The sequence below is a fragment of the Coregonus lavaretus genome (genome assembly GCF_964263955.1).
Source record: "Coregonus lavaretus genome assembly, chromosome: 30".
NCBI classification, from domain to species: Eukaryota; Metazoa; Chordata; class Actinopteri; order Salmoniformes; family Salmonidae; genus Coregonus; species Coregonus lavaretus.
Window position 1 is genome coordinate 39,344,761 of NC_140017.1, and position 65,165 is coordinate 39,409,925.

The 65,165-nt window shown below is 43.9% G+C and overlaps 2 protein-coding genes and 1 pseudogene across 3 annotated transcripts; all 3 read left to right on the forward strand.

Annotated features, from left to right (window-relative positions):
- Window positions 1-32,799: 32,799 nt before the first annotated feature.
- LOC311105925 (extracellular calcium-sensing receptor-like) lies at window positions 32,800-36,047 on the forward strand (the record flags this gene model as incomplete). Its single annotated transcript, XM_084148161.1, has 6 exons — window positions 32,800-33,011; window positions 33,180-33,468; window positions 33,609-34,367; window positions 34,457-34,681; window positions 34,866-34,989; window positions 35,146-36,047. The coding sequence occupies 6 exons, from the start codon at window positions 32,800-32,802 to the stop codon at window positions 36,045-36,047; spliced, it is 2,511 nt and encodes an 836-aa protein (XP_084004287.1).
- Window positions 36,048-42,284: 6,237 nt separating this feature from the next.
- On the forward strand, window positions 42,285-46,338 carry LOC311106257 (vomeronasal type-2 receptor 26-like; annotated as a pseudogene). The gene is made up of 5 exons: window positions 42,285-42,311; window positions 43,159-43,299; window positions 44,776-45,467; window positions 45,932-45,974; window positions 46,301-46,338. The product of its transcript is annotated as a vomeronasal type-2 receptor 26-like (transcript).
- Window positions 46,339-53,310: 6,972 nt separating this feature from the next.
- On the forward strand, window positions 53,311-56,732 carry LOC311105924 (extracellular calcium-sensing receptor-like; the record flags this gene model as incomplete). The annotated part of the gene is made up of 6 exons (XM_084148160.1): window positions 53,311-53,522; window positions 53,815-54,100; window positions 54,236-55,051; window positions 55,161-55,391; window positions 55,563-55,686; window positions 55,819-56,732. The coding sequence occupies 6 exons, from the start codon at window positions 53,311-53,313 to the stop codon at window positions 56,730-56,732; spliced, it is 2,583 nt and encodes an 860-aa protein (XP_084004286.1).
- Between the last annotated feature and the right edge of the window lie 8,433 nt (window positions 56,733-65,165).

Below are 65,165 nucleotides of genomic sequence, written 5' to 3' on the forward strand. Positions count from 1 at the left end.
CACTCTGCCAACCCTGATGTTCTAGCAGTGTCTGAATCCTGGCTCAGGAAGGCCACCAAAAATTCTGAAATTTCCATCCCCAACTACAACATTTTCCGTCTAGATAGAACTGCCAAAGGGGGTGGAGTTGCAATCTACTGTAGAGATAGCCTGCAGAGCTCTATCATACTATCCAGGTCTGTGCCCAAACAGTTTGAGCTTCTACTTCTAAAAATCCACCTTTCCAGAAATAAGTCTCTCACTGTTGCCGCTTGCTACAGACCCCCCTCAGCCCCCAGCTGTGCCCTGGACACCATATGTGAACTGATTGCCCCCCATTTATCCTCTGAGTTTGTACTGCTTGGTGACCTAAATTGGGATATGCTTAATACCCCAGCCATCCTACAATCCAAGCTAGATGCCCTCAACCTCACGCAAATTATCAACGAACCTACCAGGTACAACCCTAAATCCTTAAACATAGGTACCCTCATAGATATCATCCTGACTAACATACCCTCTAAATACACCTCAGCTGTCTTCAACCAGGATCTCAGCGATCACTGCCTTATTGCCTGCGTCCGTAACGGGTCCGCGGTCAAACAACCACCCCTCATCACTGTCAAACGCTCCCTAAAACACTTTAGCGAGGAGGCCTTCCTAATTGACCTGGCCCAGGTATCCTGGATGGATATAGATCTCATTCCGTCAGTAGAGGATGCCTGGTTGTTCCTTAAAAGTAATTTCCTCTCAATCTTAAATAAACATGCCCCTTTCAAAAAATACAGAACTAAGAACCGATATAGCCCCTGGTTCTCCTCAGACTTGACTGCCCTTGACCAGCACAAAAACATCCTGTGGCGTACAGCATTGGCATCAAATAGCCCCCGCGATATGCAACTTTTCAGGGAAGTTAGGAACCAATATACACAAGCAGTCAGGAAAGCAAAGGCTAACTTTTTCAAACAGAAATTTGCATCCTGTAGCACTAACTCCAAAAAGTTTTGGGACACTGTAAAGTCCATGGAGAATAAGAGCACTTCCTCCCAGCTGCCCACTGCACTGAGGCTAGGAAACACTATCACCACCGATAAATCTACAATAATCGAGAATTTCAACAAGCATTTTGCTACAGCTGGCCATGCTTTCCATCTGGCTACCACTAACCCGGCCACCAACTCTGCACCCTCTGCTGCAACTTGCCCATGCCCCCCCCGCTTCTCCTTCACACAAATTCAGACAGCTGATGTTTTGAAAGCGCTGCAAAATCTGGACCCCTACAAATCAGCTGGGCTAGACAATCTGGACCCTTTCTTCCTAAAACTAGCCGCCGAAATTGTCGCAACCGCTATTACTAGTCTGTTCAACCTCTCTTTCATAACGTCTGAGATCCCCAGAGATTGGAAAGCTGCCGCGGTCATCCCCCTCTTCAAAGGGGGTGACACTCTAGATCCAAACTGCTACAGACCTATATCCATCCTGCCCTGCCTTTCGAAAGTATTCGAAAGCCAAGTTAATAAACAGATCATCGACCATTTCGAATACCACCGTACCTTCTCCGCTATGCAATCTGGTTTCCGAGCTGGTCACGGGTGCACTTCAGCCACGCTCAAGGTCCTAAACGATATTATAACCGCGATTGATAATAGACAGTACTGTGCAGCCGTCTTCATCGACCTGGCCAAGGCTTTCGACTCTGTCAACCACCGCATTCTTATTGGCAGACTAAATAGCCTTGGTTTCTCAAATGACTGCCTCGCCTGGTTCACCAACTACTTCTCAGATAGAGTTCAGTGTGTCAAATCGGAGGGCCTGTTGTCTGGACCTATGGCAGTCTCTATGGGGGTGCCACAGGGTTCAATTCTTGGGCCGACACTTTTCTCCGTGTATATCAATGATGTCGCTCTTGCTGCTGGTGACTCTCAGATCCACCTCTACGCAGACGACACCATTTTGTATACATCTGGCCCTTCATTGGACACTGTGTTAACAAACCTCCAAACGAGCTTCAATGCCATACAACAATCCTTCAGTAGCCTTCAACTGCTCTTAAACACTAGTAAAACTAAATGCATGCTTTTCAATCGAACGCTGCTAGCACCCGCCCACCCGACTAGAATCACCACTCTCGACGGGTCTGACCTAGAGTATGTGGACAACTACAAATACCTAGGTGTCTGGTTAGACTGTAAACTCAACTTCCAGACTCACATAAAGAATCTCCAATCCAAAGTTAAATCTAGGATCGGCTTCCTATTTCGCAACAAAGCCTCCTTCACTCATGCTGCCAAACATGCCCTCGTAAAACTGACTATCCTACCGATCCTTGACTTCGGCGATGTCATTTATAAAATAGCCTCCAACACTCTACTCAGCAAATTGGATGTAGTCTATCACAGTGCCATCCATTTTGTCTCCAAAGCCCCATACACTACCCACCACTGTGACCTGTACGCTCTTGTTGGCTGGTCCTCACTACATGTTCGTCGTCAAACCCACTGGCTCCAGGCCATCTATAAATCACTGCTAGGCAAATCCCCGCCTTATCTTAGCTCATTGGTCACCATAGCAGCACCCACCCGTAGTCTGCGCTCCAGCAGGTATATCTCACTGGTCATTCCCAAAGCCAACACCTCCTTTGGCCGCCATTCCTTCCAGTTCTCTGCTGCCAATGACTGGAACGAATTGCAAAAATCTCTGAAGCTGGAGACTCTTATCTCCCTCAATAACTTTAAGCATCAGTTGTCAGAGCACCTTACCGATCACTGCACCTGTACACAGCCCATCTGAAATTAGCCCACCCAACTACCTCATCCCTATATTGTTATTTAATTTGCTCTTTTGCACCCCATTATCTCTATTTGCACATAATCTCTTGCACATCTAGCATTCCAGTGTTAATACTATTGTAATTATTCTGCACTATAGCCTATTTATTGCCTTACCTCCATAACTTGCTACATTTGCACACACTGTATATATATTTTCTGTTGTATCTCTGACTTTATGTTTTTTTTTTTTTACCCCATATGTAACTCTGTGTTGTTTTTTGTTGCACTACTTTGCTTTGTCTTGGCCAGGTCACAGTTGTAAATGAGAACCTGTTCTCAACTGGTTTACCTGGTTAAATAAAGGTGAAATAAAAAAAATAAAAATAAAAAAAAATAAAATATGTTGTTTCCATCAGCCCTATCATTACGAGATTTCCTGTTTCCATCAGCCCTGTCATTACAGGATTTCCTGTTTCCAACAGCCCTATCATTACGAGATTTCCTGTTTCCATCAGCCGTATCATTACATGATTTCCTGTTTCCATCAGCCCTGTCATTACAGGATTTCCTGTTTCCATCACCCCTATCATTATGAGATTTCCTGTTTCCATCAGCCCTATCATTACGAGACTTCCTGTTTCCATCAGCCCTATCATTACGGTATTTCCTGTTACCATCAGAACTATCATTACGGGATTACCTGTTTCCATCAGCCCTATCATTACGAGATATCCTGTTTCCATCAGCCCTATCATTACGGGATTTCCTCTCTCCATCAGCCCTATCATTACGAGATTTCCTGTTTCCATCAGCCCTATCATTACGGGATTTCCTCTTTCCATCAGCCCTGTCATTACAGGATATCCTGTTTCCATCAGCCCTATCATTACAGGATTTCATGTTTCCATCAGCCCTGTCATTACGGGATTTCCTGTTTGCATCAGCCCTATCATTACGGGATTACCTGTTTCCATCAGCCCTGTCATCACGGGATTTCCTTTTTCCATCAGCCCTGTCATTACGGGATTTCCATGTTTCATCAATCCTGTCATTACAGGATTTCCTGTTTCATCAGTCCTATCATTATGGGATTTCCTGTTTCCATCAGCCCTATCATTACGGAATTACCTGTTTCCATCAGCCCTGTCATCATGGGATTTCCTTTTTCCATCAGCCCTGTCATTACGGGATTTCCATGTTTCATCAGTCCTGTCATTACAGGATTTCCTGTTTCATCAGTCCTATCATTACGAGATTTCTTGTTTTCATCAGCCCTATCATTACCGGATTTCCTGTTTCCATCAGCCCTATTATTACGGGATTTCCTGTTTCCATCAGCCCTGTCATTACGGGATTTCCTGTTTCCATCATCCCTGTCATTACAGGATTTCCTGTTTCCAACCTCCCTGTCATTACGAGATTTCCTGTTTCCATCAGCCCTATCATTACCGGATTTACTGTTTCCATCAGCCCTTTCATTACGGGATTTCCTGTTTCCATCATCCCTGTCATTACAGGATTTCCTGTGTCCATAAGCCCTATCATTATGGGATTTCCTGTTTCCATCAGCCCTGTCATTACAGGATATCCTGTTTCCATCAGCCCTATTATTAAGAGATTTCCTGTTTCCATCAGAACTATCATTACGGGAATACCTGTTTCCATCAGCCCTATTATTACGAGATTTCCTGTTTCCATCAGAACTATCATTACGGGATTTCCTGTTTCCATCAGCCCTATCATTACGAGACTTCCTGTTTCCATCAGTCCTATCATTACGAGATTTCCTGTTTCCATCAGCCCTATCATTACGAGATATGTTGTTTCCATCAGCCCTATCATTACGAGATTTCCTGTTTCCATCAGCCCTGTCATTACAGGATCTCCTGTTTCCAACAGCCCTATCATTACGAGATTTCCTGTTTCCATCAGCCGTATCATTACATGATTTCCTGTTTCCATCAGCCCTGTCATTACAGGATTTCCTGTTTCCATCACCCCTATCATTATGAGATTTCCTGTTTCCATCAGCCCTATCATTACGAGACTTCCTGTTTCCATCAGCCCTATCATTACGGTATTTCCTGTTACCATCAGAACTATCATTACGGGATTACCTGTTTCCATCAGCCCTATCATTACGAGATATCCTGTTTCCATCAGCCCTATCATTACGGGATTTCCTCTCTCCATCAGCCCTATCATTACGAGATTTCCTGTTTCCATCAGCCCTATCATTACAGGATTTCATGTTTCCATCAGCCCTGTCATTACGGGATTTCCTGTTTGCATCAGCCCTATCATTACGGGATTACCTGTTTCCATCAGCCCTGTCATCACGGGATTTCCTTTTTCCATCAGCCCTGTCATTACGGGATTTCCATGTTTCATCAATCCTGTCATTACAGGATTTCCTGTTTCATCAGTCCTATCATTACAAAATTTCCTGGTTTCATCAGCCCTATCATTACCGGATTTCCTGTTCCCATCAGCCCTATTATTACGGGATTTCCTGTTTCCATCAGCCCTGTCATTACGGGATTTCCTGTTTCCATCATCCCTGTCATTACAGGATTTCCTTTTTCCATCAGCCCTATCATTACGGGATTTCTTGTTTCCATCATCCCTGTCATTACGAGATTTCCTGTTTCCATCAGCCCTGTCATTACGTCATTTCCTGTTTCCATCAGCCCTATCATTACGAGACTCCCTGTTTCCATCAGCCCTATCATTACGGGATTTCCTGTTTCCATCAGAACTATCATTACGGGATTACCTGTTTCCATCAGCCCTATCATTACTAGATTTCCTGTTTCCATCAGCCCTATCATTATGGGATTTCCGCTTTCCATCAGCCCTATCATTACGAGATTTCCTGTTTCCATCAGCCCTCTCATTACAGGATTTCCTCTTTCCATCAGCCCTGTCATTACAGGATATCCTGTTTCCATCAGCCCTATCATTACAGGATTTCATGTTTCCATCAGCCCTATCATTACGAGACTTCCTGTTTCCATCAGCCCTATCATTACGGGATTTCCTGTTTCCATCAGAACTATCATTACGGGATTACCTGTTTCCATCAGCCCTATCATTACTAGATTTCCTGTTTCCATCAGCCCTATCATTACGGGATTTCCTGTTTCCATCAGCCCTATCATTACGGGATTTCCTGTTTCCATCAGCCCTATCATTACGAGATTTTCTGTTTCCATCACCCCTTTCATTACGGAATTTCCTCTTTCCATCAGCCCTGTCATTACAGGATATCCTGTTTCCATCAGCCCTATCATTACAGGATTTCCTGTTTCCATCAGCCCTATAATTACTGGATTACCTGTTTCCATCAGCCCTATCATTACGGGTTATCCTGTTTCCATCAGCCCTATCATTGCGAGATTTCCTGTTTCAATTAGTCCTATCATTACGGGATATCCTGTTTCCATCAGCCCTGTCATTACGGGATTTCCTGTTTCCATCAGCCCTATCATTACGGAATTACCTGTTTCCATCAGCCCTGTCATCATGGGATTTCCTTTTTCCATTAGCCCTGTCATTACGGGATTTCCATGTTTCATCAGTCCTGTCATTACAGGATTTCCTGTTTCATCAGTCCTATCATTATGAGATTTCTTGTTTTCATCAGCCCTATCATTACCGGATTTCCTGTTTCCATAAGCCCTATTATTACGGGATTTCCTGTTTCCATCAGCCCTGTCATTACGGGATTTCCTGTTTCCATCATCCCTGTCATTACAGGATTTCCTGTTTCCAACCTCCCTGTCATTACGAGATTTCCTGTTTCCATCAGCCCTATCATTACCGGATTTCCTGTTTCCATCAGCCCTTTCATTACGGGATTTCCTGTTTCCATCATCCCTGTCATTACAGGATTTCCTGTGTCCATAAGCCCTATCATTATGGGATTTCCTGTTTCCATCAGCCCTGTCATTACAGGATATCCTGTTTCCATCAGCCCTATTATTAAGAGATTTCCTGTTTCCATCAGAACTATCATTACGGGAATACCTGTTTCCATCAGCCCTATTATTACGAGATTTCCTGTTTCCATCAGAACTATCATTACGGGATTTCCTGTTTCCATCAGCCCTATCATTACGAGACTTCCTGTTTCCATCAGTCCTATCATTACGAGATTTCCTGTTTCCATCAGCCCTATCATTACGAGATATGTTGTTTCCATCAGCCCTATCATTACGAGATTTCCTGTTTCCATCAGCCCTGTCATTACAGGATTTCCTGTTTCCAACAGCCCTATCATTACGAGATTTCCTGTTTCCATCAGCCGTATCATTACATGATTTCCTGTTTCCATCAGCCCTGTCATTACAGGATTTCCTGTTTCCATCACCCCTATCATTATGAGATTTCCTGTTTCCATCAGCCCTATCATTACGAGACTTCCTGTTTCCATCAGCCCTATCATTACGGTATTTCCTGTTACCATCAGAACTATCATTACGGGATTACCTGTTTCCATCAGCCCTATCATTACGAGATATCCTGTTTCCATCAGCCCTATCATTACGGGATTTCCTCTCTCCATCAGCCCTATCATTACGAGATTTCCTGTTTCCATCAGCCCTATCATTACGGGATTTCCTCTTTCCATCAGCCCTGTCATTACAGGATATCCTGTTTCCATCAGCCCTATCATTACAGGATTTCATGTTTCCATCAGCCCTGTCATTACGGGATTTCCTGTTTGCATCAGCCCTATCATTACGGGATTACCTGTTTCCATCAGCCCTGTCATCACGGGATTTCCTTTTTCCATCAGCCCTGTCATTACGGGATTTCCATGTTTCATCAATCCTGTCATTACAGGATTTCCTGTTTCATCAGTCCTATCATTACGGGATTTCCTGTTTCCATCAGCCCTATCATTACGGAATTACCTGTTTCCATCAGCAATGTCATCATGGGATTTCCTTTTTCCATCAGCCCTGTCATTACGGGATTTCCATGTTTCATCAGTCCTGTCATTACAGGATTTCCTGTTTCATCAGTCCTATCATTACGAGATTTCTTGTTTTCATCAGCCCTATCATTACCGGATTTCCTGTTTCCATCAGCCCTATTATTACGGGATTTCCTGTTTCCATCAGCCCTGTCATTACGGGATTTCCTGTTTCCATCATCCCTGTCATTACAGGATTTCCTGTTTCCAACCTCCCTGTCATTACGAGATTTCCTGTTTCCATCAGCCCTATCATTACCGGATTTCCTGTGTCCATCAGCCCTATCATTACGGGATTTCCTGTTTCCATCATCCCTGTCATTACAGGATTTCCTGTGTCCATAAGCCCTATCATTATGGGATTTCCTGTTTCCATCAGCCCTGTCATTACAGGATATCCTGTTTCCATCAGCCCTATTATTAAGAGATTTCCTGTTTCCATCAGAACTATCATTACGGGAATACCTGTTTCCATCAGCCCTATTATTACGAGATTTCCTGTTTCCATCAGAACTATCATTACAGGATTTCCTGTTTCCATCAGCCCTATCATTACGAGACTTCCTGTTTCCATCAGTCCTATCATTACGAGATTTCCTGTTTCCATCAGCCCTATCATTACGAGATATGTTGTTTCCATCAGCCCTATCATTCCGAGATTTCCTGTTTCCATCAGCCCTGTCATTACAGGATTTCCTGTTTCCAACAGCCCTATCATTACGAGATTTCCTGTTTCCATCAGCCGTATCATTACATGATTTCCTGTTTCCATCAGCCCTGTCATTACAGGATTTCCTGTTCCATCACCCCTATCATTATGAGATTTCCTGTTTCCATCAGCCCTATCATTACGAGACTTCCTGTTTCCATCAGCCCTATCATTACGGTATTTCCTGTTTCCATCAAAACTATCATTACGGGATTACCTGTTTCCATCAGCCCTATCATTACGAGATATCCTGTTTCCATCAGCCCTATCATTACGGGATTTCCTCTCTCCATCAGCCCTATCATTACGAGATTTCCTGTTTCCATCAGCCCTATCATTACGGGATTTCCTCTTTCCATCAGCCCTGTCATTACAGGATATCCTGTTTCCATCAGCCCTATCATTACAGGATTTCATGTTTCCATCAGCCCTGTCATTACGGGATTTCCTGTTTGCATCAGCCCTATCATTACGGGATTACCTGTTTCCATCAGCCCTGTCATCACGGGATTTCCTTTTTCCATCAGCCCTGTCATTACGGGATTTCCATGTTTCATCAATCCTGTCATTACAGGATTTCCTGTTTCATCAGTCCTATCATTACGAGATTTCCTGGTTTCATCAGCCCTATCATTACCGGATTTCCTGTTCCCATCAGCCCTATTATTACGGGATTTCCTGTTTCCATCAGCCCTGTCATTACGGGATTTCCTGTTTCCATCATCCCTGTCATTACAGGATTTCCTGTTTCCAACAGCCCTATCATTACGAGATTTCCTGTTTCTATCAGCCCTATCATTACCGGATTTCCTGTTTCCATCAGCCCTATTATTACGGGATTTCCTGTTTCCATCATCCCTGTCATTACAGGATTTCCTTTTTCCATCAGCCCTATCATTACGGGATTTCTTGTTTCCATCATCCCTGTCATTACGAGATTTCCTGTTTCCATCAGCCCTGTCATTACGTCATTTCCTGTTTCCATCAGCCCTATCATTACGAGACTTCCTGTTTCCATCAGCCCTATCATTACGGGATTTCCTGTTTCCATCAGAACTATCATTACGGGATTACCTGTTTCCATCAGCCCTATCATTACTAGATTTCCTGTTTCCATCAGCCCTATCATTATGGGATTTCCTCTTTCCATCAGCCCTATCATTACGAGATTTCCTGTTTCCATCAGCCCTCTCATTACAGGATTTCCTCTTTCCATCAGCCCTGTCATTACAGGATATCCTGTTTCCATCAGCCCTATCATTACAGGATTTCATGTTTCCATCAGCCCTATCATTACGAGACTTCCTGTTTCCACCAGCCCTATCATTACGGGATTTCCTGTTTCCATCAGAACTATCATTACGGGATTACCTGTTTCCATCAGCCCTATCATTACTAGATTTCCTGTTTCCATCAGCCCTATCATTACGGGATTTCCTGTTTCCATCAGCCCTATCATTACGGGATTTCCTGTTTCCATCAGCCCTATCATTACGAGATTTCCTGTTTCCATCACCCCTTTCATTACGGAATTTCCTCTTTCCATCAGCCCTGTCATTACAGGATATCCTGTTTCCATCAGCCCTATCATTACAGGATTTCCTGTTTCCATCAGCCCTATAATTACTGGATTACCTGTTTCCATCAGCCCTATCATTACCGGATTTCCTGTTTCCATCAGCCCTATTATTACGGGATTTCCTGTTTCCATCATCCATGTCATTACAGGATTTCCTGTGTCCATAAGCCCTATCATTATGGGATTTCCTGTTTCCATCAGCCCTGTCATTATGGGATTTCCTGTTCCATCAGCCCTATTATTACGGGATTACCTGTTTCCATCAGCCCTGTCATTACAGGATTTCCTGTTTCCATCAGCCCTATCATTACGGGATTTCCTGTTTCCCTCAGCCCTGTCATTACGGGATTTCCTGTTTCCATCAGACCTATCATTATGGGATTTCCTGTTTCCATCATCCCTGTCATTACAGGATTTCCTTTTTCCATCAGCCCTATCATTACGGGATTTCTTGTTTCCATCAGCCCTGTCATTACAGGATTTCCTGTGTCCATCATCCCTATCATTACGAGATTTCCTGTTTCCATCAGCCCTGTCATTACGTGATTTCCTGTTTCCATCAGCCCTATCATTACGTGATTTCCTGTTTCCATCAGCCCTATCATTACGAGACTTCCTGTTTCCATCAGCCCTATCATTACGGGATTTCCTGTTTCCATCAGAACTATCATTACGGGATTACCTGTTTCCATCAGCCCTATCATTACGAGATTTCCTGTTTCCATCAGCCCTATCATTACGGGATTTCCTCTCTCCATCAGCCCTATCATTACGAGATTTCCTGTTTCCATCAGCCCTATCATTACGGGATTTCCTCTTTCCATCAGCCCTGTCATTACAGGATATCCTGTTTCCATCAGCCCTATCATTACAGGATTTCATGTTTCCATCAGCCCTATCATTACGAGACTTCCTGTTTCCATCAGCCCTATCATTACGGGATTTCCTGTTTCCATCATAACTATCATTACGGGATTACCAGTTTCCATCAGCCCTATCATTACTAGATTTCCTGTTTCCATCAGCCCTATCATTACGGGATTTCCTGTTTCCATCAGCCCTATCATTACGGGATTTCCTGTTTCCATCAGCCCTATCATTACGGGATTTCCTGTTTCCCTCAGCCCTGTCATTATGGGATTTCCTGTTTCCATCAGACCTATCATTATGGGATTTCCTGTTTCCATCATCCCTGTCATTACAGGATTTCCTTTTTCCATCAGCCCTATCATTACAGGATTTCTTGTTTCCATCAGCCCTGTCATTACAGGATTTCCTGTGTCCATCATCCCTATCATTACGAGATTTCCTGTTTCCATCAGCCCTGTCATTACGTGATTTCCTGTTTCCATCAGCCCTATCATTACGTGATTTCCTGTTTCCATCAGCCCTATCATTACGAGACTTCCTGTTTCCATCAGCCCTATCATTACGGGATTTCCTGTTTCCATCAGAACTATCATTACGGGATTACCTGTTTCCATCAGCCCTATCATTACGAGATTTCCTGTTTCCATCAGCCCTATCATTACGGGATTTCCTCTCTCCATCAGCCCTATCATTACGAGATTTCCTGTTTCCATCAGCCCTATCATTACGGGATTTCCTCTTTCCATCAGCCCTGTCATTACAGGATATCCTGTTTCCATCAGCCCTATCATTACAGGATTTCATGTTTCCATCAGCCCTATCATTACGAGACTTCCTGTTTCCATCAGCCCTATCATTACGGGATTTCCTGTTTCCATCAGAACTATCATTACGGGATTACCAGTTTCCATCAGCCCTATCATTACTAGATTTCCTGTTTCCATCAGCCCTATCATTACGGGATTTCATGTTTCCATCAGCCCTATCATTACGAGACTTCCTGTTTCCATCAGCCCTATCATTACGGGATTTCCTGTTTCCATCAGAACTATCATTACGGGATTACCTGTTTCCATCAGCCCTATCATTACTAGATTTCCTGTTTCCATCAGCCCTATCATTACGGGATTTCCTGTTTCCATCAGCCCTATCATTACGGGATTTCCTGTTTCCATCAGCCCTATCATTACGAGATTTCCTGTTTCCATCACCCCTTTCATTACGGAATTTCCTCTTTCCATCAGCCCTGTCATTACAGGATATCCTGTTTCCATCAGCCCTATCATTACAGGATTTCCTGTTTCCATCAGCCCTATAATTACTGGATTACCTGTTTCCATCAGCCCTATCATTACCGGATTTCCTGTTTCCATCAGCCCTATTATTACGGGATTTCCTGTTTCCATCATCCATGTCATTACAGGATTTCCTGTGTCCATAAGCCCTATCATTATGGGATTTCCTGTTTCCATCAGCCCTGTCATTATGGGATTTCCTGTTCCATCAGCCCTATTATTACGGGATTACCTGTTTCCATCAGCCCTGTCATTACAGGATTTCCTGTTTCCATCAGCCCTATCATTACGGGATTTCCTGTTTCCCTCAGCCCTGTCATTACGGGATTTCCTGTTTCCATCAGACCTATCATTATGGGATTTCCTGTTTCCATCATCCCTGTCATTACAGGATTTCCTTTTTCCATCAGCCCTATCATTACGGGATTTCTTGTTTCCATCAGCCCTGTCATTACAGGATTTCCTGTGTCCATCATCCCTATCATTACGAGATTTCCTGTTTCCATCAGCCCTGTCATTACGTGATTTCCTGTTTCCATCAGCCCTATCATTACGTGATTTCCTGTTTCCATCAGCCCTATCATTACGAGACTTCCTGTTTCCATCAGCCCTATCATTACGGGATTTCCTGTTTCCATCAGAACTATCATTACGGGATTACCTGTTTCCATCAGCCCTATCATTACGAGATTTCCTGTTTCCATCAGCCCTATCATTACGGGATTTCCTCTCTCCATCAGCCCTATCATTACGAGATTTCCTGTTTCCATCAGCCCTATCATTACGGGATTTCCTCTTTCCATCAGCCCTGTCATTACAGGATATCCTGTTTCCATCAGCCCTATCATTACAGGATTTCATGTTTCCATCAGCCCTATCATTACGAGACTTCCTGTTTCCATCAGCCCTATCATTACGGGATTTCCTGTTTCCATCATAACTATCATTACGGGATTACCAGTTTCCATCAGCCCTATCATTACTAGATTTCCTGTTTCCATCAGCCCTATCATTACGGGATTTCCTGTTTCCATCAGCCCTATCATTACGGGATTTCCTGTTTCCATCAGCCCTATCATTACGGGATTTCCTGTTTCCCTCAGCCCTGTCATTATGGGATTTCCTGTTTCCATCAGACCTATCATTATGGGATTTCCTGTTTCCATCATCCCTGTCATTACAGGATTTCCTTTTTCCATCAGCCCTATCATTACAGGATTTCTTGTTTCCATCAGCCCTGTCATTACAGGATTTCCTGTGTCCATCATCCCTATCATTACGAGATTTCCTGTTTCCATCAGCCCTGTCATTACGTGATTTCCTGTTTCCATCAGCCCTATCATTACGTGATTTCCTGTTTCCATCAGCCCTATCATTACGAGACTTCCTGTTTCCATCAGCCCTATCATTACGGGATTTCCTGTTTCCATCAGAACTATCATTACGGGATTACCTGTTTCCATCAGCCCTATCATTACGAGATTTCCTGTTTCCATCAGCCCTATCATTACGGGATTTCCTCTCTCCATCAGCCCTATCATTACGAGATTTCCTGTTTCCATCAGCCCTATCATTACGGGATTTCCTCTTTCCATCAGCCCTGTCATTACAGGATATCCTGTTTCCATCAGCCCTATCATTACAGGATTTCATGTTTCCATCAGCCCTATCATTACGAGACTTCCTGTTTCCATCAGCCCTATCATTACGGGATTTCCTGTTTCCATCATAACTATCATTACGGGATTACCAGTTTCCATCAGCCCTATCATTACTAGATTTCCTGTTTCCATCAGCCCTATCATTACGGGATTTCCTGTTTCCATCAGCCCTATCATTACGGGATTTCCTGTTTCCATCAGCCCTATCATTACGGGATTTCCTGTTTCCCTCAGCCCTGTCATTATGGGATTTCCTGTTTCCATCAGACCTATCATTATGGGATTTCCTGTTTCCATCATCCCTGTCATTACAGGATTTCCTTTTTCCATCAGCCCTATCATTACAGGATTTCTTGTTTCCATCAGCCCTGTCATTACAGGATTTCCTGTGTCCATCATCCCTATCATTACGAGATTTCCTGTTTCCATCAGCCCTGTCATTACGTGATTTCCTGTTTCCATCAGCCCTATCATTACGTGATTTCCTGTTTCCATCAGCCCTATCATTACGAGACTTCCTGTTTCCATCAGCCCTATCATTACGGGATTTCCTGTTTCCATCAGAACTATCATTACGGGATTACCTGTTTCCATCAGCCCTATCATTACGAGATTTCCTGTTTCCATCAGCCCTATCATTACGGGATTTCCTCTCTCCATCAGCCCTATCATTACGAGATTTCCTGTTTCCATCAGCCCTATCATTACGGGATTTCCTCTTTCCATCAGCCCTGTCATTACAGGATATCCTGTTTCCATCAGCCCTATCATTACAGGATTTCATGTTTCCATCAGCCCTATCATTACGAGACTTCCTGTTTCCATCAGCCCTATCATTACGGGATTTCCTGTTTCCATCAGAACTATCATTACGGGATTACCAGTTTCCATCAGCCCTATCATTACTAGATTTCCTGTTTCCATCAGCCCTATCATTACGGGATTTCATGTTTCCATCAGCCCTATCATTACGAGACTTCCTGTTTCCATCAGCCCTATCATTACGGGATTTCCTGTTTCCATCAGAACTATCATTACGGGATTACCTGTTTCCATCAGCCCTATCATTACTAGATTTCCTGTTTCCATCAGCCCTATCATTACGGGATTTCCTGTTTCCATCAGCCCTATCATTACGGGATTTCCTGTTTCCATCAGCCCTATCATTACGAGATTTCCTGTTTCCATCACCCCTTTCATTACGGAATTTCCTCTTTCCATCAGCCCTGTCATTACAGGATATCCTGTTTCCATCAGCCCTATCATTACAGGATTTCCTGTTTCCATCAGCCCTATAATTACTGGATTACCTGTTTCCATCAGCCCTATCATTACCGGATTTCCTGTTTCCATCAGCCCTATTATTACGGGATTTCCTGTTTCCATCATCCATGTCATTACAGGATTTCCTGTGTCCATAAGCCCTATCATTATGGGATTTCCTGTTTCCATCAGCCCTGTCATTATGGGATTTCCTGTTCCATCAGCCCTATTATTACGGGATTACCTGTTTCCATCAGCCCTGTCATTACAGGATTTCCTGTTTCCATCAGCCCTATCATTACGGGATTTCCTGTTTCCCTCAGCCCTGTCATTACGGGATTTCCTGTTTCCATCAGACCTATCATTATGGGATTTCCTGTTTCCATCATCCCTGTCATTACAGGATTTCCTTTTTCCATCAGCCCTATCATTACGGGATTTCTTGTTTCCATCAGCCCTGTCATTACAGGATTTCCTGTGTCCATCATCCCTATCATTACGAGATTTCCTGTTTCCATCAGCCCTGTCATTACGTGATTTCCTGTTTCCATCAGCCCTATCATTACGTGATTTCCTGTTTCCATCAGCCCTATCATTACGAGACTTCCTGTTTCCATCAGCCCTATCATTACGGGATTTCCTGTTTCCATCAGAACTATCATTACGGGATTACCTGTTTCCATCAGCCCTATCATTACGAGATTTCCTGTTTCCATCAGCCCTATCATTACGGGATTTCCTCTCTCCATCAGCCCTATCATTACGAGATTTCCTGTTTCCATCAGCCCTATCATTACGGGATTTCCTCTTTCCATCAGCCCTGTCATTACAGGATATCCTGTTTCCATCAGCCCTATCATTACAGGATTTCATGTTTCCATCAGCCCTATCATTACGAGACTTCCTGTTTCCATCAGCCCTATCATTACGGGATTTCCTGTTTCCATCATAACTATCATTACGGGATTACCAGTTTCCATCAGCCCTATCATTACTAGATTTCCTGTTTCCATCAGCCCTATCATTACGGGATTTCCTGTTTCCATCAGCCCTATCATTACGGGATTTCCTGTTTCCATCAGCCCTATCATTACGGGATTTCCTGTTTCCCTCAGCCCTGTCATTATGGGATTTCCTGTTTCCATCAGACCTATCATTATGGGATTTCCTGTTTCCATCATCCCTGTCATTACAGGATTTCCTTTTTCCATCAGCCCTATCATTACAGGATTTCTTGTTTCCATCAGCCCTGTCATTACAGGATTTCCTGTGTCCATCATCCCTATCATTACGAGATTTCCTGTTTCCATCAGCCCTGTCATTACGTGATTTCCTGTTTCCATCAGCCCTATCATTACGTGATTTCCTGTTTCCATCAGCCCTATCATTACGAGACTTCCTGTTTCCATCAGCCCTATCATTACGGGATTTCCTGTTTCCATCAGAACTATCATTACGGGATTACCTGTTTCCATCAGCCCTATCATTACGAGATTTCCTGTTTCCATCAGCCCTATCATTACGGGATTTCCTCTCTCCATCAGCCCTATCATTACGAGATTTCCTGTTTCCATCAGCCCTATCATTACGGGATTTCCTCTTTCCATCAGCCCTGTCATTACAGGATATCCTGTTTCCATCAGCCCTATCATTACAGGATTTCATGTTTCCATCAGCCCTATCATTACGAGACTTCCTGTTTCCATCAGCCCTATCATTACGGGATTTCCTGTTTCCATCAGAACTATCATTACGGGATTACCAGTTTCCATCAGCCCTATCATTACTAGATTTCCTGTTTCCATCAGCCCTATCATTACGGGATTTCCTGTTTCCATCAGCCCTATCATTACGGGATTTCCTGTTTCCATCAGCCCTATCATTACGAGATTTCCTGTTTCCATCACCCCTTTCATTACGGAATTTCCTCTTTCCATCAGCCCTGTCATTACAGGATATCCTGTTTCCATCAGCCCTATCATTACAGGATTTCCTGTTTCCATCAGCCCTATAATTACTGGATTTCCTGTTCCATCAGCCCTATTATTACGGGATTACCTGTTTCCATCAGCCCTGTCATTACAGGATTTCCTGTTTCCATCAGCCCTATCATTACGGGATTTCCTGTTTCCATCAGCCCTGTCATTATGGGATTTCCTGTTTCCATCAGCCCTATCATTATGGGATGTCCTGTTTCCATCATCCCTGTCATTACAGGATTTCCTTTTTCCATCAGCCCTATCATTACGGGATTTCTTGTTTCCATCAGCCCTGTCATTACAGGATTTCCTGTGTCCATCATCCCTATCATTATGAGATTTCCTGTTTCCATCAGCCCTGTCATTACGTGATATCCTGTTTCCATCAGCCCTATCATTACGAGATTTCCTGTTTCCATCAGCCCTATCATTACGAAACTTCCTGTTTCCATCAGCCCTATCATTACGGGATTTCCTGTTTCCATCAGAACTATCATTACGGGATTACCTGTTTCCATCAGCCCTATCATTACGAGATTTCCTGTTTCCATCAGCCCTATCATTACGGGATTTCCTCTCTACATCAGCCCTATCATTACGATATTTCCTGTTTCCATCAGCCCTATCATTACGGGATTTCCTCTTTCCATCAGCCCTGTCATTACAGGATATCCTGTTTCCATCAGCCCTATCATTACAGGATTTCATGATTCCATCAGCCCTGTCATTACGGGATTTCCTGTTTGCATCAGCCCTATCATTACGGGATTACCTGTTTCCATCATCCCTGTCATCACGGGATTTCCTTTTTCCATCAGCCCTGTCATTACGGGATTTCCATGTTTCATCAGTCCTTTCATTACAGGATTTCCTGTTTCATCAGTCCTATCATTACTAGATTTCCTGTTTTCATCAGCCCTATCATTACCGGATTTCCTGTTTCCATCAGCCCTATTATTACGGGATTTCCTGTTTCCATCAGCCCTGTCATTATGGGATTTCCTGTTTTCATCATCCCTGTCATTACAGGATTTCCTTTTTCCATCAGCCCTATCATTACATGATTTCCTGTTTCCATCAGCCCTGTCATTACAGGATTTCCTGTTTCCATCACCCCTATCATTATGAGATTTCTTGTTTCCATCAGCCTTATCATTACGAGACTTCCTGTTTCCATCAGCCCTATCATTACGGGATTTCCTTTTTCCATCAGAACTATCATTACGGGATTACCTGTTTCCATCAGCCCTATCATTACGAGATTTCCTGTTTCCATCAGCCCTATCATTACGGGATTTCCTCTCTCCATCAGCCCTATCATAACGAGATTTCCTGTTTCCATCAGCCCTTTCATTACGGGATTTCCTGTTTCCATCATCCCTGTCATTACAGGATTTCCTGTTTCCAACAGCCCTATCATTACGAGATTTCCTGATTCTATCAGCCCTATCATTACCGGATTTCCTGTTTCCATCAGCGCTATCATTACGGGATTTCCTGTTTCCATCATCCCTGTCATTACAGGATTTCCTGTGTCCATAAGCCCTATCATTATGGGATTTCCTGTTTCCATCAGCCCTGTCATTATGGGATTTCCTGTTTCTGTCAGCCCTATCATTATGGGATTTCCTGTTTCCATCATCCCTGTCATTACAGGATTTCCTTTTTCCATCAGCCCTATCATTACGGGATTTCTTGTTTCCATCAGCCCTGTCATTACAGGATTTCATGTGTCCATCATCCCTGTCATTACGAGATTTCCTGTTTCCATCAGCCCTGTCGTTACGTGATTTCCTGTTTCCATCAGCCCTATCATTACGAGATTTTCTGTTTCCATCAGCCCTATCATTATGGGATTACCTGTTTCCATCATACCTGTCATTACAGGATTTCCTGTATCCATCAGCCCTATCATTACGAGATTTCCTGTTTCCATCAGCCCTATCATTACATGATTTCCTGTTTCCATCAGCCCTGTCATTACAGGATTTCCTTTTTCCATCAGCCCTATCATTACGGGATTTCTTGTTTCCAACAGCCCTGTCATTACAGGATTTCCTGTGTCCATCATCCCTATCATTACGAGATTTCCTGTTTCCATCAGCCCTGTCATTACGTGATTTCCTATTTCCATCAGCCCTATCATTACGAGACTTTCTGTTTCCATCACCCCTATCATTACGGGATTACCTGTTTCCATCATACCTGTCATTACAGGATTTCCTGTATCCATCAGCCCTATCATTACGAGATTTCCTGTTTCCATCAGCCCTATCATTACATGATTTCCTGTTTCCATCAGCCCTGTCATTACAGGATTTCCTGTTTCCATCACCCCTATCATTATGAGATTTCCTGTTTCCATCAGCCTTATCATTACGAGACTTCCTGTTTCCATCAGCCCTATCATTACGGGATTTCCTTTTTCCATCAGAACTATCATTACGGGATTACCTGTTTCCATCAGCCCTATCATTACGAGATTTCCTGTTTCCATCAGCCCTATCATTACGGGATTTCCTCTCACCATCAGCCCTATCATTACGAGATTTCCTGTTTCCATCAGCCCTATCATTACGGGATTTCCTCTTTCCATCAGCCCTGTCATTACAGGATATCCTGTTTCCATCAGCCCTATCATTACAGGATTTCATGATTCCATCAGCCCTGTCATTACGGGATTTCCTGTTTGCATCAGCCCTATCATTACGGGATTACCTGTTTCCATCATCCCTGTCATCACGGGATTTCCTTTTTCCATCAGCCCTGTCATTACGGGATTTCCATGTTTCATCAGTCCTGTCATTACAGGATTTCCTGTTTCATCAGTCCTATCATTACGAGATTTCCTGTTTTCATCAGCCCTATCATTACCGGATTTCCTGTTTCCATCAGCCCTATTATTACGGGATTTCCTGTTTCCATCAGCCCTGTCATTACGGGATTTCCTGTTTCCATCATCCCTGTCATTACAGGATTTCCTGTTTCCAACAGCCCTATCATTACGAGATTTCCTGTTTCTATCTACCCTATCATTACCGGATTTCCTGTTTCCATCAGCGCTATCATTACGGGATTTCCTGTTTCCATCATCCCTGTCATTACAGGATTTCCTGTGTCCATAAGCCCTATCATTATGGGATTTCCTGTTTCCATCAGCCCTGTCATTATGGGATTTCCTGTTCCATCAGCCCTATTATTATGGGATTTCCTGTTTCCATCAGCCCTGTCATTATGGGATTTCCTGTTTCTGTCAGCCCTATCATTATGGGATTTCCTGTTTCCATCATCCCTGTCATTACAGGATTTCCTTTTTCCATCAGCCCTATCATTACGGGATTTCTTGTTTCCATCAGCCCTGTCATTACAGGATTTCATGTGTCCATCATCCCTGTCATTACGAGATTTCCTGTTTCCATCAGCCCTGTCATTACGTGATTTCCTGTTTCCATCAGCCCTATCATTACGAGATTTTCTGTTTCCATCAGCCCTATCATTATGGGATTACCTGTTTCCATCATACCTGTCATTACAGGATTTCCTGTATCCATCAGCCCTATCATTACGAGATTTCCTGTTTCCATCAGCCCTATCATTACATGATTTCCTGTTTCCATCAGCCCTGTCATTACAGGATTTCCTTTTTCCATCAGCCCTATCATTACGGGATTTCTTGTGTCCAACAGCCCTGTCATTACAGGATTTCCTGTGTCCATCATCCCTATCATTACGAGATTTCCTGTTTCCATCAGCCCTGTCATTACGTGATTTCCTGTTTCCATCAGCCCTATCATTACGAGACTTTCTGTTTCCATCAGCCCTATCATTACGGGATTACCTGTTTCCATCATACCTGTCATTACAGGATTTCCTGTATCCATCAGCCCTATCATTACGAGATTTCCTGTTTCCATCAGCCCTATCATTACATGATTTCCTGTTTCCATCAGCCCTGTCATTACAGGATTTCCTGTTTCCATCACCCCTATCATTATGAGATTTCCTGTTTCCATCAGCCCTATCATTACGAGACTTCCTGTTTCCATCAGCCCTATCATTACGGGATTTCCTTTTTCCATCAGAACTATCATTACGGGATTACCTGTTTCCATCAGCCCTATCATTACGAGATTTACTGTTTCCATCAGCCCTATCATTACGGGATTTCCTCTCTCCATCAGCCCTATCATTACGAGATTTCCTGTTTCCATCAGCCCTATCATTACGGGATTTCCTCTTTCCATCAGCCCTGTCATTACAGGATATCCTGTTTCCATCAGCCCTATCATTACAGGATGTCATGTTTCCATCAGCCCTGTCATTACGGGATTTCCTGTTTGCATCAGCCCTATCATTACGGGATTACCTGTTTCCATCAGCCCTGTCATCACGGGATTTCTTTTTTCCATCAGCCCTGTCATTACGGGATTTCCAATATTCATCAGTCCTGTCATTACAGGATTTCCTGTTTCATCAGTCCTATCATTACAAGATTTCCTGTTTTCATCAGCCCTATCATTACCGGATTTCCTGTTTCCATCAGCCCTATTATTATGGGATTTCCTGTTTCCATCAGCCCTGTCATTACGGGATTTCCTGTTTCCATCATCCCTGTCATTACAGGATTTCCTGTTTCCAACAGCCCTATCATTACGAGATTTCCTGTTTCTATCAGCCCTATCATTACCTGATTTCCTGTTTCCATCAGCCCTATCATTACGGGATTTCCTGTTTCCATCATCCCTGTCATTACAGGATTTCCTGTGTCCATAAGCCCTATCATTATGGGATTTCCTGTTTCCATCAGCCCTGTCATTATGGGATTTCCTGTTCCATCAGCCCTATTATTACGGGATTACCTGTTCCATCAGCCATATCATTATGGGATTTCCTGTGTCCATAAGCCCTATCATTATGGGATTTCCTGTTTCCATCAGCCCTGTCATTATGGGATTTCCTGGTCCATCAGCCCTATTATTACGGGATTACCTGTTTCCATCAGCCCTATCATTACGGGATTTCCTGTTTCCATCAGCCCTGTCATTATGGGATTTCCTGTTTCCATCAGCCCTATCATTATGGGATTTCCTGTTTCCATCATCCCTGTCATTACAGGATTTCCTGTGTCCATCATCCCTATCATTACGAGATTTCCTGTTTCCATCAGCCCTGTCATTACGTGATTTCCTGTTTCCATCAGCCCTATCATTACGAGATTTTCTGTTTCCATCAGCCCTATCATTACGTGATTTCCTGTATCCATCAGCCCTATCATTATGGGATTTTCTGTTTCCATCAGCCCTATCATTATGGGATTTTCTGTTTCCATCAGCCCTATCATTATGGGATTTCCCGTATCCATCAGTCCTGTCATTATGGGATTTCCTGTTTCCATCAGCCCTGTCATTACGTGATTTCCTGTTTCCATCAGCCCTATCATTACGAGATTTTCTGTTTCCATCAGCCCTATCATTATGGGATTTCCTGTTTCCATCAGCCCTATCATTACGAGATTTCCTGTTTCCATCAGCCCTATCATTACGTGATTTCCTGTATCCATCAGCCCTATCATTATGGGATTTTCTGTTTCCATCAGCCCTATCATTATGGGATTTCCCGTATCCATCAGTCCTGTCATTATGGGATTTCCTGTTTCCATCAGCCCTATCATTACTTTTTTTATGCGCAAGTTAAGTTATCCGCATGACATGGTTGAATGGAAACCTGGATAGTGTTCACAGAATGTCATCAATACCATATAACAGTGAATTTTCAGTGTGTCCTCGGTACTTGTGCCTCCAGTCTGGCATCAATCACTATCAACAGACATGAGAATAACCCATAACCTTCAGCACTAGTGACCAACAACCACCTTGAGCGTCACAAATAGGAGACAAGAAATAATGTGTCACAGAAACTCTACATTTGTTAAACGTTGTGTTGATCACCCTAAACTAAATATGAACTTTTGTGATCTTAAATTTCCCCACTACAGATGGAAAAAACGGTACATGTATACTAATCAGTTATTTCTATTGAGAGCACTTGTTGCCCTGGGCCTGAGATGGGGTTCTGAGAGATATGAATCTATTATATGAAAGGTGAGGCCTGGCAGAGAGACAGAGCGAGAGAGAGAGAGAAAGAGAGCGAGAGAGAGAGAGAAAGAGAGCGAGAGAGAGAGAGAGAGAGAGAGATAGAGAGAGAGAGAGAGAGAGAGAGAGAGAGAGAGAGAGAGAGAGAGAGAGAGAGAGAGAGAGAGAGAGAGAGAGAGGGTGATTCATATGATTTGGTAGTTATGTTCTTTATGGATATGGAGTTCTTTCAGACTTTGTTGTAACACTGGACATTCACTTCAATAAAGTATACTGTACACGCACAGCTGTATACTTTAGCTCTAGAGTACAGGTAATCAAACAGGCCCCAACTTATTTTAAGGATAAACTGTTATTCTTTTTAACATTCAAAACCCACCTTAGGGTTTAATGAAAAGCATGTGGGTGGAGTTGCCTACCATAAGATTTTCTCTACCTGAGCTGCCACAGTTTCAGCTGAGGGCCTCTATGTGGGGAAACACCACTAACTGTAGCAGACTGGCAAAGAAAAACAATTACAGAGAGGCTTCCCCAGAGAGGGACGGGGAGGGTTGTTGTGAACTTAGAGCACGGGAAAATCACCTGTGTGCCTCTGCAACGTCCCAGCCTTGCCTGGAGCACTGTTTTAACGAGCCATCTTAGGCCTGATGTAACGAAGCATGACAAAGACTCACTGAACCGGTTAAAGGTGGCGCTTAGGGATGAGCACCGGTGAGGAGACCTTGCCCCAGACCTGCCAATTTACGGTAAGCCCTGGGGGGTACAGGAGGAACGGAGTGGCCGGGCGGGCAGGCGGGGGCAGGTAGTTGTGTCATACACAGGTGATGACATCAGGGCCGGGGGCGATGAGGCGAGGGTTCACCAGGTGTGGCGTTGAAACATAATTAGTCTCCAGGTCTGGCAGAGGGTTGGGGGAAGTGATTAGGAGATGCAACAGGCTGGCAAGGTGCGCTCAGAGGGGTAACTGTTGCTCTGTTCAATGATCAAAACACTTATTAACTATGGCCTGGGAAGACCTGCACACACCACAGACCACAGGGCCTCGCCTAAGCTCTATTTATACAATAAACAACGTTATATGTGCTATAGAAATTGAGAGATGAAGTAACCTTTTCTGAAGACATTGAAATGTCCATATCCTTACATTTTAAACGTTTAACAGGACAATACTGTGAGGTTGACAGTCAGATGTGGTATGATAGATCACAATGACTGTGCTAGGCTGATGCACAGATGGGCCTGTGTAACAGATATGAAAGGGTATTTCCAGGAACCAGGGAATCAACATGGGCTTCGGTAGCCTGCTGTATAAGCACACATCTCAAAGTGTAAAACACATCTACCACTGACATCAGTACATGATTTACTCACTAATTTATCTAGTTAGGAATTGACCCTCTCTATCTTAAAGGTCCAATCCGCAGTTGAAGCAATAACAAAGCGGGTACCCCGCCTCTGTTTTGGTAAAAAGCTGAGGGATGGGCCTGGAGTAATGTAACCACTCTCAGATTAATAGACAGAGCTCTGGATGCAAGGACTGACCATCCATGATATCAAGATGATCGTTTTAACCATGTTTCGAGGCTAACATGTACGTTGTTTACTAACGTTGAAGTAAAGCAACCTTATATTTTGGGCTCTGATGGGGTACGACAGGTGAACTAAGCTCACGAGGCATTTATAAGTTATATTCTTCAAGAATCAATGGGTATATATTAGGGATGGGCATCTCTCCTTTCATGAAAGATTCGATGCGCATCTAGATGCACGGGCTCCGATGCGATACAGGAACGATATGTTTTAGTTTGAAACTATTTGATGTGATTCGGTTTGATTAGAGAACGAATCGATGCAATTCGGTTTGACACGATACGATTTTTTTGGCATGAACACATTCATTTTCCATTTTAAATGAATATCTGCTGCTGATCAGGTGCTGGGCCTCTCTGAGCTGGATCTGTCTGAGATTACTTCTCTATACTGGATCTGTCTGAGATGACTTCTCTGAGCTGGATCTGTCTGAGATTACTTCTCTATACTGGATCTGTCTGAGATGACTTCTCTGAGCTGGATCTGTCTGAGATTACTTCTCTATACTGGATCTGTCTGAGATTACTTCTCTATACTGGATCTGTCTGAGATTACTTCTCTATACTGGATCTGTCTGAGATTACTTCTCTATACTGGATCTGTCTGAGATTACTTCTCTATACTGGATCTGTCTGAGATTACTTCTCTATACTGGATCTGTCTGAGATTACTTCTCTATACTGGATCTGTCTGAGATTACTTCTCTATACTGGATCTGTCTGAGATGACTTCTCTGAGCTGGATCTGTCAGAGATTACTTCTCTATACTGGATCTGTCTGAGATGACTTCTCTGAGCTGGATCTGTCTGAGATTACTTCTCTATACTGGATCTGTCTGAGATGACTTCTCTATACTGGATCTGTCTGAGATTACTTCTCTATACTGGATCTGTCTGAGATGACTTCTCTGAGCTGGATCTGTCTGAGATTACTTCTCTATACTGGATCTGTCTGAGATTACTTCTCTATACTGGATCTGTCTGAGATTACTTCTCTATACTGGATCTGTCTGAGATGACTTCTCTATACTGGATCTGTCTGAGATTACTTCTCTATACTGGATCTGGCTGAGATTACTTCTCTATACTGGATCTGTCTGAGATTACTTCTCTATACTGGATCTGTCTGAGATTACTTCTCTATACTGGATCTGTCTGAGATTACTTCTCTATACTGGATCTGTCTGAGATGACTTCTCTATACTGGATCTGTCTGAGATTACTTCTCTATACTGGATCTGTCTGAGATTACTTCTCTATACTGGATCTGTCTGAGATGACTTCTCTATACTGGATCTGTCTGAGATTACTTCTCTATACTGGATCTGTCTGAGATTACTTCTCTATACTGGATCTGTCTGAGATTACTTCTCTATACTGGATCTGTCAGAGATTACTTCTCTATACTGGATCTGTCTGAGATGACTTCTCTGAGCTGGATCTGTCTGAGATTACTTCTCTATACTGAGTGGCCCTCTGTGAGTGTGTGTGTGTTTGTGTGTGTGTGTGTGTGTGTGTGTGTGTGTGTGTGTGTGTGTGCGTGTGTGTGTATGTGCGTGTGTTTGTGTGTGTGTGCATGTGTGTGTGCTTGTGTGTGTATATGTGTGTGTGTGTGTGTGCGTGTGTGTGTGTGTCAATGTCAATGGTGTGTGGCATTTAGCCTATTAATGTGATGCAGTTTTGTATTTTACCCCCGTCTCGAAAGCAAGTGGTTTAGACCGTTTGGAATGTGAGGAGAGCTTCTCCGCTCTCACCAATAAATACGAAATGATCGGTGTCCTTTATGAAATTACCCTGTTCATCAAAAAATGAACAGGGTAATTATTTATTGTGCTGAACCTGAAAAATCTAAATAAAATCTGCATGACTGAAAACCCCAATTAGCAGTTGAATGTGAGTTGCATCCACTCTGGTAGACTACACAACTCTGGCAAAACACACTTTTCTACAGCTCATTTGGTAACACATTAGTCCCCTGTAGCTCAGTTGGTAGAGCGTGGCGCTTGCAATGTCAGGGTTGTGGGTTCGTTTCCCACGGTGGGGGCCAGTATGAAAATAATGTATGCGCACACTAACTGTAAGTCGTTCTGGATAAGAGCGTCTGCTAAATGACTTAACAGTAAATGTAACAATGACCCAGCAACTTACATTGGGTGTCACTCAACTAATAAAGCCTGTGATTTGACATTGAGAAATCCATTTTGCAGCATCAGATGTACAAATAGCCTATTAGAAGAACAGTGATACCTGTCTTTGGCGCCAGCAGCTGTGTCTCTCGCACAGCTGTTATCTGACAGTCATATGCAGTTACATGCATACAAGTTCGATAGGCTACTGAACTGAAGGAGAGGACGCATCATTTCAACAGATAAGAGGTATAAAACAAATACGTTTAAAAAATTGAGTGAGCAATTCTTAACGTTTGAATCGGTTTTCTGACCGATCCATGCTTAATTTGGATTGGTTTGGGCTCCCACAGACCGATGAACTCATATCTTAAACATTTGAACCAATGCGTATAGGTGAATCGTTACATGCCTAGAATATATCATTAATTTATGAGTTCAAAAATGGATGTAGCAACTGCAGATTTCCCTTTTTAAGCAAGACTTGCCAAAAAAAATTGAGAATGCTGGTGCACACATGTGAGTCCATCTAGAGGAGCAACAATATTGGGAGAACATAATAATTTGTTTTAATAATCAAGTTAATAATGGTGGTAAAAAAAACATGTATTTCCCACCTTATCAGGAAACTATACAACCCCCTGCTGAATAACATGTCAGATAATATAACCCGCAGTCAACATCAGATGGATAGAGAGGACGCTTCAGCACGTTGTCATTGACCAATAGGGATCTAGAGAGGCTGCTCTCAGTCAGCACAGTCAGTGGAGGGAGACAGAGTCCATGATAAGGCCCTCTGTGCCTCTCTGTCTCACTGAGATAGTTAGCAGTCAACACCTGTGCCTGGGCAGAGAGACACATACTCTGAAACCAACACCCAAACCCCTAGCCCACGCCAGAATAGACATATGAAAGGATTGGATGGGTTTGGGTGTAAGTAATATGGTGGAAACACCATCTGGCCTGCTGAGGGGTATTTCATGGTGTTTATCCAACATCTGTTTTCCTTTCATAAAGCCCAGGGATAGTGGTAAGAGTGTATTCATTTATTTAACCTTTATTTTATCAGGGAGTCATACTGAGACCAAGGTCTATTTTGAGCCCTGAATTACATAAATTACAGAAAATACACACATCAACTTGATTGGTTGATTTTGGACTGGGCAACAGAGAAGTCCTCTACAAAAGAGTCCTTGTGTTACAGCATACCAAGACTGTCCCATTGTGTTACAGCATACCAAGACTGTCCCATTGTCTTAGAGCAGTCCAAGACTATTACATTGTCTTAGAGCATACCAAGACTGTCCCATTGTCTTAGAGCAGTCCAAGACTGTCCCATTGTCTTAGAGCATACCAAGACTGTCCCATTGTCTTACAGCATACCAAGACTGTCCCATTGTCTTAGAGCATACCAAGACTGTCCCATTGTCTTAGAGCAGTCCAAGACTGTCCCATTGTCTTAGAGCATACCAAGACTGTCCCATTGTCTTACAGCATACCAAGACTGTCCCATTGTCTTAGAGCATACCAAGACTGTCCCATTGTCTTAGAGCAGTCCAAGACTGTCCCATTGTCTTACAGCATACCAAGACTGTCCCATTGTCTTAGAGCAGTCCAAGACTGTCCCATTGTCTTAGAGCAGTCCAAGACTGTCCCATTGTCTTACAGCAATCCAAGTCTGTGTCATTAGCATATCTGCTCACTATCCCACATGAACCATAATTTAATCAATCACATAGCTACATGCTTGTATTCTGGAAATGTCCATTATTTGAATAGGTATCTCAACTTTATGTATTGAAACTCTATGTATTGAAACTCTATGTGAGCCTTACAATTTTCTCAGTGTTATTTAGCAGGGAGGCTGAAAGCTCAGTGTTATTTAGCAGTTTGAAAGTTAACATTGCATTTGTGATTAGAAAGTGCTGTTCCTATGTCCATTCTTTATTGGCCATGTAGTGTTGACCACTATCAATGCCACAATGGTCCAGGAGCAGGCCATGCTTTCCTCTGCTCAGAACCATAAGGTTAGCATGGTGCAAGAGGCATGGGGGGTGGGGTGGGGTGGGTGGGAGGTGAGAGCCAGGTGGGAGTCAGAGGAGGAACTCCGGGCAGAGTCAAGGGGGAGTTCTGTCAGTAATTCAGGGGGCTCGTCAGAGGGCGACGCCTGTCTGAGGGGAACCATGAAGAACCACGGGGGGCCAGGGGGCAGGCCTCAGGCTCCTCCACCTCAACACATGTGTTCCTGAGCTCAGATCTAACTCCCCTATGGACGACCCTCAGAAGAGCATTCGCCTGGAAAACGATCTGACAGGTGTCTGCACAAACACATAACACAAACAACCCAGGTTTTAATTAAACCTGGCCTAAGAGCCATATCAGAAGATCATTAAACATCCGCAGGGCTGGGAAACATAAAAACAACACATTGAACACAGCGTCAATGCCTCGCTCAATCAGGCACACTGAATTAATTGTTTATATAGTGTGACTGTCAAAAGTATGATTTTAATACCCACATCTAGATGATTATGATGGGCCTAAATTGCAGTGGAATGAGGTGATGTGAAGATAAATGATGGAAGTGAAACCATCATATAAAAATACTCCAATCTGCCAAAATCACACAAACATAAACAAATAAACTGTCTGCCAGACATGTGCACACAGGTACTCACGCACGGACTCACGCAAACACACACAGTGGCCCTGTTCAAGAGCATCCAAATTGTGATGTATCATGGGTAAATTGTGATTGACTGACTGTTCTACACATACTATTCAATAGATACTGTACTTATGATGCAAGGTGATTTGCAGATCAGTCAGTCTCGACCTTTAACCCCCTAAGGTCGATGTCCGCGCCCCCTCGAAAGTCTAAGTAGCATAATAACAAATAAAAACATCAGTTTAAACTAGAGATATCCGTTTTTTTGGATTTGATTCAATCCACCACATCCGCCTGTGTAACACTTGACGAGCGTCACGGGACTCGTCTGAAGTCGGTACAGCCGTTCTGCCAACTTCTGTCTGTAGCGTCGGAACAGTTTGACCTACACACTAGTATGACCCCTCTCTGGAAAGGTGAGACTCTCACGAACACGTATATTGTTTTGCTCCTGTATTTAAAGCTGTATGGTGATGATACATTATTACAATAGAGGCAATAATATCCACAGTGGCCCGTGTATGCAAATAGTGGTGTAAAAAATTTAAAAGGAAGTTTTGTTTTGGAGTGTCTATCCTATATCTAAGATATATAAGAAAGATCAAGAAACATTTCTTATTTTTTTTACATTTATTTAACCCCTTATTTTTGTCACTAAACAGTCTCCATATATACAGTACTTCCGCCTGTGGGCGTCACAAGCCTTGTCTGAAGGTCCCCCGGTACCATTTGAAAAAATTTATGGAATTATATATGGAGACTGTTTAGTGACAAAAATAAGGGGTTAAATAAATGTAAAAAAAAAAAAAGAAATGTTTCCTGATCTTTCATTTATATCTCAGATAAAGGATAGACACTCCAAAACAAACTTCCCTTCTAATTATTTACACCACTATTTCCATTAACTTCAAACAGACATACATACCCCACCAGACACGCCATAATGGGTTTCTTCCCGGTACCTAAACCAAAAATAGATTTAATGTGTCGCTCAGTTATGCACAGAGCCATGTCATCGTGGAATGCTCTGCCACCAGAGGTTACTCAGGCAAAAAGCAAGTTTAGCTTAAAGAAACAGATAAAACACACACTGTATCACAGCACCTCTCCCCTTTTAAAGCTCTCATTTAACTGTACTGTCTATTACAATATGAGTATGTAGACATGAATAGTGTGTAAATTGTCTTTTTGTTGTCTCTTGGTGTCTTTCAATTATTTAATGTAATATGTTACGTTGTTCTTGTCTATTACTGTTCTGTACTGTGTCATGAATTTGTTTTATGTGGACCCCAGGAAGAGTAGCTGCTGCATGTACAGTGGCTATTGGGGATCCTATTAAACTAAACTCCTCAGCAACACACTAGTGCAGACAGCATTCTACTCACCATGTCAACAGTCAGCCCTGAAGCTCTACTACACAGCTGAAGCCCTGGAGCTCTACCAAACAGCTGAAGCCTTGGAGCTCTATCACACAGCTGAAGCCCTGGAGCTCTACTACACAGCTGAAGCCCTGGAGCTCTACCAAACAGCTGAAGCCTTGGAGCTCTATCACACAGCTGAAGCCCTGGAGCTCTACCACACAGCTGAAGCCTTGGAGCTCTACCAAACAGCTGAAGCCCTGGAGCTCTACCACACAGCTGAAGCCCTGGGGCTCTACCACACAGCTGAAGCCCTGGAGCTCTACCACACAGCTGAAGCCCTGGAGCTTTACCACACAGCTGAAGCCCTGAAGCTCTACTAAACAGCTGAAGCCCTGGAGCTCTACCACACAGCTGAAGCCCTGGAGCTCTACCACACAGCTGAAGCCCTGAAGCTCTACTAAACAGCTGAAGCCCTGGAGCTCTACCACACAGCTGAAGCCCTGGAGCTCTACCACACAGCTGAAGCCTTGGAGCTCTATCACACAGATGAAGCCCTGGAGCTCTACCACACAGCTGAAGCCCTGGAGCTCTACTACACAGCTGAAGCCCTGGAGCTCTACCACACAGCTGAAGCCTTGGAGCTCTATCACACAGCTGAAGCCCTGGAGCTCTACCACACAGCTGAAGCCCTGGAGCTCTACCACACAGCTGAAGCCCTGGAGCTCTACCACACAGCTGAAGCCCTGGAGCTCTACCACACAGCTGAAGCCCTGGAGCTATACCACACAGCTGAAGCCTTGGATCTCTATCACACAGCTGAAGCCCTGGAGCTCTACCACACAGCTGACGCCCTGGAGCTCTACCACACAGCTGAAGCCCTGGAGCTCTACTACATAGCTGAAGCCCTGGAGCTCTACCACATAGCTGAAGCCCTGGAGCTCTACCACACAGCTGAAGCCTTGGAGTTCTATCACACAGCTGAAGCCCTGGAGCTCTACCACACAGCTGAAGCCTTGGAGCTCTACCACACAGCTGAAGCCTTGGAGCTCTATCACACAGCTGAAGCCATGGAGCTCTACCACACAGCTGATTCCCTGGAGCTCTACCACACAGCTGAAGCCTTGGAGCTCTACCACACAGCTGAAGCCTTGGAGCTCTATCACACAGCTGAAGCCATGGAGCTCTACCACACAGCTGATTCCCTGGAACTCTATCACACAGCTGAAGCCCTGGAGCTCTACTACACAGCTGAAGTCATGGAGCTCTACCACACAGCTGAAGCCCTGGAGCTCTACCACACAGCTGAAGCCCTGGAGCTCTACCACACAGCTAAAGCCCTGGAGCTCTACCAGACAGCTGAAGCCCTGGAGCTCTACCACACAGCTGAAGCCTTGGAGCTCTACCAAACAGCTGAAGCCCTGGAGCTCTACCAGACAGCTGAAGCCCTGAATTTCTACCACACAGCTGAAGCCCTGGAGCTCTACCAGACAGCTGAAGCCCTGGAGCTCTACCACACAGTTGAAGCCCTGGAGCCCTATCACACAGTTATGGCCAAACTGGGAGACAGGACATACCCCTTCATTATGCTCTTGACATACAGGATAGTGTAATTTAATATAATATATAGCTGATGATGTCCCTCATGCCCTAAAATGTCATCCGGTCATCCTGTCTTTGAAGCTGTTTGGTGATGATACATTATTACAAATATCCACAGTGGCCCGTAGAGACCGTCCCATCACGTTTGTCTCTGATTGGATAACTTTAGTCCACCATGCCCTGCAGCTGTCTGTGTGAGTATAAAACTCAATGTAGGATTCTGCTCAGGTCTCAGGTCAGGGAGTGAACCCCCTCAGAGTGTGTTTGAGAGTGTGTGATGCCGCTGCTCTGGGTGGTAGTGTTGGGGGTGTTAGGAGACTTTGGGGCAGAGGGAGAGGAGTCTCTCTGTCGGATACTGGGGAGCCCAGAGTTCCCTCTGCTGTCCAAGGAAGGAGACGTGACTATAGGAGGAGCCTTCTCCATCCACAGCAAAATCACAGAGCCCCCGCTCTCCTTCACAGAAACACCACCTCCTCTCACCTGCTCCAGGTAAGCTCCTCTTTGGTTACAGTTTATTGAATATTTGGCTATTTTATTATTATTTCATTTTGAGGGGGAAATGTAAAAAAATAAAAAACAAAAATAACCACCACTTTTGTGGTTGTATGCTCATGATTTGTATGACTTTAACTCATATTTTTCTTTATCTTCCTCTAGTGTAAACCTCAGAGAGTTCCGATTTGCTCAGACCATGATCTTTGCCATCGAGGAGATCAACAACAGTGACATTCTGCTTCCGAATGTCTCTATTGGATATCGTATCTATGACAACTGCGGCTCGACTCTGTCCTCCATGCGTGCGGCCATGGCCCTGATGAACGGTCATGAGAGGACGGTGGGAAAGACCTGCTCTGGCCAATCAGCAGTCCACGCCATCATCGGAGAGTCAGAGTCCTCCTCCACCATAGTGATGTCACGCACCACAGGCCCATTCCAAATACCTGTGGTAAGAGGCCCTATAGGAGAAGCTATTGACATTATATGAGAATTTAAGTCAATCTTGTTTTTAGTGTGTTCACTTCCGTCTCTTTCTCTCTCTGTCTCTCTCCCTTTCTCTCTCGTCCTCTCTCTCTCTCTCTTCTGTAGATCAGCCACTCTGCCACATGCGAGTGCCTAAGCAGCAGGAAGGAGTACCCTTCTTTCTTCAGAACCATCGCCAGTGACCTCTATCAGAGCAGAGCCCTGGCCCAGCTGGTCAAGTACTTTGGCTGGAGCTGGGTGGGAGCGGTCAATAGTGATAGTGACTACGGTAATAACGGCATGGCTATCTTCCTGGCTGCAGCCCAGGAGGAGGGCGTCTGTGTGGAATACTCAGAGAAGTTCAGCCGGACGGAGCTAGGGAAGCTGTTAAAGGTTGTGGATGTGATCCGAGCGGGGACGGCCAGGGTGATCGTAGGCTTTCTGGCCCACGTGGAGATGAACAACCTGCTGGAGCAGCTCAGTCTGCAGAACATCACCGGCCTGCAGTTTATTGGTGTGGAGGCCTGGATCACTGCAGACAGCCTGGTCACCCCTACTAGCTACAGTGTGCTGGGGGGTTCACTGGGTTTTGCTGTCCAGAAGACCAACATTAGCGGCTTCTTCGACTTTGTGACAAAGCAGTTCTGGGAGACGGCATTTCAATGCACAGAGACAAGCCACCAGGAGAATGCAACGCTGAGTAGGCCTTGTAGTGAGAGTCAGGATCTGATGGAGCTGAGAGGTTATAATGCAGATGTGGAAGAGCTCAGATACTCTAGTAATATCTATAAAGCCATATATGCAGTGGCCCACTCTCTGCACATCTTGCTGAAGTGCAAAGCGGAACGCAGATGTGATCAAAATGTGAAAACTGAACCTTGGCAGGTAACAGCAACTACACTTCCACTATTCTCTATTCCTCACCGCCAGTGTAACTGAAAATAAAAACGGGTACTTTTTTTTCCTTTGTCCAGGTAGTGGAGTCTCTGAAGCAGGTGAATTTCACTATAAAGACGGGGGACCAGGTGTGGTTTGACAGTACAGGTGCTGCAGCAGCCGTGTATGAGGTGGTGAACTGGGCCAGAGGGGCAGACGGAAGCGTCCAGTTTAAACCAGTGGGTTACTATGATGCCTCCCTACCCCCTGGACAACAGTTTGTCCTCAGGACAGAGGACATCATGTGGCCTGGGGGGCATCAGGTACAGTAAATAGCTGCTCCCAGGTTAAAACAAATTGTTTACAAACACAAACGTTTCTGAATAAAAGAAGCTTACCGGTTAGAGCGTTGGGCCAGTAACTAAAAAGGTTGCTGGTTCGAGAACCCTGCTGGAGTAAAACGTGTAACATTTAGAGTAAACCGTGTATGCTCTCTGTCCCCTAAAGATGCCCGTGTCAGTGTGCAGTGAGAGCTGTCCCCCAGGCACTCGTAAGGCTGCACAGAAAGGAAAGCCTGTCTGCTGTTATGACTGTATCCCATGTGCAGAGGGAGAGATCAGCAACGCTACAGGTACCACAATCCCAACAATCAACCTACACAGAACTTATACAAATTGCGCACTGTGTGTCCTAATCCAGTTTTTCAGGGTTCATTCCTTGGTCAATGTAATGTCTAGATTATGACATCATGTCTTCTATTTTACTCCTATTCATGATTTCCTTTCAGATTCTAATGGCTGCGTACACTGCCCTGAGGAGTACTGGTCAAATCCTGGCAGAGACATGTGTATATTAAAGGCTATTGAGTTCCTGACCTTTACTGAGGTCATGGGGATAGTACTTATGCTTTTCTCCTTGTTTGGAGTGTTTCTAGCTGTGCTTGTGGCTATTCTCTTCTTGATAAAGAAGGACACTCCCATCGTCAGGGCCAACAACTCTGAGCTGAGCTTCCTGCTGCTCTTCTCCTTGACTCTGTGTTTTCTGTGTTCTCTTACTTTCATTGGCCGGCCCTCTGAGTGGTCCTGTATGCTGCGCCACACAGCGTTTGGGATCACCTTCGTCCTCTGCATCTCTTGTGTTCTGGGGAAAACAATAGTGGTGTTGATGGCCTTCAGGGCTACACTTCCAGACAGTAATGTCATGAAATGGTTTGGGCCTCCACAGCAGAGACTCAGTGTTCTGGCTTTCACTCTCATACAGGTCCTGATCTGTGTTCTCTGGTTAACAGTCTCCCCTCCTTTCCCCTACAAGAATATGAAGACCTATAAGGAAAAGATCATTCTAGAGTGTGATGTGGGTTCAGCCATTGGTTTCTGGGCTGTGTTGGGGTATATAGGACTCCTGGCTCTCTTGTGCTTTGTGCTGGCTTTTCTGGCTCGAAAGCTGCCTGATAACTTCAATGAGGCCAAATTCATCACCTTCAGCATGCTCATATTCTGTGCAGTCTGGATCACCTTTATCCCAGCTTATGTCAGCTCTCCTGGGAAGTTCACTGTAGCTGTGGAGATATTTGCTATTCTGGCCTCTAGTTATGGGTTGCTTTTCTGTTTATTTGCACCTAAATGTTATATAATCCTGTTTAAACCTGAGCTAAATACCAAGAAACACATGATGGGGAAAATGAAATAAAAACATGCAATGTACTGTAATGATCATTTTTCCTAAAATCTTTCCATGTGCTGCTCTGCTTGATCAAGTAATAAATGGAATTGGGAATGCGTTAAGCTTCAGTGCTATTCTGTCAACATACAGTACAAGCACCCCACTGCAAGTGAAAGACACACAAGCAAATGGCATGTCCTTATTCTGGCAAATATGCTACTGGGTCTTTCCACAAAGTGAGTCCCTTTTGGGTAGTGTAACTTGGTGAAAACAAAAGTTTGATTTCACCTGATTTTAACATTCTGTCACGAAGCGCACATGTTCAATTTAATAAAAAAACATGTTGTCCCATCTCAAGAGGTTAAAATAAAATAAAATAAACTATAGTCAGTGCCTATGAAAGTTAGAGTCCTGAATTGAAACAATTACAAAGCCAACTCCCCGCCTCAGTTTTGGTAAAAAATCTGAGGGATGCGCCTGGAGAAATTAATCTGTTAAAACGTTTCTAGCTTGTCTATCTATGGCCAACAGGGTTGTTGCTATGGGCAACTCAGTTTTCCACCACAAAACACCAGAAAATGAAAGAAAGAGTAGAACCACCTCAACTGCTTTTCAAATCAAATCAAATCTAATTTTATTTGCCACATGCGCCGAATACAACAGGTGTAGACTTACTGAAATGCTTACTTACAGCCCTTAACCAACAATGCATGTATTTCTTCATATAAAAGTAAAATAAAACAACAACTAAAAAAAGTGTTTAGAAAAAAAGAGCAGAAGTTAAAATAAAATAACAGTAGGGAGGCTATATACAGGGGGGTACCGGTGCAGAGTCAATGTGCGGGGTCACCGGCTAGTTGAGGTAGTTGAGGTAATATGTACATGTGGGTAGAGTTAAAGTGACTATGCATAAATCATTAACAGAGTAGCAGCAGCGTGAAAAGAAGGGTTGGGGTGCAAATAGTCTGCGTAGCCATGATTAGCTGTTCAGGAGTCTTATGGCTTGGAGGTAGAAGCTGTTGAGAAGCCTTTTGGACCTAGACTTGGTGCTCCGGTACCGCTTGCCGTGCGGTAGCAGAGAGAACAGTCTATGACTAGGGTGGCTGGAGTCTTTGACAATTTTGAGGGCCTTCCTCTGACACCGCCTGGTATAGAGGTCCTGGATGGCAGGAAGCTTGGCCCCAGTGATGTACTGGGCCGTACGCACTACCCTCTGTAGTGCCTTGCGGTCGGAGGCCGAGCAGTTGCCATACCAGGCGGTGATGCAACCAGTCAGGATGCTCTCGATGGTGCAGCTGTATAACTTTTTGAGGATCTGAGGACCCATGCCAAATCTTTACACTGTGATTTGACTAATAGATGTTCCAAAAAATATTTTAAAAGGAATAGTTTCACTAAATTAAAACGAAAGTTGAGTTTACGTAACAGGGTTGACCTTAAAATGAGGGACAGTTTTTTATTTTTTAAATAAAAAATCACATTAATAAATAATAATCTTCAGAAATGACTTTGTCAAAACAACAAAATAACTAGGGTTTAAAAACTAAAATCTGATTCATTTAATAAAACAGGCTTTTAAAATTCAATATTGGTGCACAATTTCTACTTAAAATATCAAAGGGACGCAAAAGGGACTCATTTCGTGGAACGACCCTACTCCATATTAGAGACACCACCTAAATGAAACCAACTATACAGACAAAGGACTTGAATTTGACACCTTCATCCACCTGTATATGCTGGCATTAGCGGTCCCCAAATACACAAAGAACACACACAACCTGTATTCGTTATCCGTCACTAGGACAATGTGTTTAACAACATTGGTCAAACTTACACTACCGGTCAAAAGTTTTAGAACACATACTCATTAAAGGGTTTTTCTTTATTTTTACTATTTTCTACATTGTAGAATAATAGTGAAGACATCAAAACTATGAAATAACACATATGGAATCATGTAGTAACCAAATAAGTGTTAAACAAATCAAAATATATTTTATATTTAGAGATTCTTCAAATAGCCACCCTTTGCCTTGATGACAGCTTTGCACACTCTTGGCATTCTCTCAACCAGCTTCATGAGGTAGACCCCTGGAATGCATTTCAATTAACAAGTGTGCCTTCTAAAAACGTAATTTGTGGAATTTATTTCCTTCTTAATGCATTTGAGCCAATCAGTTGTGTTGTGACAAGGTGTGGGGGGGTATACAGAAGATAGCCCTATTTGGGAAAAGACCAAGTCCATATAACATTTACATTACATTTACATTTACGTCATTTAGCAGACGCTCTTATCCAAAGCGACTTACAAATTGGTGCATTCACCCTATAGCCAGTGGGATAACCACTTTACAATGTATTTATTTTTTTAGGGGGGGGGGGGGGGGGGGGTAGAAGGATTACTTTATCCTATACCAGGTATTCCTTAAAGAGGTGGGGTTTCAAGTGTCTCCGGAAGGTGGTGAGTGACTCCGCTGTCCTGGCGTCGTGAGGGAGCTTGTTCCACCATTGGGGTGCCAGAGCAGCGAACAGTTTTGACTGGGCTGAGCGGGAACTATGCTTCCGCAGAGGAAGGGGAGCCAGCAGGCCAGAGGTGGATGAACGCAATGCCCTCGTTTGGGTGTAGGGACTGATCAGAGCCTGAAGGTACGGAGGTGCCGTTCCCCTCACAGCTCCATAGGCAAGCACCATGGTCTTATAACAGATGCGAGCTTCAACTGGAAGCCAGTGGAGTGTGCGGAGGAGCGGGGTGACGTGAGAGAACTTGGGAAGGTTGAACACCAGACGGGCTGCGGCATTCTGGATGAGTTGTAGGGGTTTAATGGCACAGGCAGGGAGCCCAGCCAACAGCGAGTTGCAGTAATCCAGACGGGAGATGACAAGTGCCTGGATTAGGACCTGTGCCGCTTCCTGTGTAAGGCAGGATCGTACTCTCCGAATGTTGTAGAGCATGAACCTGCAGGATCGGGTCACCACCTTGATGTTAGCGGAGAACGACAGGGTGTTGTCCAGGGTCACGCCAAGGCTCTTCGCACTCTGGGAGGAGGACACAACGGAGTTGTCAACCGTGATGGCGAGATCATGGAACGGGCAGTCCTTCCCCGGGAGGAAGAGCAGCTCCGTCTTGCCAAGGTTCAGCTTGAGGTGGTGATCCGTCATCCATACTGATATGTCTGCCAGACATGCAGAGATGCGATTTGCCACCTGGTTATCAGAAGGGGGAAAGGAGAAGATTAGTTGTGTATCGTCAGCGTAGCAATGATAGGAGAGGCCATGTGAGGATATGACAGAGCCAAGTGACTTGGTGTATAGCGAGAATAGGAGAGGGCCTAGAACTGAGCCCTGGGGGACACCAGTGGTGAGAGCACGTGGTGCGGAGACAGCTTCTCGCCACGCCACTTGGTAGGAGCGACCGGTCAGGTAGGACGCAATCCAAGAGTGAGCCGCGCCGGAGATGCCCAGCTCGGAGAGGGTGGAGAGGAGGATCTGATGGTTCACAGTATCAAAGGCAGCAGACAGGTCTAGAAGGACAAGAGCAGAGGAGAGAGAGTTAGCTTTAGCAGTGCGGAGAGCCTCCGTGACACAGAGAAGAGCAGTCTCAGTTGAATGACCAGTCCTGAAACCTGACTGGTTTGGATCAAGAAGGTCATTCTGAGAGAGATAGCAAGAGAGTTGGCTAAAGACGGCACGCTCAATAGTTTTGGAAAGAAAAGAAAGAAGGGATACTGGTCTGTAGTTGTTGACATCAGAGGGATCGAGTGTTGGTTTTTTGAGAAGGGGTGCAACTCTCGCTCTCTTGAAGACGGAAGGGACATAGCCAGCGGTCAAGGATGAGTTGATCAGCGAGGTGAGGTAGGGGAGAAGGTCACCGGAGATGGTCTGGAGAAGAGAGGAGGGGATGGGGTCAAGCGGGCAGGTTGTTGGGCGGCCTGCAGTCACAAGTCGCGAGATTTTATCTGGAGAGAGAGGGGAGAAAGAAGTCAAAGCATAGGGTAGGGCAGTGTGAGCAGGACCAGCAGTGTCATTAGACTTAACAAACGAGGATCGGATGTCGTCAACCTTCTTTTCAAAGTGGTTGACGAAGTCATCCACAGGGAGGGAGGAGAATGTGGCAAAAAGAGCTTCCTAGGGTTAGAGGCAGATGCTTGGAATTTAGAGTGGTAGAAAGTGGCCTTAGCAGCAGAAACAGATGAAGAAAATGTAGAGAGGAGGGAGTGAAAAGATGCCAGGTCCGCAGAGAGTCTAGTTTTCTTCCATTTCCGCTCAGCTGCCCGGAGCTCTGTTCTGTGAGCTCGCAATGAGTCATCAAGCCACGGAGCTGGAGGGGAGGACCGAGCCGGCCAGGAGGATAGGGGACACAGAGAGTCAAAGGATGCAGAAAGGGAGGAGAGGAGGGTTGAGGAGGCAGAATCAGGAGATTGGAGGGAGAAGGATTGAGCAGAGGGAAGAGATGATAGGATGGAAGAGGAGAGAGTAGTGGGAGAGAGAGAGCGAAGGTTGCGGCGGCGCATTACCATCTGTGTAGGGGCAGAGTGAGTAGTGTTGGAGGAGAGTGAGAGAGAAAAGGATACAAAGTAGTGGTCGGAGACATGGAGGGGAGTTGCAGTGAGATTAGTAGAAGAGCAGCATCTAGTAAAGATGAGGTCAAGCGTATTGCCTGCCTTGTGAGTAGGGGGGGACGGTGAGAGGGTGAGGTCAAAAGAGGAGAGGAGTGGAAAGAAGGAGGCAGAGAGAAATGAGTCAAATGTAGACGTAGGGAGGTTGAAATCCCCCAAAACTGTGAGGGGTGAGCCATCCTCAGGAAAGGAACTTATCAAGGCGTCAAGCTCATTGATGAACTCTCCAAGAGAACCTGGAGGGCGATAGATGACAAGGATATTAAGCTTAAATGGGCTAGTGACTGTGACAGCATGGAATTCAAATGAGGAGATAGACAGATGGGTTAGGGGAAAAATTGAGAATGTCCACTTGGGAGGGAGAGATGAGGATTCCTGTGCCACCACCCCTCTGACCAGATGCTCTCGGGGTATGCGAGAACACATGGTCAGACGAGGAGAGAGCAGTAGGAGTAGCAGTGTTTTCAGTGGTAATCCATGTTTCCGTCAGCGCCAGGAAGTCGAGGGACTGGAGGGTAGCATAGGCTGGGATGAATTCAGCCTTGTTGGCAGCAGAACGGCAGTTCCAGAGGCTGCCTGAGACCTGGAACTCCAGGTGTGTGGTGCGTGCAGGGACCACCAGGTTAGAGAGGCAGCAGCCACGCGGTGTGAGGCGTTTGTGTAGCCTGTGCGGAGAGGAGAGAACAGGGATAGGCAGAGGCATAGTTGACAGGCTGTAGCAAATGGCTACAATAATGCAGAGGAGATCGGAATGAAATGAACTAAACATCTGGGAAAGGAGAGAGCGGGGCCTCCCTCACCACAACTCCCAAATATAACTCTCCCAACTTCCACCTCAGAAACTATAATTGTTTCACTGAAACACCCGAATAAAACTCTCCCAACTTCTACTTTAGAAATGAGAATTGTTGTAAACTACAGCGGTTCAATGTTTCAAGGAATAGACTCAACTTACTTTATTCAGCTAGCTAACTATGACGCCATAGCTAACTAGCATGCTAGCATCCAATAACACACGGTTTAGCACCAATACTTGGTTACAACAAACTACCAATAGTGTGTTAACACACTAAACAGATAATTTGTGTCCGTGTCTAGTTCCTTTCATAACGCAGCAATAATTAAACGTTGGCTAGCTAGCACAAAGATATTGTATTTAGCTGCTACAGTACTGCTAGCTGGTAGTGTTGGCTAGCTAGCAATGGCTGCTGTGTTGACTTTGTTTGAAAAACGGCGTCGCTGCGAACGAATGTAGCTGGCTAAAATTATATTGTATTTAGTTGCTATAGTACTGCTAGCTGGTAGCGTTGGCTAGCTAGCAATGGCTGCGGTGATGACTTTGTTTGAAAAACGGCGTCGCTGCGAACAAATGTAGCTGGCTAAAAGGATATTGTATTTAGTTGCTTCAGTACTGCTAGCTGGTAGCTGGTAGTGTTGGCTAGCTAGCAATGGCTGCGGTGTTGACTTTGTTTGAAAAACGGCGTCGCTGCGAACGAATGTAGCTGGCTAGCTAACCTCGATAGTTACTCTATACTACACCTTTATCTTTGATACAAATACAACTATGTAGCTAGCTAACATTACACTAATCAAATTGTTCCATTGTAATGTAATGTGTCATATTACCTGCGGAGCGAAGTACAGCATGACTATTCACCTCACCTCGCCTGCCGTGAACGGCAAGAACGACAGTCCATCATTACTTTAAGACATGAAGGTCAGTCAATACGGAACATTTAAAGAACTTTGAACGTTTCTTCAAGTGCTGTCGCAAAAACCATCAAGCGCTATGATGAAACTGGCTCTCATGAGGACCGCCACAGGAATGGAAGACCCAGAGTTACCTCTGCTGCAGAGGATAAGTTCATTAGAGTTTCCAGCCTCAGAGATTGCAGCCCAAATAAATGCTTCACAGAGTTCAAGTAACAGACACATCTCAACATCAGCTGTTCAGAGGGGACTGTGTGAATCAGGCCTTCATGGTCGAATTGCTGCAAAGAAACCACTACTAAAGGACACCAATAATAAGAAGAGACCTGCTTGGGCCAAGATACATGAAAAAGGACATTAGACTGGTGGAAATTTGTCCTTTGGTCTGGAGTCCAAATTGGAGATTTTTGGTTCCAACCGCTGTGTCTTTTTGAGACGCGGTGTTGGTGAACGGATGATCTCCGCTAGTGTATTTCCCACCGTAAAGCATGGAGGAGGAGGTGTGATGGTGTGGGGGTGCTTTGCTGGTGACACTGTCTGTGATTTACTTCTAAAGTACATGAATTCTACACTCTTAGAAGAAAGTTGCTATCTAGAACCTAAAAGGGTTCTTCGGCTGTCCCCATAGGAGAACCCTTCGAAGAACCCTTTTTGGTTCCAGGTAGAATCTTTTTGGATTCCATGTAAAACCCTTTCCACAGATGGTTCTACGTGGAACCCAAACGTTTTTTAAAATCTGGAACCAAATAGTGTTCTCCTACTGGGACAGTGTACGTCAGTACATGGTGATTCTTTTAACTCTTTTGCAGGTGTTGAGTTACCTGCGAGACGTAAACTTCACCATGAAGTCTGGGGAGAGAGTTGATTTTGATGAGAACAGAGACCCCACAGCCACCTATGAGCTGGTGAAATGGCAGAGAGAGCAGGCAGGAGAGACTGTGTTTGTCACAGTGAGGAATTACGATGCCTCTCTCCCTAATGGAGACCAGTTTTCCATGAATAGGATAAAGAAAACATGGGTTGGCAATCTCTTAAAGGTACACAGTAACACATGGAATCTCTTAAAGGTACACAGTTACACATGGCATCTCTTAAAGGTACACAGTAACACATGGCATCTCTTAAAGGTACACAGTATCACATGGCATCTCTTAAAGGTACACAGTAACACATGGCATCTCTTAAAGGTACACAGTAACACATGGCATCTCTTAAAGACCATGGTGCTTGCCTACGGAGCTGTGAGGGGAACGGCACCTCCGTACCTTCAGGCTCTGATCAGTCCCTACACCCAAACGAGGGCATTGCGTTTATCCACCTTTAGGCTGCTGGCCCCCCTACCTCTGCGGAAGCACAGTTCCCGCTCAGCCCAGTCAAAACTGTTCGCTGCTCTGGCACCCCAATGGTGGAACAAGCTCCCTCACGACGACAGGACGGCGGAGTCACTCACCACCTTCCGGAGACAATTGAAACCCCACCTCTTTAAGGAATACCTGGGATAGGATAAATTAATCCTTCTACCACCCCCTTACCCCACCCCCCCAAAAAAAATAAAAATAGATATATATATTGTAAAGTGGTTATCCCACTAGCTATAAGGTAAATGCACCGATTTGTAAGTCGCTCTGGATAAGAGCTGCTAAATGACGTAAATATAAATGTAAATGTTAAAGGTACACAGTAACACATGGCAGCAGTTGCAGGTACTTTTAGAGAATACAGATAATTAGATTAAATATATTTTAATTGGTGGGAGAAATCTGATGACACATACAATGTGTATGTGATAATGAATTGAATTGAATGATTGTGTGACCAAGAGGTTAATAACTTGACTGAAGGAGAAAAGAGAGAGAGAGCCAGAGAGAGGGAGTGAGTGAGCAGGTGTTGTATTGGTGTTTCAGAGGCCTCGGTCTGTGTAGTGACAGCTGCCTCCCAGGGTTCCGCCAGGCAGAGATCTGCTGTTTGTCATGTATGTGCTGCTGGGGATATAATCAACCTAACAGGTGAGACAACTGATACTACATCCAGCGCTAGCTTCTTGGGGACCCTAAGATGAATGGTCCGGGAGCCCCCTAGCAGCCGCATACGTCTCTTAGTAGCCGGGCTCTGACTGATACTAACCAAATCCACTGACCTAAAAGATACATCAACTGTAGAATACGTGTTCACTTTTAGAATATAATACGCTACTTGATTATAATTAAATCAGTGTTGTGACATGAGCATTTTCCTTTGTAGATTCAGCTGAACGCACACGGTGTTCCCTGGAATACTGGTCAAACGGAGACAAGAGTCGCTGTGTCCCGAAGTAGGTGGAATATCTCTCATTTGACAAAATCACGGGAATCCTCCTGGCTGCAATCTCATTGGTCGGAGCGTGTTTAACCACAGTGGTGGCATTGGTTTTCGTTCACTTCCAAGAGACTCCCATCGTCAGGGCCAACCACTCAGCTTCCTGCTGCTCTTCTCCTTGACTCTGTGTTTTCTGTGTTCTCTTACTTTCATTGGCCGGCCCTCTGAGTGGTCCTGTATGCTGCGCCACACAGCGTTTGGGATCACCTTCGTCCTCTGCATCTCTTGTGTTCTGGGGAAAACAATAGTGGTGTTGATGGCCTTCAGGGCTACAATTCCAGACAGTAATGTCATGAAATGGTTTGGGCCTCCACAGCAGAGATTGACTGTAGTGTCCTTCACGTTTGTCCAGGCTTTGATATGCACTCTGTGGTTGGTCCTGTCCCCTCCCTTCCCTGTTAAAAACCTCACTACCTACAAGCAAAGGATCATTCTAGAGTGTGATGTGGGTTCAGCCATTGGTTTCTGGGCTGTGTTGGGGTATATAGGACTCCTGGCTCTCTTGTGCTTTGTGCTGGCTTTTCTGGCTCGGAAGCTGCCTGATAACTTCAATGAGGCCAAATTCATCACCTTCAGCATGCTCATATTCTGTGCAGTCTGGATCACCTTTATCCCAGCTTATGTCAGCTCTCCTGGGAAGTTCACTGTAGCTGTGGAGATCTTTGTTATTCTGACCTCTAGCTTTGGGTTGCTTTTCTGTATATTTGCACCTAAATGTTTCATATTACTGAAAGCAGAGATAAATACAAAGAAAAACAATAATGTAATTACGGACTGTTGGAAATGTACAGAACTGGGACCTAGAGGAAAATGTTTTACATTTCAGTCAGGGGGAGGCTTTAGTATTTTAGTATTTTTTAAAATCTAGTCCAGGGGACTTTTTCATGTTATTTGTAATTGATAACATTCCAACATTTTTTAGAATGAGTTGCTTATTAAGCTATATCTCCATGTGTGCCCGATGCCACCCCTCATCTCTGATTCTCCACCCTGCGCTCAATATTAAGTGTGCCTATAGGCTATTTAGTGTGGTCTCAATCAAATTATCCATACCTTAGGCTAGGCAATACGAAGAGCATGTTCGGAGAAGAACAGGGCACAGTTATATTTCTAAGAAAATTAACTTATTTCTCGAGTCTTTTGCGCTGCTGGGATGGTGTAAATAAAACTAGGCTGCTTCCAATTGTCTCATTCCTCCCCTTCCTCTCCCCTGTAACTATTCCCCAGGTTGTTGCCGTAAACGAGAATGTGTTCTCCGTCAACTTATCTGGTAAAATAAGGGTACAAAAATAAAAATAAAAATAAACTGCAATGGATATTCCAACCCAGAGCCCCGGCCTGCTCTGTCTTGCTGATCAAAACCTTTTATCGTGGTGCCTAACCAATGGCTGAACTGTGTACGGTGGCAGTTCTGGAGGCGAGTCAAAGGCTTTTTCTGAAATGTGTTTTTGATTAGTCCGAAGAAATTACATATAGTTTATACTAGCCTATTATGGGAGAGCGTGAAGATGAGAAGGAGGACCAGAGGTCATCTTTGATAGCTTACTACTACTATACTTGATTTTAACAACAACAATATGTTTCTTGCCCATGAAGAAGCTACTTATGAGTGTAAGGGCTGGTGTGAGGTGTGACCCAGGTATGGTGCAGGTTATACAGTAGGCAGTAGGCAGAGATGGTGAAACAAGGATCTTTACTGATGGTCCCGAAGCCAGAATACAAAATAACAGACTTATCACGATAAAAGAAAGGCGGAGCAAATAAGTCTCCAAAAACAGGCTGACAGGCAAAATACAAAATACTAACTATAACTGAAATAATAAATAAACAGGGAGAACACTTCTCATGTGTATGTGACAGTGAGGGAAAAAAGTATTTGATCCCCTGCTGATTTTGTATGTTTGCCCACTGACAAAGAAATTATCAGTCTATAATTTTAATGGTAGGTATTTGAACAGTGAGAGACAGAATAACAACAACAAAAAAATCCAGAAAAACGCATGTCAAATTTTTTTATACATATATTTGCATTTTAATGAGGGAAATAAGTATTTGACCACCTCTCAATCAGAAAGATTTCTGTCTCCCAGGTGTCTTTTATACAGGTAACGAGCTGAGATTAGGAGCACACTCTTAAAGGAAGTGCTCCTAATCTCAGTTTGTTACCTGTATAAAAGACACCTGTCCACAGAAGCAATCAATCAATCAGATTCCAAACTCTCCACCATGGCCAAGACAAAAGAGCTCTCCAAGGATGTCAGGGACAATATTGTAGACCTACATAAGGCTGGAATGGGCTGCAAGTTGGTGCGATTATTCGCAAATGGAAGAAACACAAAATAACTGTCAATCTCCCTCGGCCTGGGGCTCCATGCAAGATCTCACCTCGTGGAGTTGCGATGATCATGAGAACGGTGAGGAATCAGCCCAGAACTACACAGGAGGATCTTGTCAATGATCTCAAGGCAGCTGGGACCATAGTCACCAAGAAAAAACAATTGGTAACACACTACGCCGTGAAGGACTGAAATCCTGCAGTGCCCGCAAGGTCCCCCTGCTCAAGAAAGCACATATACAGGCCCGTCTGAAGTTTGCCAATGAACATGAAAGTGTTGTGGTCAGATGAGACCAAAATGGAGCTCTTTGGCATCAACTCAACTCGCCGTGTTTGGAGGAGGAGGAATGCTGCCTATGACCCCAAGAACACCATCCCCACCGTCAAACGTGGAGGTGGAAACATTATGCTTTGGGGGTGTTTTTCTGCTAAGGGGACAGGACAACTTCACCGCATCAAAGTGACGATGGACGGGGCCATGTACCGTCAAATCTTGGGTGAGAACCTCCTTCCCTCAGCCAGGGCATTGAAAATGGGTCGTGGATGGGTATTCCAGCATGACAATGACCCAAAACACACGGCCAAGGCAACAAAGGAGTGGCTCAAGAAGAAGCACCTTAAGGTCCTGGAGTGGCCTAGCCAGTCTCCAGACCTTAATCCCATAGAAAATCTGTGGAGGGAGTTGAAGGTTCGAGTTGCCAAACGTCAGCCTCGAAACCTTAATGACTTGGAGAAGATCTGCAAACAGGAGTGGGACAAAATCCCTCCTGAGATGTGTGCAAACCTGGTGGCCAACTACAGGAAACGTCTGACCTCTGTGATTGCCAACAAGGGTTTTGCCACCAAGTACTAAGTCATGTTTTGCAGAGGGGTCAAATACTTATTTCCCTCATTAAAATGCAAATCAATTTATAACATTTTTGACATGTGTTTTTCTGGATTTTTTTGTTGTTATTCTGTCTCTCACTGTTCCAATAAACCTACAGTGAGGGAAAAAATTATTTGATCCCCTGCTGATTTTGTACGTTTGCCCACTGACAAAGAAATTATCAGTCTATAATTTTAATGGTAGGTTTATTTGAACAGTGAGAGACAGAATAACAACAACAAAATCCAGAAAAACGCATGTAAAAAATGTTATAAATTGATTTGCATTTTAATGAAGGAAATAAGTATTTGACCCCCTCTCAATCAGAAAGATTTCTGGCTCCCAGGTATCTTTTATACAGGTAACGAGCTGAGATTAGGAGCACACTCTTAAAGGGAGTGCTCCTAATCTCAGTTTGTTACCTGTATAAAAGTCACCTGTCCACAGAAGCAATCAATCAATCAGATTCCAAACTCTCCACCATGGCCAAGACCAAAGAGCTCTCCAAGGATGTCAGGGACAAGATTGTAGACCTACACAAGGCTGGAATGGGCTACAAGACCATCGCCAAGCAGCTTGGTGAGAAGGTGACAACAGTTGGTGCGATTATTCGCAAATGGAAGAAACACAAAAGAACTGTCAGTCTCCCTCGGCCTGGGGCTCCATGCAAGATCTCACCTCGTGGAGTTGCAATGATCATGAGAACGGTGAGGAATCAGCCCAGAACTACACAGGAGGATCTTGTCAATGATCTCAAGACTGATGGGACCATAGTCACCAAGAAAACAATTGGTAACACACTACGCTGTGAAGGACTGAAATCCTGCAACGCCCGCAAGGTCCCCCTGCTCAAGAAAGCACATATACAGGGCCGTCTGAAGTTTGCCAATGAACATCTGAATGATTCAGAGGAGAACTGGGTGAAAGTGTTGTGGTCAGATGAGACCAAAATGGAGCTCTTTGGCATCAACTCAACTCGCCGTGTTTGGAGGAGGAGGAATGCTGCCTATGACCCCAAGAACACCATCCCCACCATCAAACATGGAGGTGGAAACATTATGCTTTGGGGGTGTTTTTCTGCTAAGGGGACAGGACAACTTCACCGCATCAAAGGGACGATGGACGGGGCCATGCACCGTCAAATCTTGGGTGAGAACCTCCTTCCCTCAGCCAGGGCATTGAAAATGGGTCATGGATTTGTATTCCAGCATGACAATGACCCAAAAAACACGGCCAAGGCAACAAAGGAGTGGCTCAAGAAGAAGCACATTAAGGTCCTGGAGTGGCCTAGCCAGTCTCCAGACCTTAATGCCATAGAAAATCTGTGGAGGGAGCTGAAGGTTCGAGTTGCCAAACGTCAGCCTCGAAACCTTAATGACTTGGAGAAGATCTGCAAAGAGGAGTGGAACAAAATCCCTCCTGAGATGTGTGCAAACCTGGTGGCCAACTACAAGAAACGTCTGACCTCTGTGATTGCCAACAGGGTTTTGCCACCAAGTACTAAGTCATGTTTTGCAGAGGGGTCAAATACTTATTTCCCTAATTAAAATGCTAATCATTTATAACATTTTTGACATGCGTTTTTCTGGATTTTTTTGTTGTTATTCTGTCTCTCACTGTTCAAATAAACCTACCATTAAAATTATAGACTGATCATTTCTATGTCAGTGGGCAAACGTACAAAATCAGCAGGGGATCAAATACTTTTTTCCCTCACTGTACCATTAAAATTATAGACTGATCATGTCTTTGTCAGTGGGCAAACGTACAAAATCAGCAGGGAATCAAATACTTTTTTCCCTCATTGTACCTGTCCATACGTCCCGCGTTCAGACACTGATTAGTACTGCTTGGCATAGTGAAAACTGAGCAAGGGAGCACATGGAAGTGAGGGCATAAATACACAGGTGAACAGGTAGACACAGGTGACACCAATAGGAAGATGATTAGTCCAGACTGTGAGTGAGGAGGTGCCTAAGGTTGTCGGAGGATGACACCTAGTGGGTCGCTCCAGAACTGCGACCCCCTCCTTTAACAATGAGAGTTAGGAAGGTGTACTTAATGTTTTGTACACTCAGTGTATAATGGTACATTGGTATGTGATCCTTTATGCTAGAAACAAGCTGTAAAATACCCAGGAAATACTTTTTTTTGCAGGGCGTAGCATATCATACAAAATGTATTACATTGCACACAATTGTGGACCATTTTCGGGGACCCGTTTTGGTTACCTGGAAGAGTAGCCAGCAGTTAAAGCTTACATTTTTCTCTGTTTGTAGGCCTACTCTGTCTGGGGTGGAAAGGTAGGCCTAACTTTTGAAAGTACCATGCTTACATTCATAATGACATCTCAGATTTAATTATTTGCAAACAGCGACAGTTTCGTTGCAATCAAAACACACTGATTTGGCATTGGAGAAATATGATAAGGTGAATGCATAGGCCTATTTCTCTGTCTATTCTTAGCATGTAATTTCGGTCATTTGTGTGGTATTAAAACATATTCTGCTCAAGGCCTCCAGTCATGTAACATGACATAGAATTGAAAGACATGAAATGCGCTTATAAAAGGCTACTTAGTCTCTGACCCGCAAATACAATGATAGACTCATGCAATGCTTTTATTATAAAGGAGATATTTCTACCCTTAGTCTTGTCCATGGTGGTCTGCGAACCCAGAACTTTTGGCCCGCATCCCTTTGTGCTATCCAAATTGTTAGGTTGCCATTGAATGCTTACGAGAAAAATAACAGTTTCCAGAACTGCATATCGGCTCTGGGCCCGGTTTCCCAAAAGCATCTTAAGGCTAAGTTCATCGTAAAATCTCTGAGCTTTTTCCCAAAACCATCGTCATTAACGTTGCACTTGAAAACGCTTGTAATCTCATTTCTGCCTCAGACCACTCGTAGAACAGCTAAGTGCATCATTAAATGCTTTTTTTGCCCTCCCGTGTCACTTTATACACACTTTATGAGGGAGAGGGGGTGGGGAGGGTGTGGGCCTTAGACAAGTGCGCTGGTTGCCCCCGAAATGGTCAGTATTGTGAAATAATTATAATGCTGAGGTAAGATTTGAACGGAGAAAGCTGATCAGAGAGCAGCGCTGCTTTTCTTTTCGATCCTATCAATATCGACATATTATGCTCCAACGACGCACTTAGCGACCGTTCTCTCTGCGTGATGTTTTGGGAAACGCATGTAAAATCTTCGGCTGTTGTAGGAAAGACGCATTGTTAAAACACTCGTAAGCCTAAGTTCCATCGCTATCGGGAAACCGGGCCCTGGTCTATTATTATTTATTATTTTTGTCATTTAGCAGACGCTCTTATCCAGAGCGACTTACAGGAGCAATTAGGGTTAAGTTCCTTGCTCAAGGGCACATCGACAGATTTTTCACCTAGTTGGCTCGGGGATTAGAACCAGCGACCTTTCGGTTACTGGCACAACGCTCTTACCCACTAAGCTACCTGCCGCCCTGAACGCTCTTACCCACTAAGCTACCTGCCGCCCTAAAACTGCATATCGAAGGCCCTGGTCTGTCCTAGGAGTGGAGGGTGAACGGTAGGCATGTCCTCTGCTATCCACTTTATGTTTTAATTAATATTATTTTGGGTACAGGGGAGGGTCACTTGTTTTTTTTTCAATCTTTCATGGAGGGTTTAGTACAAAATTCAAAAGGCACTCGCACGTCTGTGCTATCTTTTGTTGCAGGTGCAAGGTAACAGTTGAATAAGATGAGAAAAAATAAGAAACCCACACACTGCTCTCGATAGTATCACTGCTCTTGATAGTATCACTGCTCTCGATAGTATCACTGCTCTCGATAGTATCACTGCTCTCGATAGTATCACTGCTCTTGATAGTATCACTGCTCTTGATAGTATCACTGCTCTCGATAGTATCACTGCTCTTGATAGTATCACTGCTCTTGATAGTATCACTGCTCTAGATAGTATCACTACTCTTGATAGTATCACTGTTCTAAATAGTATCACTGCTCTTGATAGTGTCACTGCTCTCGATAGTATCACTGCTCTCGATAGTATCACTGCTCTCGATAGTATCACTGCTCGTGATAGTATCACTGCTCTTGATAGTATCATTGCTCTCGATAGTATCACTGCTCTCGATAGTATCACTGCTCTCGATAGTATCACTGCTCTTGATAGTATCACTGCTCTTGATAGTATCACTGCTCTCGATAGTATCACTGCTCTTGATAGTATCACTGCTCTTGATAGTATCACTGCTCTTGATAGTATCACTGCTCTCGATAGTGTCACAGCTCTCGATAGTATCACTGCTCTCGATAGTATCACTGCTCTCGATAGTGTCACAGCTCTCGATAGTATCACTGCTATTGATAGTATCACTGCTCTTGATAGTGTCACTGCTCTTGATAGTGTCACTGCTCTTGATAGTATCACTGCTCTTGATAGTATCACTGCTCTCGATAGCATCACTGCTCTTGATAGTATCACTGCTCTTGATAGTGTCACTGCTCTTGATAGTGTCACTGCTCTTGATAGTATCACTGCTCTTGATAGTATCACTGCTCTCGATAGCATCACTGCTCTTGATAGTATCACTGCTCTTTATTAAGCTTTACGTATCGACCTGAAGGCCTTTCTCAGAGCTTTTGTGCGTTTTATTTTTAAATTAGCACCCTTATGTAGACATAGCTCCACCCACATCCGTTCAATGCATCGAATGGGGTTGGAGTCGAGGGAAAATAAGTAAAGTGTTACCAAATATAACAATGTGCATTTTTTAAGTATTCTAATAAAGTGTGTACATAAAACGTATTAAACACGTCTGTAAAACCACAATGAGGACATCGACCCATCAGCGACTGGAGGGTTTAGTTGAAATATATATTTGCTGAATGGAGGGCCATCCATTTTCATTTCAGATAGGTCTGATTTTCTCTAGGTACCCCTTATTATAAATAACCTACAGTACATGTTGACTGATTGAAATAAGTTATTTCCCAAGGACAGATTATAACTAGAAAAAACAATAACGTTAAACCATTCACTAATAATCAAAAAACTACTTTGTTGTATTTCTGCCTGAATTGCAGTTTCACCGGAAACGTTCTGATTTCCCCAAAGACTCGCCATGTCAAAAAACAAGGTTTCTTCAGAGAAGTAATCTTTTAGAATCTATATTCAGAAGTGACTGAGTCATTGGTTCTGGGAAAGACACACGGGACTACACTATTCTTATTTAACACCCGATAGGCCAACTCTTTTGTTGTGAGTGTCATCATTGGTGGAAACCGAGACATTGAAACATTTCTAAGCTCCTATAGCATCATACCCATCATTAATGGTAACATATAAAAGGAGCACAGAGGGAGGGTTGTCAGGACCGTGAGAGGTGAGAGACTCAGTGAAAAGCTATGCTGCAACTAGCAGACCTCCTGGTGATCACTCTGGTGACAGTGACAGCTAAGGCTGGGGATCCTGTGTGCAGACTTTATGGAACAAAAGAACTGTCACAGTTCTCAAAGGAGGGAGACGTCAATTTAGGAGGCATTTTTTCCTTTCACCAAAACCCAGTCAGTGTGAATCCAACTCTGCAGGTCAACCCAGGAATGATCACATGTGAAGGGTAAGAAATTGTTGAAAAATTGTTTAGTGTGAATCATAATGCTTAGGTCTCTGTTCACATGTACAAACATGTATGGTCACAGGTGTGTATATTATGGTCACAGGTGTGTATATTATGGTCACAGGTGTGTATATTATGGTCACAGGTGAGTAAGAAAAATCTTATTCAAAAAGTGTTGAAAACCGTCTGTCTCCGGCTGGGATTTCACTGACTAAATGCTTTATACGTCTGTCTCTGGCTTGGATTTCACTGACTAAAACTGAAGTGACAGCACTAGATCTCCTCTCTGCAGGCTGGACCCAGGTGAGCTCCAGTATGCCCAGACCATGATCTTTGCCATAGAGGAGATCAATAACAGTTCTGAGCTGCTGCCAGGCCTGTCTCTGGGCTACAGGATCTTTGACTCGTGCCCCAGCATCCCCCTGTCTGTTCGGGCGTCCCTGGCTCTGATGAACGGACACGAGGAGGAGTCACAGAGCTGCACCAAGCCCTCCACCGTGCACGCTGTCATAGGGGAGACCACCTCCACCTCGACCATAGCCATGGCGCTCACCATGGGGCCCTTCCACATACCTGTGGTGAGTCAGGGAGTGTATGGGTGTGTGTGTATGTACTGAAAGAGAAAGGCAGAGATTATACTATGTGAAAACACTGCCTCGCCTAAGTACTACGTTGGAGCAGTGTGTAAGAAACGTCTGTCTTCTGTCTTCCAGCTCAGTCATTCAGCCACCTGTGCTTGTCTGAGTAACAGAAGGCAATACCCTTCGTTCTTCAGAACCATCCCCAGTGACTTCTATCAGAGTAGAGCCCTGGCGAAGCTGGTCAAACACTTTGGCTGGACCTGGGTGGGGGCCATCAGAACCAACAGTGACTATGGTAACAATGGCATGGCCACCTTCCTGAAAGCAGCGTCCAGTGAAGGGGTGTGTGTAGAGTACTCAGTGGCAATCTACAGGACCGACCCCAGAGAGTGGTTCCTAAAGGTGGTGGACATCATTAAACAGTCCACCTCCAAGGTGATCGTGGCGTTTGCAGACGGCACAGACCTGGACATCCTCATCAAAGAGCTGTACCTGCAGAACGTGACGGGGCTGCAGTGGGTGGGTAGCGAGGGTTGGATCACCTACCGTTACATCGCCTCCCACGTCAACTACGCCGTGGTCCAAGGGGCGGTGGGCTTCGCCGTGCCCAACGCGGTCATCCCCGGCCTGGGGGAGTTCTTGGCCAACAGGCGACCCTCCACCCAGCTGGGGGATAGGGGGCTGGTGGAGTTATGGGAGAGTGTGTTCAGCTGCAGCATGACTCCTGACTCACAGGGCTCCCCAGTCAGAGCCTGCACAGGGAGGGAGTCCCTGAGAGACAGTGGCTCCCGCTACACGGATGTGTCAGACGCTAGTCTGCTCAACAACATCTACAAAGCTGTGTATGCTGTGGCTCACGCTCTACACCTGCTCACTTCCTGTCAGAGTGGACAGGGGCCTTTTCAAAATAACACGTGTCCAGACATGGATAAAATAGAGCCTTGGCAGGTAAAGTACCTCTGTGGCTTTTCACCAAGCCAACAGATAACACCTGTAGCCTGTGACAGCAGGTCGGGGGGGAGAAAGCAACCCACGTCTATTTATTTTCTTCCTCCAGGTGTTGCACTACCTGACCCAGGTGAACTTCACCACTAAGCATGGGGAGAGGGTGTTCTTTGATGAGCAGGGGGATCCATCGGCACGCTACGCCCTGGTCAACTGGCAGATGGATAACACAGGGTACATCTTGTTCGAGACCATCGGCTACTATGACGACTCACAGCCAGAGGGAAAGAAGTTTGAGATGAAGGAGGGTGTGAGTGCCGTCTGGGCAGGCAATCAGCCTGAGGTAAGGACCTGTTAGGGAGAGCCCTCCTTCAATCATTCAACACAAGTGTGACTGTGTTCCTTTAAGCCAAGTCTTTTTTACAGTGAGAGTTTTGTGTTAAAGTATACTGTATACTTGTGTGTGACTAAATATGAGTGATCCCTTGGGGTAAAGTGTGGCTGTGCGTTCCAGGTACCCAGGTCTATCTGCAGTGAGAGCTGTCTGCCAGGGACCCGCAGGGCCTTCGTTAAGGGGAAACCTGTCTGTTGCTTTGACTGCATCGAATGTGCAGACGGGGAGTTCAGCAACACCACAAGTGAGACCTCGGGACTCGTAGCCTTTACTCTAGCCTTCATCATGTTCATGTTGGGAAGAATCTCAGCCAGCACTTTACTGGTCTATCTAAAGATGTACTCGCTGTACATAATCAAACTGTTTATGTTTTCAGATGCAGTGACATGTACAACATGCCCCCCTGAGTACAAGTCAAACGAAGAGAGGAATAACTGTAATTTGAAAGGCATTGAATACCTCACCTTCAGGGAACTCATGGGTATAATGTTGGTGGCATTCTCTGTGTTTGGTGGGTGTCTGACAATGACAATAGCGCTGATATTCTTCCACTACAGAAAGACTCCCATCGTCAGGGCCAACAACTCTGAGCTGAGCTTCCTGCTGCTCTTCTCCTTGACTCTGTGTTTTCTGTGTTCTCTTACTTTCATTGGCCGGCCCTCTGAGTGGTCCTGTATGCTGCGCCACACAGCGTTTGGGATCACCTTCGTCCTCTGCATCTCTTGTGTTCTGGGGAAAACAATAGTGGTGTTGATGGCCTTCAGGGCAGCACTTCCAGGCAGTAATGTCATGAAATGGTTTGGGCCTCCACAGCAGAGACTCAGTGTTCTGGCTTTCACTCTCATACAGGTCCTGATCTGTGTTCTTTGGTTAACAGTCTCCCCTCCTTTCCCCTACAAGAATATGAAGACTTATAAGGAAAAGATCATTCTAGAGTGTGATGTGGGTTCAGCCATTGGTTTCTGGGCTGTGTTGGGGTATATAGGACTCCTGGCTCTCTTGTGCTTTGTGCTGGCTTTTCTGGCTCGGAAGCTGCCTGATAACTTCAACGAGGCCAAATTCATCACCTTCAGCATGCTCATATTCTGTGCAGTCTGGATCACCTTTATCCCAGCTTATGTCAGCTCTCCTGGGAAGTTCACTGTAGCTGTGGAGATCTTTGCCATTCTGGCCTCTAGTTATGGAATGCTATTTTGTATATTTCTCCCGAAATGCTACATCATTTTATGTAAACCAGAGAAAAACACAAAAAAACATTTGATGGGTAACATGTCATCAAAAGCACTTTGACTTCGTTGCAACACCTATCGAATATACTTTACATTACTGACTTGAAAATGTTTCGATGTTAGATGATATTGTTTATACAGTCTTTGTCTAATATAATGTTTTTAGATAATATGACATATTGTAAGTTTCATCTCGTATATTTATATCCTAATCTGTGCGATATTCAATAAATTGTGGCCGATAATGGTTTCTCTGCTAATTTCTCAAAGATCTCTTCTCAACTGTGATGAATAACCATTGAAACTCAGTGGAACTAATAATATATTGACATCACATCTGCGAGGTCTATTAAAAGGTAAAATCACAACCCCAATTCAATAAACGTATCATGTTGCCTATTTTAAGGGGTCCTTATTACATGTGTAATTACATTGTAACAAGTGTTGTAGTTAATTATTGGAACTTATAGTTACACTGTATTAACAACATGTGACTGATGGTAACTGCAGTCTGTAAATACAGAGGTGTAACAACAAATGCTTGTTACTGTGCTTGTTACAAATGGGCAAGTTTCCACTAAATTCACCAATGTAGCATTTGGTTTCTTCTCAGCTGAATCTGATTCAGTAATAATTGTCACGGGGTTGTGATCTCTTGTGGACAGATGCGCTGGGTGTCAGAGGTTAAAGGTTAAAGGTTGGAGGATCATTAGGCTCTAATTACCTACCCGTGAATGTGCACTCTTCAAAAATCTCCATTCAATGTTGTTGCTAGCACTTTTGATAACTTTTGGTTGAGTTTACAAAAACAGATCAGATACAGGTCAACGTCACTGACTGGGGTCCACCGTATGGATGTCATCCCAGATTATAATATTTGTACTTGTAATTATTGTGTACCCATTATGACAACCTGGACCTCCTTGCCATCCAAGTCAGATGATAAACCCACTAGCACACCACATAGTACATGTAATATCAGCGTAAGTAGAACGTAATTAATAGGTGTTACACAGGATTGACCTAGTTAAAATGAAGTGTATTTCTATGTAATTAATTATTACTCAATACCAAGTGAAAATACCTTCAAAAGATGAGCTTCTACTTTAGTCAACTTTATTGAAACATGTAAAAAATTACATTTCTTATGAAATAATAAGGACTTTTAATTCGATTAAACAAAGATATTGTCAATAATCAATAACATAAATCTGTAGCCTACAGTATGGTGAATAGCCTCGATCAGTGGTTCCTCAAACTGTGGGTTGATACCCACTTTTGGGTCGCGGCATGGGTCCAGGTGGGTCGCGGGATGATTCTTTTATATATATATATATATTTTTTAAATTGATTTTAGGAATGGAAAAACACCTTCAGTGTAAACTTAAATGACAAAAAAACAAATAGATAGTATGTAGAAAAGATAATGGACCTACACCACCCGGTCAAAAGTTTTAGAACACCTACTCATTCAAGGGTTTTTCTTTATTTTTACTATTTTCTACATTGTAGAATAATAGTGAAGACATCAAAACTATGAAATGACACATATGGAATCATGTAGTAACCAAAAAAGTTTTAAACAAATCAAAATATATTTTATATTAGAGATGTTTCAAATTGCCTTGATGACAGCTTTACACACTCTTGGCATTCTCTCAACCAGCTTCATGAGGTAGTCACCTGGAATGCATTTCAATTAACAGGTGTGCCTTCTTAAAAGTTAAGTTGTGGAATTTCTTTCCATCTTAATGCGTTTGAGCCAATCAGTTGTGTTGTGACAAGGTATACAGAAGATAGCCCTATTTGGTAAAAGACCAAGTCCATATTATGGAAAGAACAGCTCAAATAAGCAAAGAGAAATGACAGTCCATCATTACTTTAAGACAATGAAGGTCAGTCAATATGGAAAATGTAAAAAACTTTGAACGTTTCTTCAAGTGCAGTCGCAAAAACCATCAAGTGCTATGACAAACTGGCTTTACTGCTTTTATTTTTTACTTATCTATTGTTTACTTAACACTTATTTTTCTTAAAAGTGCATTGTTGGTTGAGGGCTCGTAAGTAAGCATTTCACTGTAAGGTCTACACCTGTTGTATTCGGCGCATGTGACAAATACAATTTTATTTTATTTTATTTGTTGAGGACCGCCACAGGAATGGAAGACCCAGAGCTACCTCTGCTGCAGAGGATAAGTTCGTTAGAGTTACCAGCCTCAGAAATTGCAGCCCAAATAAATGCTTCACAGAGTTCAAGTAACAGACACATCTCAACATCTCAACACATCTCAAATGAAGGCCTGTGAATCAGGCCTTCATTACACTTCATGGTAGAATTGCTGTAAAGAAACCACTACTAAAGGACACCAATAAGAAGAAGAGACTTGCTTGGGCCAAGAAACACGAGCAATAAACATTAGACCGGTGGAAATTTGTCCTTTGGTCTGGAGTCCAAATTTGAGATGTTTTATTCCAACCGTTGTGTCTTTATGAAACGTGATGTGGGTGAACGGATGATCTCCACATGTGTAGTTCCCACAGTAAAGCATGGAGGAGGAGGTGTTATTGTGTGGGGGTGCTTTGCTGGTGACACTATCTGTGATTTATTTAGAATTCAAGGCACACTTAACCAGCATTGGCTACCACAAAAGTCTGCAGCATTACGCCATCCCATCTGGTTTGGGCTTTGTGGGGCTATCATTTGTTTTTCAACAGGACAATGACCCAACACACCTCCAGGCTGTGTAAGGGCTATTTTACCAAGAAGGAGAGTGATGGAGTGCTGCATCAGATGACCTGGCCTCCACAATCCCCCGACCTCAACCAAATTGAGATGGTTTGGAATGAGTCGGACCGCAGAGTGAAGGAAAAGCAGCCAACAAGTGCTCAGCATGTGTGGGAACTCCTTCAAGACTGTTGGAAAAGCATTCCAGGTGAAGCTGGTTGAGAGAATGCCAAGAGTGTGCAAAGCTGTCATCAAGGCACAGGGTGGCTATATGAAGAATCTCAAATGTAAAATATATTGTCATTTTATTTAACACTTTTTTGGTTACTACATTACTCCATATGTGTTATTTCATAGTTTTGATGCCTTCACTTTTATTCTACAATGTAGAAAATAGTAAAAAATAAAGAAAAACCTTGAATGAGTAGGTGTTCTAAAACTTTTGACCTGTAGTGTACAGTACAAATGAGATGAAAGGGTTAGAAATGCTTACTGCTCCAACCTGTTTTGGTTCTGTAAGTGGCACTTTGAGCTCTTTTCAACGGAAGGGTCCCAGCTTCTAATGGGCCCTAGGAAAACCAAACAATATTACCCAAGTGCTAGCGCTTTTCTCTGGGTTGAGGGATAACTTTTTAGGGGACGGACTAGAATATGAGTTGGCCTACTGTAGGCCTATGTTATAATTGAACTGAATAAAATAGAAAGGATATTTTTCCCATTACAGAGTGAGTGCGCATATTAAGTGGCTATGTTAAGCGTAAAAGTGATTATTATTACAGCATAGAGTTATTTGGCAACTTTAGTTGTGAATGATACAAACCTTAGAATGTGTTAGAAATCAAAACATATATGGGCTGCGTGGTGTGGGCTGTTGATGATTTTGATGAAAAATCTTCCTTTACTCAGGCAAAAAGTGATAATATTTTCACCCATCAGACTATTCTCAATTTAATCTTGTTTTTACTGATATGTAGAATTAGCTTAGATTTAGAATGGCCCATTTTAGTCATTTAGCAGACGCTCTTATCCAGAGCGACTTACAGGAGCAATTAGGGTTAAGTGCCTTGCTCAAGGGCACATCGACAGATTTTTCACCTAGTCGGCTCTGGGATTAGAACCAGCAACCTTTCAGTTACTGGCACAACGCTCTTTCCCACTAACGCTCTTAATGGTGGGCAGGAACAGGGGAAAAAATACATGTCATCTGCATGTACTCAGATAGCCTAGTGAACGGAGGCTGCACGCTTTCCCACCGGTCCGTTTTGTCTACTTGGGTTTTACAGGGAGCATGTGCTTCATATGAGCAACTGAGAAATACAGTGGGGATAACAAGTATTTGATACACTGCTGATTTTGCAGGTTTTCCTACTTACAAAGCATGTAGAGGTCTGTAATTTTTATCATAGGTACACACTTCAACTGTGAGAGACGGTATCTAAAACAAAAATCCAGAAAATCACATTGTATGATTTTTAAGTAATTAATTTGCATTTTATTGCATGACATAAGTATTTGATCACCTACCAACCAGTAAGAATTCCGGCTCTCACAGACCTGTTAGTTTTTCTTTAAGAAGCCCTCCTGTTCTCCACTCATTACCTGTATTAACTGCACCTGTTTGAACTCATTACCTGTATAAAAGACACCTGTCCACACACTCAATCAAACAGACTCCAACCTCTCCACAATGGCCAAGACCAGAGAGCTGTGTAAGGACATCAGGGATAAAATTGTAGACCTGCACAAGGCTGGGATGGGCTACAGGACAATAGGCAAGCAGCTTGGTGAGAAGGCAACAACTGTTGGCGCAATTATTAGAAAATGGAAGAAGTTCAAGATGACGGTCAATCACCCTCGGTCTGGGGCTCCATGCAAGATCTCACCTCGTGGGGCATCAATGATCATGAGGAAGGTGAGGGATCAGCCCAGAACTACACGGCAGGACCTGGTCAATGACCTGAAGAGAGCTGGGACCACAGTCTCAAAGAAAACAATTAGTAACACACTACGCCGTCATGGATTGAAATCCTGAAGTGCACGCAAGGTCCCCCTGCTCAAGCCAGCGCATGTCCAGGCCTGTCTGAAGTTTGCCAATGACCATCTGGATGATCCAGAGGAGGAATGGGAGAAGGTCATGTGGTCTGATGAGACAAAAATAGAGCTTTTTGGTCTAAACTTCACTCACCGTGTTTGGAGGAGAAGAAGAATGAGTACAACCCCAAGAACACCATCCCAACCGTGAAGCATGGAGGTGGAAACATCATTCTTTGGGGATGCTTTTCTGCAAAGGGGACAGGACGACTGCACCGTATTGAGGGGAGGATGGATGGGGCCATGTATCGCGAGATCTTGGCCAACAACCTCCTTCCCTCAGTAAGAGCATTGAAGATGGGTCGTGGCTGGGTCTTCCAGCATGACAATGACCCGAAACACACAGCCAGGGCAACTAAGGAGTGGCTCCGTAAGAAGCATTTCAAGGTCCTGGAGTGGCCTAGCCAGTCTCCAGACCTGAATCCAATAGAAAGTCTTTGGAGGGAGCTGAAAGTCCGTATTGCCCAGCGACAGCCCCGAAACCTGAAGGATCTGGAGAAGGTCTGTATGGAGGAGTGGGCCAAAATCCCTGCTGCAGTGTGTGCAAACCTGGTCAAGACCTACAGGAAGCGTATGATCTCTGTAATTGCAAACAAAGGTTTCTGTACCAAATATTAAGTTCTGCTTTTCTGATGTATCAAATACTTATGTCATGCAATAAAATGCAAATTAATTACTTAAAAATCATAAAATGTGATTTTCTGGATTTTTGTTTTAGATTCCGTCTCTCACAGTTGAAGTGTACCTATGATAAAAATTACAGACCTCTACATGCTTTGTAAGTAGGAAAACCTGCAAAATCGGCAGTGTATCAAATACTTGTTCTCCCCACTGTAAATATAGGAACACTTATTTCACTCACCGCATCAACCACTGTTTGAGGAGCATGCTCTCGCTGCCCTGACAGGTGATATTCCACCTAAACTCTGTATGCCATGGGCTCTCCAACCTTGTTCCTGCATCTACCCAGTGGTTAATTTGGGAAATCTGTTCCGGAACTTCAATGTTTTTGCAATGAAACATACAAATACAGTGCCTTGCAAAAGTATTCATCCCCCTTGGCGTTTTTTCCTATTTTGTTGCATTACAACCTGTAATTTAAAATGATTTTTATTTGGATTTCATGTAATGGAGATACACAAAATAGTCCAAATTGGTGAAGTGAAATTAAAAAAAGAACTTGTTTCAAAAAATTCTAAAAACTAAATAACGGAAAAGTGGTGTGTGTATATGTATTCACCCCCTTTGCTATGAAGCCCCTAAATAAGATCTGGTGCAACCAATTACCTTCAGAAGTCACATAATTAGTTAAATAATGGTCCTATGTAGCTCAGCTGGTGGAGCACAGCGCTTGTAATGCCATGGTAGTGGGTTTGATCCCCGGGACCACCCATACACAAAAAAAATTATATGCACGCATGACTGTAAGTCGCTTTGGATAAAAGCATCTGCTAAATGGCATATTATCATTAAATTAAAAATAATGTCCACCTGTGTGCAATCTAAGTGTCACATGATCTCAGTATATATACACCTGTTCTGAAAGGCCCCAGAGTCTGCAACACCACTAAGCAAGTGGCACCACCAAGCAAGCGGCACCTTGAAGACCAAGGAGCTCTCCAAACAGGTCAGGGACAAAGTTGTGGAGAAGTACAGATCAGGGTTGGGTTATAAAAAAATATCAAAAACTTTGAACATTCCACGGAGCGCCATTAAATCCATTTATAAAAATAGGAAATAATATGGCACCACAACAAACCTGCCAAGAGAGGGCCGCCCACCTAAACTCACAGATCACGCAAGGAGGGCATTAATCAGAGAGGCAACAAAGATAACCCTGAAGGAGCTGCAAAGCTCCACAGCGGAGATTGGAGTATCTGTCCATAGGAACACTTTAAGCCTTACACTCCACAGAGCTGGGATTTACGGAAGAGTGGCCAGAAAAAAGCCATTGCTTAAAGAAAAAAATAAGCAAACACGTTTGGTGTTCGCCAAACGCATGTGGGAGACTCCCCAAACATATGGCAGAAGGTACTCTGGTCAGATGAGACTAAAATTGAGCTTTTTGGCCATCAAGGAAAACGCTATGTCTGGTGCAAACCCAACACCTCTCATTACCCTGAGAACACCATCCCCACAGTGAAGCATGGTGGTGGCAGCATCATGCTGTGGGGATGTTTTTCATCAGCAGGGACTGGGAAACTGGTCAGAATTGAAGGAATGATGGATGGCGCTAAATACAGGGAAATTCTTGAGGGAAACCTGTTTCAGTCTTCCAGAGATTTGAGACTGGGATGGAGGTTCACCTTCCAGCAGGACAATGACCCTAAGCATACTGCTAAAGCAACACTAGAGTGGTTTAAGGGGAAACATTTAAATGTCTTGGAATGGCCTAGTCAATGCCCAGACCTCAATCCAATTGAGAATCTGTGGTATGACTGTACACCAGCCGAACCCATCCAACTTGAAGGAGCTGGAGCAGTTTTGCCTTGAAGAATGGGCAAAAATCCCAGTGGCTAGATGTGCCAAGCTTATAGAGACATACCCCAAGAGACTTGCAGCTGTAATTGCTGTAAAAGGTGGCTCTACAAAGTATTGAATTATTTATTGTTTGTTTCACAAATAAATATTTTGCATCTTCAAAGTGGTAGGCATGTTGTGTGAATCAAATGATACAAACCCCCTAAAAATCAATTTTAATTCCAGGTTGAAAGGCAACAAAACAGGAAAAATGCCAAGGTGGGTGAATACTTTCGCAAGACACTGTGAAAAAAAAGCAACACAAAGCTGGTTACAATTTCAATGTCATCGTCCTAAAAAGCCAGTTCAAATATTACAACAAATATTATGGTTAAACTCAAACATACTGATTGATGAAAAACCATTCTTTATGGATAAAATTATTATTATCTTTGCTAATGATATTATCAATAGGAATGGTGAAGTTATGTCACACATGCAGCTATCAAAAATGTATGGGAATATTTGCTCTATCCAATGTTAGAACCAACTGATTGCAGAATTACTGCAGAAATGTAGGAGGCGAATCAAAATGGGATGTAACTTGGAAAATGTTTGTCTGCCCTAAAGACCAAAACTGGCTGAAAAACAAAACTGGCTGAAAAAAATATACCAGTTTCATTTGAGGATTAAAATGTTGACAGTTCCGCAATTCAAGTTGCAAAATAGCTGGGAAGAGATTTTCAGTGTTCCAATTCCATGACACAAAAAACAAAGCTCGATTGAAAACTTGAAATATTATACAAAATTCTGGCCACCAACAGAATATTGTATACAGTATATGAGGCACACAACCATCTCAGCTCTGCAGTTTTTGCTGCAAAGACACAGAATCGTTAGAACATTTATTCTGGTATTGCCCCATGTAGCTTGTTTCTGGTCACAGGTTCAGGAATGGCTGACAAATCACAACATTCATTTAAAACTAACCCTACAAATAGCACCCCAGCCAACAGGGGAAGTCCTGAGAACATTTGGTGATGTTCCCATTAGGTCCCTTAAGGGTTTTGGCGCAATGTTATCCCACTGACATTCTGAGAACGTTATAAGAACATTGCGTGATGGTCCCAAGGGAACGTTCTCTGGGGGACCTTTGTCTTGTTCCCATGACGACCATGTCAGGACCTTGGTCCCCTGGATGTTTTGTCTAGTTCCTGA